Source organism: Rhinichthys klamathensis, unplaced genomic scaffold (assembly GCF_029890125.1).
Source record: "Rhinichthys klamathensis goyatoka isolate OS25496 unplaced genomic scaffold, OSU_Roscu_1.1 h1tg000141l_1, whole genome shotgun sequence".
Taxonomy (NCBI): domain Eukaryota; kingdom Metazoa; phylum Chordata; class Actinopteri; order Cypriniformes; family Leuciscidae; genus Rhinichthys; species Rhinichthys klamathensis.
In genome coordinates this window covers 905,050-977,138 of record NW_026606676.1, presented here as the reverse complement: position 1 = coordinate 977,138, position 72,089 = coordinate 905,050, and the positions used below count along the sequence as shown (strand labels likewise).

The window sequence follows — 72,089 nt, the reverse complement described above, 5'->3', positions numbered from 1 at the left end:
AATCATTTCACACAGCAGACTGCTTTATAAACGAGGATCAGTATAAAGCTGGATTTGCTAAGAAGCTTTGCTAAAAAGGATCGGTACCAGATATTCGTGTTCCTGCTGAACCTCCAGAAGAACGGAAGTGAGTGAAACGTTTTATTAAACTTTATATTAATATATTAATCTTTGCAAATCGCCAGCTGCACGCTTCACAATGAATGCGTCTAAGGTTTACACTCAGGGTACATTACGGCATGTTTTCTATGTATGACGTTCTCAATATAATTCATAATTCCACGTTTATACTGAACAACGCGTTATGGTTATTGTGTTATTGTGTTACAAAGGGTGTACGCACAGAACAGAGAGGCGGGGTGAGCAAAGCTCATTATCATTTAAAGGCATATGCACTGAAACGGCGTGCTGAAAACAGAGCTGTTTTTGACCAGGTAAAATAAGTGTTTTCTTACAATACTAATGAGAATTTTTAATTAAAGTATATTACAAACTTTTAATTTAGACCCTAAAGAATCAGATTAGCTTGTACAAAAATGCCATTATATGACCCCTTTAAAAAATCCATCACACAATACGCCTTTATAATTTGTAAAACAAATTTCTTTAAAATTAAAACACTGAAATTTTTTTATAATAATTGTAACAATATTTTAAAGGGCACCTATTATGCAAAATCCACTTTTTCATGGTGTTTGAGCATAAATGTGTGTTGGCAGTGTGTGAACATAACCACCCTATAATGCTAAAGATCCACCTAGTGCTTATGTCTTAGGCTACGTCCACATTAATCCGGACACATTTGAAAACGGCGTTTTCGTTTAAAAGCGCTCTCCGTCCACACTAGCGCTTTCAGCCGTTTTCCGACGTTTCAGTGTGGATGAGAAACTAAATTCACCTTACTGCGCATGCGTGAAACCTCACAAAAGCTCACCGAGATGATACAGATGGGAAAATAAATAATAAAGTTATCGTGCAATTCTTCTAACAGGATAATTTTATTTAGCAAAATCTCTCCCCATCGCTGATGCGTCCGGGTCGCACTCAGTCTCCAAATGTTTGGTCTGAAACGCGACGGCTCTCCTGTATCGGCGCAGGACAGCAGATGTGAGTACATGTTCTGTCATCTGTGCAGGACTGTGATATGAAGAGTGTGCAAAGTAACATATGTTAGCAACAGTGTGAAAGTGAATAGCACATAACAGGCACAATACCGGTAAACATGAATATCTATTGGTACAACATGGATCACATGACTAAACTTACGTCATCGTTTTCAAATACCTCCGGCTTCACAGTCTACACTACAACGCGAAAACGGCGTTTTCAAATTTTTCCGCTTTGGAGAGTGTATTCCAAAAGCTACGTTTTCATTGACTTAAAACGCCGTCTCAGTGTGGACGGAAGGCCAAACCGGAGAGAAAAATATTAGTGTGGACATGGCCTTAGTGCCCATTAAACCAAAGCAGTCTCATTAGACAGGCCGTTTTGATTCTCTGAGCGGTGTGACATCATCCTGCTCAAGCCCCGCCCACAGCCGATGATTGACAGGCCTGCATTACCATAGTTTCCGCCCTCAGCGAGTTCTACGCGATCCGCCATTTCTCCGCGCTCGAGCAGCTGTAGTGACAACAACGTGTTGGCGGATGTAAGAGTGAACATAAGAGTCTTCTTTCCTCCCATCATCCGAGCCACTGAGGATTCGTTTTATGATTTCCATTACACGAGAGTAGATGTTAAAACTTCATGCTGATTTGTACTCGGCTTTCGCCAAGATAAGCAAAACTTAGACTGGGTTGCTTCACCCATTTACGCTTCTTTCCATATGGTGGTGTGACTCCCCTTCTGTCCGGCGTTAACGGCTGCAGTGTACTTGTCGTGTCAGCACACACGACGGCTGCAACTACAGTGTGTTCTTCCTAGTGGACCAGCATGACAACCGTCTGGATTGAGCCGAGTAGGGGACATCTCTAGGGTCTTCAAGTGGGCACCTTCCGTCCTCAGTGTTTCGTCGACTAGCCCACGACACCTCAAGAGGGCTCGACAGTGACTCTGGCGTCCCAGAGTCACCCCCCTCCGTCCCCCACTCAACTCAGCCCAGCTTACTGACCTCTACATCCCTCCTGCTGCTGAGACCTAACCACAATCTCACAATCTCTCCGCAACCCGACCATACGCGCCAACCCGTTTGACTAAGGCTGTCGAGCCCCACTGGTGCATTAATATGCAGTTTCAGTGGCAACGGTTCCGTATGGCATACCACCTACCGCAAAACACAATATCTGCCCAACCACCCGTCATTCACGCAATATACACAGGAACGTAATGACTGTAAATACTATACAACCTATACACATAAACCATCAGACTCTTCAAGTTTTCAAGAATTCTACGAAACCGTAGCGTGGTGGCCTGTACACAGCCAGCTAGAATCTTTCCGTCTCAACCACAGCCAGTTGCTGCTCCTTTCTGCTGCTTCAGATAAGTTATTTACTGTGCGACGCAACTCTTGGCCACTGAATCCGACGTCTCTGAGGAACCGGGTTGTAGAGTGTGCCACAAAACCTCGACAACCCACTTCCACTGGATAAACCTGGACTCTCCATCCTCGCTGTTCTGCTTCAGTGGCCAGATGAGCATACCGCAGTTTCTTCCTCTCATATGCCTCATCTACCGCATCCTCCCATGGCACTGTTAACTCTATCAGTTGAACATGTGTGCTGATCCAGACCACAAAACAATATCTGGTCGTAGGTTAGTGGTGGCAATCTCAGGTGGAAAAATAAGCCGTTGATCAAGATCAGCCAGCATCTTCCAGTCCCCAGCAGCTTCCAGTTGTCCTGGGCGAGAATTGGTGTTAACACCTTTTCTTGGTGGTTGCTCGCCTGGGCGGAGGAATATTGTCTTCTGCGTGTAATGTTTTGCTAGAACAGGCGGCAACTTATTTGTCATACTACGCTTGCCTTCCAATGCTAAAGCCAAATATCGCAATACTTGGTCATGGCGCCAAGTAAACCGACCTTGGCTAAGAGCCACCTTACACCCTGTCAAAAGGTGCCTGAAGGTAATGCGCCACAAAATATACCTAAACTAACTTATGTCTGCGCAAATCATTTCACTCCAGCCTGCGCTGTGAACGAGGGGCAAAGGGACAGCGCAAAACACAGGCTTTGCTGAAAGTTGTACCTCGAGGATGGATCAGTACCAACTGTCCGCGCTCCAGACTCCAGTCTCCGGAGCGATACTGGTCACGGCAGTAATGAACGGGACAGAGCCCACTTTATTACAGTTCATAGTTGTTTTATGGATATACCATAAATATCCATGAATACATTTTTTACCAGTTTAAGCACCCCCTGAAAAGGCATAAATCTGTATATATTTGTTTACGGTTAGTTGAAACGAGTGTGTTTGTGTAATTCGCTGTGTATGCTGATGATAATGAAAGGAAGAGAGGGTTTATGGATAAGACTTTAATGCGCACTTCTTCTAGTGTTTTATTCAGCTCTTACTGTGATTTTCTGGAGTGAAAACGGACTATGGAGTCTGGGACTTTATGTTGCTTTATGTGAAGGGCTGCCACTTATTTTCGTGTTGTTGTATATGTTTATTTTGCTAAAGTTATGTTGAACAGTTGCCGGTTCCCGTCTCCTCCTTCCCTGAACCGTGGACTTCGTTACAGTGGGAATGTGCGGTGGAGTACAGAAGAACACGCTCGAGGATAATGGTGCTAGAGGAGCTCAACGCTGCCATCCGCCCCACAATGGACCTTCATTACACCAATAAAGCAGTGTTTCCATCCCATGTGTTCAAGAGAACACAATCATCACTTCCTGGGAAACGGGCACAACATATCTGATAAATGGAAGTTGCTGCAATTGTTTTTAGTTTATTTCTCCTCCATCATAAACGAGTGTGTGTCGAGCGTCAGATGAAACTCAGTAAACGCTGTCCTGTTCTCTGGCGTGCGGACGCTGGTGTTTGGGAACACACTCGTGTGTGTGAGACGCTCCTGGAGGGAATTACACCCAATCATTCTGATCACACACTTCCACTCCGGCGTTTCAGAAACACCAAACCAACATGAGAGACGCTGCGACGCCATTGGTCCGCTGGTTATGCCTTCCCAGCGCGCCACATTTCCACAGTTAAACACACGTTGCCGTTGCGCTGTATAAGCTGGCCACATGTGCCGAATTGAATTCAGAGTTGTGTGGCATCAGCAAATCCACCGTTCCCCGCTGTGTGTGTTCTGTGTGTCAGGCTGTTCACGCACACATGATGAGCAACTCCAGAACACCACCTGACCTGCTGAAACTGCTGAGTTTAATAAATGCAACTGCAACACCCATCATGACCCGCGAGATTATGGAGCTCTGGACTGAACACATGTTCCAGAGTCACAGGACGCTTTTGTGGAGGGATTTATTTGGTAAAATGTTTCCATCGTAGTTTATACGGATGTCTTCTTATCGGATAGCTCATTCAAGCCCATTTCTAATCCGTCGAAATCGCGAAACCAATCAGAAGCGTTGGGGCGGGCTTTACACGATGACGACAGCACAGCGACGGTGAAGCAGATTTTGTACATTTACAAAGATGGATGCTGCCGTGGAACTAGGGGTGTGACGGTTATAGTTGAACACCGTCATTAGAACTCTATAACCACCAAAACCATGTTTTTTTCACAAAAATGTAGTATCATAGAGAATGTTTAAATACTAATATCAGCTTACGAGGGAAACGGAGGCGGAGTTAGTGGTGCATCGGAGGCTGAGTGCTGGAGATGATTCGGGAGAGGTCTGTGCCCCTTTACCGATCAGAGCGCGCGCTGACACGGTGTAAAGCCTTGTTTATACTCGACGCGTCTGCACGAGCGCGAAGGCGCCGCATCCGAGGATGAACGACTTCAAGCCGAATCTGCCCGAGCATGTACGTCTCACCGCACCGGCACCCAGTGTGCGTGTGTAAATTGCAAAGTTTTTTTTGTTAAGGTTTTGTTTACTGTGTGTGATTTATTTAATGGAAAGCACATTCACTTCTAGTTGTCTTGCTGTTAATTTTAAATAAACGTAGAGCAAGTAGCTAATCAGTGTCTGCCCGTTTATTCCATAGACAGTAAAAGAAATGGACACAGCGACCCCATAGATTTCAACGGAGAAAGTTGAAGCCCATAAAAGCACTCACTTCCTGATAGCCAAGCGCACCGCGCAGGCTCACACTGAGCTTGATGACGTAGTTGTCACGTGAGCAACCGTTCTGACCTTCTAGTAGCTGTGCCGGAACAAATCTGAATTGAAATCTGAAACAAATCTGTTGTTGAAATATTTTGTCCCGTTGCTTTTATGAACTCTCTATCTATGGGCTTCTCCCTTGACTTTATGCCTCCATGTCCACCCGATTGCCTCATAGACAGTAAACGATTGCCTACGAGCTTCTACTTCTGTCTATACGGTAATTTCTCTACTGTGCGACAGAGCATCCCGTGGTTATGACGCAATCGTTAGCCTATTTTTACAAAAAACGGCTTCTACGGGACCATAACGTAAGATACAAGGTAATGGAGCCTTTTATCCATTGTCCCGTTTCTTAAGAAATAAATAATGGACAAATTGAGTCTTTAAACGCCTCAGATGTAAAGTTATTCGCTGTCAAAGTGACGCCAAAATGAATGGGAGTCAATGGGATGCTAACAGCAGGAGATAACCAGCTACAATGGCGGCTCCCAGAGGAAGCTTCAGTTTCCGGCGGATGGATTACCCCCTTGGTTTATTCAAACTAAGTTGTTATATAACAGACGAACGCCGCTCTGCATACGTCATCTCCTTCATCGCTCTGATTGGGTTTAGGTCTATCCGCGACGTCCGTTGGTGACGCCCCTCTGGAAATGATTTGTCTATGAGGCTTTGCCAGACCATAGTTACAACTGAGAATGATCTGGTTTTAACCAGGCTACTTCAATGGCACATTAATAGGGTAAAATCAAGCTGTACCATGGTATTTTTGCCAACATGCTGTAAAGTTCTGCAGTCTTGGACTTTAATGCGGCAGGTTTTATCAGGTCGTCTGAGCGATCGAGGTCGTGGCAGAACATTAGGGCAAGGAGAAGACAACGTGACAAATGTTTCTACAGCACTTCTGCGCTTGAGGGAGGCTGTTTTACAGATCACTTTTCAGGCCCCCCAGGTGGTCATTGACTTTATGCTCTTTGCAAGACCAATGTGTGTGTGTGAGTGTGTGTGAGAGAGAGAGGAGAGAGAGAGAGAGAGAGAGAGAGAGAGAGAGAGAGAGAGAGAGAGAGAGAGAGAGAGAGAGAGAGAGAGAGAGAGAGAGAGAGAGAGAGAGAGAGAGAGAGAGAGAGAGAGAGAGAGAGAGAGAGAGAGAGAGGATGAGCTCAAGGACAGAGGTTATTAGTGTGAAAGCATGAGAGAAAGCATTCACAATAACTATGATTACATGCACCAATAAAATCGGTTAGTAATCGTCAATCAGACATTCAGACAAAAAAAAAGCTTTTCTGAAAACACCTAAAGGATCTGAATTCAAATTGTAAGCGATTGAAAGAGATGTGTAGACCTGAAGGAATCTGATCAACTGGGAAAATGAAGCATGTAAATGCTTGAATCTGACTTTTTTCTCAGTCGTATTCAAAACAAAAGTACATTGTGCACATGTGCAGCGCTGTGTTTCACATAATACGTTTCACATCTTATATATGTGCGCATGTTTATCTACATCGCATGTCTCATCAGTGGAGATCATGTAATGCACATGTAACGGTTGTGTGAATCAGGCCGAGGCCTGAGGAGTGTGTGAGCGAGTGAGAGTGTAAAATGCTTTGCTTCGGGCTGAAGTCGTGTCACAGAGCTCAGCACATGTGGTTTGACCCATAGATATCCATAATAAGGCTAGATGTCTCGTCCGCGCTGCTGGCCAATGGAGGTCGACGTCCGCACTGGCGGCCATCTTGCCACAGGCAGCTCGCTCACTCGTAACATTGTGTTTTAATGGTGCATGTACTTTTTAAATAACCATAACTTGCTCAATTTTCTACCGATTTTCAAACGGTTTGGTTTGTTATAAACGTCAGAGATGTAGTTATGACACTGCACACTTATGAATAATAAGTGTATCAATAAATAATCATCCAGAATTACAGCCACTTTAATAACGTTTGTAAGAAACCAAACCGTTTGTAAATCCGTCAAGATTTCAACGAGATAAGAGTATTTGTGTTCGTGCTGATCACTCATCTTACATCAGGCACCACAGAGCCCGCCAGAAAGCTTGCCTGTGACAAGATGGCCGCCGGTGATGACGATAGAGACTCCGCCGTATGACATCTAGCCTTTATTATGGATATCTGTGGTTTGATCCGCTTCGGAGAGGGAGTCGGCACAGCCGTCTGGGAGGAAAACACTCACATGGCTTTTTTAGCCATGACATAAAATCTGCCTGTATTAAAACATTTTCCAGTTTAGATTAAGACCAGGAAAAAATATTGTATGTGTAATGAACAGTATTCATTTAAATAAGCTTTATGCAAATCATTCTAATTATTAATTAATGATTTACATTAGTACATTGTTCAATAGAATAACATGTATTTTTTCAACTTCAGTGCTGCTGGTAGGGCTGTGTTGACAGGTTTATTCTCTATCACGTAAAATCATTTTCTCAATGGAGAAAATTAATGTACTCAATTGTTGCTTCATTGCAATTGTGTCTTGTTGAGTTTACCCTTGTGAAAAACAAGTCTGCCTAATTATATTGAATGTTTACACCCTTAAAAGTATGTTTTATTTGTAGATATTATGAATAAATCAAAAAGCCACTTAAAGAAAGGACAATTTAAAGAGTGTTTCTTGACACACACACACACACTAAAAACAGTAGCCTAAATTTGTAATAATGCCAAAATAAAATCATGTTTTAATAATCGTTTGTCATACATTTATTTTGATGTGTTGACTAACATACTAAAGCAAATGTAAAGTACTTGAGTATAATTTAAAAAATATATATATATTAGTGTGTTGTTCAATATTACATTTAAAGTTAATATATTTTAAATTTCAACTTCATCATTGCATATTTGTAATTGCAATATTTCAATACATGACAAACAACAAGTGTATTTTAGTTTACCTTAAATTCTTGCCAGTACAAGGATTATGAAATTACATATAAAGATTAAAGTGGGTCAAAAAATGTTCTCATGTTCAGCTAATAGCATTAATATAAATTTTAACTATAATAGTTCTCATTTCACTGTAAATAACATGCAGTTTAGTGTCTGAAAACATTACAGGTGCATCTAAAAAAAAATGAATATCGTGGAAAAGTAAAACATTTTTTGTAATTTAATTCAAAAAGTAAAACTTTCATATATTTTAGATTCATTAGACATAAAGTAAAATATATCAAGGCTTTTTTAATTTTATTTTGATGATTATGGCTTCCAGCTTATGAAATCCAGTATCTCAAATTATTAGAATATTTCCTAAGATGAATCAAAAAAGGATTTATAATACAAAAAAAAATCAATGTCTGAAAAGTACATGTTCATTTATGCACTCAAAATTTGGTTGAGCACAGATGCTCCTTTATCACCGACAGAGCCGATCCTGGCCTCCTGGGGCCCTAAGCAAAACTCTGTTAAGGGGCCCTCCTACCTGACCCAGGAGCCATGCAAACCATTCACCACTGCCACAGTCACACCTGACACCCCAGTGCTCCCACTACAATCCTCCCTCGTTTAGTTAGTACTAATGAAAATGTAATTCCTGAGATCAGAAATAGACATATTTTATATTAATATCAATAATTAACATTTTAAATAGTACAAATGTAATTATTGATATCAAAAATGCATCCTGTGAATTAATAAAAGCTAAAATGGCTCGCCATTGCATGTCACTGTGTTTTAAATGATAAAAGCAATACTTGATGGTTATTATTTACTGAGGGATGTGCATCCATATTGACCAGTATGTCCAGCCAATCATCATTTTAAATGCAATATAGTCAATGTCAATAGATTGCTTTCCATCTGGCTTTATTTCAGAGCTGTAACTAAACTGACTTGGAGACTAGATAATCATTGTCTTGTTTTAAAAGTATGAGCGCCTAATGAGGAGTGCCATCACGCCCATATTGTACTGGTAACTGGTAACTGGTCCCCATAGATGTTTTACTGGAAAGTGCGCGTTTCATTTCGTGCACGCGCATATGAACTCATGTTGACGCGTGACGCGGTTATCTTTTCCGAGCTGCAGTTTATAAACACCGTTGTCCGTTGCCCTTTGTATTATCAAACGTAATAAATATTTCTATCTCCCTTTTTCTTTTTGTCAGGCACAAAGGCACAGAACACAGCCCTGGTGGCCGGCATTAGCAAGACACAGAAAGACCAAAAGATGCACTGATGCTAGGTTAGACAGACAGAGAGAGAGAGATGCACATCAACTTAACTTTACTGTTCTCTGCTGACATCAAACTTGGAGAGGAGAGAACACGAGTCTGCCTGATCGCTGATCCCGCAATACACTCACATGGTGTTTTTCTCTCAGTCTCTCTTTTCGTGACCAGAAGGATAGTTCCGCTTAATTATCTAATAAGAATTTAATTTAATAAGACTTATGGTCTCCTATACTCACATAATAACCTCTCCCTTCTAAGTATGACCTGAACCATTTTAGGACTGTCCCAGAAAGCCCCACCCAGTTTTCCAGCCTGTCAAGAAGTATGTCGTGATCGACAGTGTCAAATGCAGCACTGAGGTCGAGTAGTACCAGCACTGATAATTTCCCTGTATCAGTATTTAAGCGAATATCGTTTATTATCTTTATGAGTGCTGTCTCTGTGCTGTGATGCGATCGGAAACCAGATTGAAAATTGTCAAAGTATCCATTCAAGATTAAGAATTTGTTCAGCTGATTGAAGACAACTTTTTCAATGATCTTGCCTATGAAAGGAAGATTTGAGATCGGTCTATAGTTGCTTAATATAGTCTTATCCAGATTGCTCTTTTTCAGGAGGGGCTTGACAACTGCAGTTTTCAGGGAGTTTGGAAAACTACCAGAAAGAAGTGAGGCATTTACCACTTCTAGGAGATCTGCTTCTAAACTGTTTAACACACTTTTGAAGAAAGATGTGGGAAGTGTGTCAAGGGCGCAGGTTGATGTTTTAAGGTGCTGTACGGTTTATTCCAAAATTTTGCCTTCAATTTCTTCAAAATCAGACATAGTAACTACATTCTCAGGTTGTGGTCTGATCTGTCTGACCCCAGTGCGGCTCAATGATGTGCTGATCACCTTTCTGATATTATTAATTTTCTCAGAGAAGAACGAAGCAAACTCACTGCACTTGCCGTCTGAGAGCATTTCACTGGGAATCTGGCTTGGGGGGTTTGTCAGTCTCTTTACAGTAGCAAAAAGCGTGTTGTTTAAGTTTCTGTTTATAATATTTGAGAAGAAAGTCTGTCTAGCTTTGCCTAGTTCCATATTAAAAGCATGGATGCTGTCTTTGTAGATGTCATAATGGACTACAAGTTTTGTCTTCCGCCACATGCGCTCTGCTCTTCTGCATTGTCTTTTCATATTTTGCACAGCTGTTGCGTTTCTCCAAGGTGCTTTTTGTCTACCACTATTCTTCCTGACTTTCACAGGAGCAATATCATCAATTACACTTTTAACTTTTGAGTTAAAAGAATCAAGGAGAAAATCAACAGAGTCTGCAGATATGCTTGGTTTTAAAGATATAGCCTTCATAAATAGCACACTAGTGTTCTCATTTAAGCATCTCTTCTTGACAAACACAGATCTACCTTCAATGGCAGGAGAGATCAATATATCAAAGAAAATACAGAAATGATCCGACAGTGCTACATCCTTAATAACAATCGATGAGATGTTTAGACCCTTACTGATAAGTAAATCTAGAGTGTGTCCACGATTGTGTGTGGGTCCATGTACATGCTGAATCAGATCAAAAGTTTTTAAAACAGTTTTGATTTCTTTTGCCATATTGTTTTCTGCATTATCTATGTGAATGTTAAAATCTCCAGTAATAGCAAAACAGTCAAACTCTGAGGAAATTGTTGATAACAGTTCTGTAAAGTCCTCAGCAAAGGCTGGAGAGTATTTCGGAGGCCTGTAAATAATGATAAGTAAAATACGTGGGGCACCTTTTAACACAATACCCAGATATTCAAAAGATGGGTAATTCCCAAATGATATTTGCTTACATTCATAGACATCTTTAAAAAGAGGAGCTAAGCCCCCGCCTCTCTTACCCTCTCTGCAGACACTCATAAAAGTAAAGTTAGGAGGGGATGTTTCATTGAGGACTGTTGCACTGCAGCTGTCATTTAGATAAAGCATTTTCCATCAGGTCAGTTGTTCATAATAAAAAAATCTGTTTGAATGTCCGCTTCGATATCTTGTCCTTTTGACAGTTATGGGATTTTCCCGTGCCTGACACTGACAGATAGTCAAAGCGTTTGTCAGTTGCGTCTTGTTCCCTTGTTCACAACAAGTTTAAGTCCTTTCAATATAAAAGTCTTCTCCACTGACTCTCTTCTAAAGACTTAAAGGCATCCAATGACGAAATAATGTAACTTCTGTTGCTGTTCACGGTCAGGGACTATTTTTTTCCAGCGGAAGGACGGCTTTTAGTGATTTACTTCATGAAAGTTGCTTTGACACATATTTTTTGGCTTTAATATTTGTATTGTGTGGTGACCGTTTTATTAAAGCAATAAGGTACTCGAGGCTAGTGCTGTATGGTGAATAAGTCACGGCTGAAGGGTGTTGTTAGTCACAACACAAAGAGGAGTGCCTGCAACTTATTCATGATACAGCACTAGCCTCGAGTACCTTATTGCTTCCATAAGTGCTCTTTTTAAAGTGTACTTCTTTTTCCGCAATGGTATTTACATATTGCAGAGATGTGGCAGGATATTATGACTAGCACATTTTAGACACAGTGTCTAAAACGCTTCCTCTGACGTGTTTCTAGCAGTCCAGAGCTCCATCAGCGTGAGACTTTCAGCCTTTAGAGACTGTCAGTCAACACTGAAGAGATGAATCCCCCTGCCTGGAGACTCACACAGCAGTCTGATTCTGGTGAGTCTCACTGGGAGACGTCACCTTTTCTCTTATATTTACAACACGGCATTTCTGCACCGCCGCTGCATCTAATGTCATCCTCCTGTGAAGTGTTGTGCTGGTGGCTGAACCGTGATCAGATTTGTGGTGGATGCTTATCACTCACTTTGCAGACATACTGTACGCTGGGTTATCGATACACAGTAATGTAATAATCAGTCGTTTAGTAAACTCTTTCATCCACACTGTCTGCCTGCAGTGATGTGAGGATGTGTGTGCGATGACTGAAGTGGGATAGAGGTGCAAACTCATGAGTCATTCTGTAAGTGGTTTAAGTGTCACCGGCCCACCGGTGGGCCCAAATCCATTACATTTTTAAAATAGTAATATCCTATACTAAACCTAAACTAATCTTGACGAACTATATATCATTTGAAAGCTTACAATCTCTAGTTTCCATATTTGGTGATTGATTTTCAAAATAAATTACAGAGGAGCCGTAATTTATCAATTTGCAACAAGAATATTTTCATACTCTTATGGCGTGTTTAGATCTTTATTTTGAAATAGTGAACATGAAAAATCATGAAAGAAGGGTAGAAACCTAAGTTTGTTTTCATGCCAAGAGTTCAAAAGATAGCATCCATTCAATTATTTTAGAAAAAAAGGTCTGAAACTTTTTTAAATATAAAGAAAAAAATGATAGATTCACCATTTGTGATGTGGCAGCGAGCTATAACGCACATACTTGTTCTTTTTATGCGTTTCTTAGAGGTTGAATTCATATCAAAATCTGCCCAACTTCTCATATTACTTCTGAATAGGATGTCTACTTCATAAATTGTATGAAAATTGTGGACATAATTGTTCAAATCACTCAAAACACATGGAAATGGAGGCGCCCTTAAATGGGCAGTAATGGAGTCTGGTTGTCATCTAGAGAAAAGTTTGGTACTGCGCCCTGTTGTGAACTTATTTCTTCTAGAGTGTTTGAAAACTCAGAAGCGAAGACCAGGACACTCGGTGTATCTTTTAAGCAGGTTTCTTTATTGCTGTTGCATCACTGTAGTATTCTCAAGTCTGCTTCGTTCAAAAATCTTACCCAAGTCTGGCTAAGCCAAAATACCTTGTAGTTAAATATACATTCCAAGGGGGAGGGATTTACATAAAGGTGGAGACAGTCTGAAACAAAGCATGTAAATTAAGTACAGGATTTAACTCTTACTGGAAATTCCCCAGCCCTGATCTCATCAGCATAACAGTGTGATTCGAATGCATAGAAACCAATCTAATTACAATAGAGAGATCAGGACAGACAGGAACAGGCAGGTTTGTGACATAATTATTCAACTTCTACAAAAATCTGCCAAATGTCTTCTTTAAAACGAGACCAATCTTACGTCTATATTCCAAAGCATTCTTGAATTACATCCATTTAAGTTTGAAATGTCCATTTTCATGTATATAAAAAAAAAGGGGGGTGACACTTAACAGGTTAAAACACGCTCGAGTAAAGGTTCTATATAGAACCTTGAAGGGTTCTGTTAGGAGCTTCATTGTTGTGATGTCTGTCTGTGTTCCCCCTGTCTTTGTGCACTTGGTTCAGTCCTGTTCCCTGTTTTCCCGCTCCCCGTTATCTCTATTAGTCTTCCCATGTGTCCCCGATTAACCACGCCCCCTTTTTATCTTGTTTAGCTTGTTTGCCCTTGTATTTAAGCCCTGTGTTTCAGTCCAGTCCTTGTGAGTTCTTGATGTTGTATTGTTGATGCTGGTTGTTCTGAGTCGTGTTCCCTGTCTGAGTCCTTGTCAAGTTTGGAGTTTGTTTAATAAGGTTTGCTGCAAGTGGATCCTGCTTCTTCCTTGTCTCAACCACATTGTGACATTCATACTCTATATAGAACTTTTTTGGGGTTCCCATCATGGGATCATTTGATTTTTAATTAGTATTTTTTTAAATTAGTATTAATTAAATTAAATTATATATTAATTAAAAATAAACTATGAACTAAACTGCTTGGTTTATCATTAGAAAATATTGAAATAACCCATTCAACATGAAAGTATTATGCAATCATTTAAGACATTTCTCCATATATAGAACCTTTTGGCATAATGTCACGTCTGGTCTGTGTTTTGCTTCATTTGGACTTGGAGTTAGTTTTGCACTGTTCTCAGTTCAGTTTAATGTGTTTTCTTGGATCATGCTCATCTATTGCCATGGTTTTTGATTTGCTCTCATGTGTCTCACCTGTGACTTGTTAATTATCTTGTTTACTCCCAGTGTTTCCCTGTGTATTTATAGCCCTCAGTTTCAGTTGCCCTTTGTCCAAAGGGGATAACTATCCAAAAATGACTAGATCCACAACCATATAGATTTTAAATCACAATATAAAGCTTAAAACAAATAAGGGGTTTTCAAATTAAAAATAAATAAATAAGCTCATAACACACTATGGCTATAATTTCAGGGCCTTCTTTAAGGCATATTTGCATTAAAAAAAAACAAGCTCCTGGACCTTGGATGGGCTGAGCCTGTTTCTTCTGTCTTAGATAATTGGCCCACTCTTTCAGATGGCAGAGATGTGGCCACATTCCTTTGATACCGGGCAACAATCCTATGAAGACCTCTTGTCATCAAAATGACTTTGGAGGCAGTCACAAACCTACAAAAAGAAAGGTTTGTCCCATGACACACAGGACATGTTTTAATATAACTCCGATTGTATTCGTCTAAAAGAAGAATGTCATATACACCTAGGATGGCTTCAGAGTAAGTATATCATTGGCTAATTTTCATGTTTGGGTGAACTATCCCTTTAAGAGATACAGGGGCGATTTCCTAGACAGGTTTTAAATTAAACCATGAGTAGGTTTTGCTGAACGGTGGGTCTTGATACCGCCATCTCTGCTTGGTTGGTGTCCATTAGAGCTTTAGTGGTGATATGAGGGTTGTCGCGGAAGATCTTTCTAGCGACTCTATAGGATACCTTTGCACCTCCTGCCACACCCATCCAGGTTTTTGACAGTGTTGAACTTCTTGATGATGTACGGTTGATACATGGACATCCAATTTTTCCAAAAGGGCCTTGCCTCTACTATGGGAATTAACAATACTTGTACGTAGATCATGACAGAGTTATATCTTCTTGGCCATGGTGACAGTGGCTTAATCCGAAATCGCCCCCTATACCCTGAAATAGGGCGTTATTTGAGGGGACAGCCATTTGTAGTGGTGTCCGAAACCATAGTGGAAGTTATTGAGTGAACTTATTTAATCCCACATTGCACTGCAATAACGAGTGTACAGCCGATGTAAGCTCAACGGCTGCCAGAATTCGCTCACTCCTTTTCATTCACTCCTTCAAGTGAACAGTATTAGTTGACTAACTTAGGGAATAGTGAATGAGGGTTTAGGGGGCGATTAAAAATCAGCAAACACTCAATATGGGTTTGGAGCACAAAGGGATAAAAAGGACCCCATGCCCACGGTTAAATATACTGCTCTTTAATGTTGTGGGCCTCTTTTTCTACCAGAGGTCCTGGACATCTTGTTCAGATACATGGCATCATGGAATCAAATAGATGATGGATTATGTATGGAGGAATAAAGGATCTAGAGAGATTCTGTCTGGAGGAATAAAGAATCTGGAGAGATTCTGTGTGGAGGAATGAAGGGATTCTGTATGGAGTAATAAAGGATCTGGAGAGATTCTGTATGGAGGAATGAGGGATCTGGAGAGATTCTGTGTGGAGGAATGAGGGATCTGGAGAGATTATGTGTGGAAGAATGAAGAATCTGTATGGAGTAATAAAGGATCTGGAGAGATTCTCTATGGAGGAATGAGGGATCTGGAGGTATTCTGTGTGGAGGAATGAAGAATCTGTGTTGAGGAATGAAGGATCTGGAGAGATTCTGTGTGGAGGAATGAAGGATCTGGAAAAGTTCTGTGTGGAAGAATGAGGGATCTGGAGAGATTCTGTGTGGAGGAATGAGGGATCTGGAGAGATTATGTGTGGAGGAATGAGGGATCTGGAGAGATTCTGTATGGAGGAATGAGGGATCTGGAGAGATTCTGTGTGGAGGAATGAGGGATCTGGAGAGATTATGTGTGGAAGAATGAAGAATCTGTATGGAGTAATAAAGGATCTGGAGAGATTCTCTATGGAGGAATGAGGGATCTGGAGGTATTCTGTGTGGAGGAATGAAGAATCTGTGTTGAGGAATGAAGGATCTGGAGAGATTCTGTGTGGAGGAATGAAGGATCTGGAAAAGTTCTGTGTGGAAGAATGAGGGATCTGGAGAGATTCTGTGTGGAGGAATGAGGGATCTGGAGAGATTATGTGTGGAAGAATGAGGGATCTGGAGAGATTATGTGTGGAAGAATGAACGACCTGTATGGAGGAATGAAGGATCTGTGTGGAGGAATGAAGGGATTTTGTATGGAGGAATGAAGGATTTGGATGGATTCTGTGTGGAGGAATGAAGGATCTGGAGAGGTTCTGTTTGGAGGAATGAAGGATCTGTATGGAGGAATGAAGGATCTGGAGAGGTTCTGTGTGGAGGAATGAAGGATCTGTGTGGAGGAATGAAGGGATTCTGTATGGAGGAATGAAGGGATTCTGTATGGAGGAATGAAGGGATTCTGTATGGAGGAATGAAGGATTTGGATGGATTCTGTATGGAGGAATGAATGATCTGGAGAGGTTATGTGTGGAGAAATGAAAGGATTCTGTATGGAGTAATGACGGATCTGGAGAGATTCTGTATGGAGGAAGGAAGGATCTGGAGAGATTATGTATGGAGGAATGAAAGGATTCTGTATGGAGTAATGACGGATCTGGAGAGATTCTGTATAGAGGAATAAAGGAATGAAGGATCTGGAGAGATTCTGTATGGAGGAAGGAAGGATCTGGAGAGATTCTGTATGGAGGAATAAAGGAATGAGGGATCTGGAGAGATTCTGTTTGGAGGAATAAAGGAATGAAGGATCTGGAGAGATTCTGTTTGGAGGAATAAAGGAATGAAGAATCTGGAGAGATTCTGTTTGGAGGAATAAAGGAATGAAGGATCTGGAGAGATTCTGTATAGAGGAAGGAAGGATCTGGAGAGATTCTGTATAGAGGAAGGAAGGATCTGGAGAGATTCCTTCCTCCATACAGAATCTGGAGAGATTCTGTATGGAGGAAGGAAGGATCTGGAGAGATTCTGTATGGAGGAATAAAGGAATGAGGGATCTGGAGAGATTCTGTTTGGAGGAATAAAGGAATGAAGGATCTGGAGAGATTCTGTTTGGAGGAATAAAGGAATGAAGAATCTGGAGAGATTCTGTTTGGAGGAATAAAGGAATGAAGGATCTGGAGAGATTCTGTATAGAGGAAGGAAGGATCTGGAGAGATTCTGTATGGAGGAAGGAAGGATCTGGAGAGATTCTGTATGGAGGAATAAAGGAATGAGGGATCTGGAGAGATTCTGTTTGGAGGAATAAAGGAATGAAGGATCTGGAGAGATTCTGTTTGGAGGAATAAAGGAATGAAGAATCTGGAGAGATGCTGTTTGGAGGAATAAAGGAATGAAGGATCTGGAGAGATGATGTATGGAGGAATAAAGGAATGAGGGATCTGGAGAGATTCTATGTGGAGGAATGCAGGATCTTGAGAGATTCTGTATGGAAGAATGAAGGATCTGGAGATATTCTGTGTGGAGGAATGAAGGGATTCTGTATGGAGTAATGAAGGATCTGGAGAGATTCTGTATGGAGGAATGGAGGATCTGGAGAGATTCTGTATGGCGGCATGGAGGATCTGGAGAGATTCTGTATGGAGAAATGGTCTCTGAACTCATCAGGCATTATAGGAGAACACTCAGAGCTGTTATCTTGGCAAAAGGAGGTTGTAAAAAGTGTACCACTAATTGTGGCCAGTGTAAATTAGAGAAAAAAACATTTAATAAAGACTCAAACTCTGGACTACACTGTCCGGGAAACCGCCCCACAGTGTTTAAAATTTGGTTTTAAAGCTGCAGTCCACAGCTTTTTTTGGGTTAAAAATTATCCAAAATACATATTTGAGAAAATACATAACCAGCCAGTGTTCAAAACTATCTGCTTGCCTTAGCTTGATTCAAAGCGTTAAGCTTGTAATAATGTTTTTAATTCCAGTGGTACTGGTGGATTTCTGCGGGAGATTCGAGCATGTCTTTGCGTCATTACGTCACATCTGTACACATAAAGAAGGAGTCTCAGCTAGTAGGCTATATTGCGTGTGAGGATGCTGGAGGTGGAGATTTATAGCCTTTTCTCACAGCACTTGATATAATTAAACTTATCAATTTGATGGCGGATCCAGAAAGGTTCAAACGACAATCACCAGTGACAACAGATTCTGCAAGAATGAAAAGAGACTGGAACCGGACCCATGCGAAAACAAGGATAAATATCGGAGGGACATTAAATGTAGTCACGCAATGCTGACATTGTTAACATTAACAATTTGAGAACAAAGTATAATTTGCACGGTTTTGCGTGATATGATAACTTAAGTTATAAGCGATTGTTAGATTTATCAGTGCGATTTACTGCAATGTCAGAACCAGTACAAAAGTGGATGTTTCTTACTAGTTCAGATGACATTTTCCAGTGAAAATTCTTATGTTGGTCATACTTCCAAAAAGAATAATTTGTGATTCTGAATGCCAGTATCCACACCGGCGCGGTGACTGACAGCCTCACAGTCTCCTCAAACATTGTGTTCATCTGTGCTGTGCCGTGTCGAGGGTGTTGAAGTAGAACTCACGTAAAGTTGATAATTCCGTGAATGACTGCAATTGCAGATTTCGAACAGAGATGGCGACAAAGAGGAAAAACACCGGACTGCAGCTTTAATATCAATGTTAATAGTTCGAAAACATTGAACTACTTACTTTTCTGCACTCACTGTCAGGTGAGTGAACAGAGAACCCAAACGCAAAGGTGAGCTGATATTCTTTAATCTCAGTTCAGGAGAAACAACACAGGTGGCCGCTTGGCAAAACTTGAACAGAAGATAGTCTTTGGTTAATGTAACAAAAGTCTCTCAAATAATGAAACAGAAATTCTTGGCTTCAGCCGAAACAGGAATCCCAGATGATTGGGACAGGCAGGGTCCGTAGAGAGAGTGCAGGAACGCCAAACCGAAGACCACTCACGTTTACCGAGGCTTTGGATAAGCAGAGGCGAAGCACAGTGTCATCTGAATAATTCTGACAGTAGACGAGACGAGACAAGATAGGACAGGACAGAGTACAAAACCGCTGGATCAATGAGCAGGTAGATACACAGCATTTGGCAATAATCTGGCAAAGAACAAAGGAAAAGGAAAGCCTAGACATAGGGAGTAGAATTAGAGAAAGTGGGAAACAGGTGCGGAGAAGAGGAACAGATGGAATAATGAGAAACGGCTGGAGATGAATGAGATGAGTGTGAATGAGTGTGTGTACGAGGATGCAATAACAAATATGACCAGCAGAGGGAGATAGAGTAAAGGAGAAGGATACCAGGATCATGACACTCACTTCCGTGGGTGCCTGGTGATTGTTGTTGTTACACTATGGCATGACCAAATCCTTGTTTAATATTGACCAAACATTTAATTCATGTCCACTTAATCTTTGGCCACTTTTGGCACGATAGACATGCAACAGTCGCTGTAATTTCTTAAAAAAAGAACATGTGCACATCAAAACATGCAAACTCAGAGCGAGGGGTTAAACTTTTATTTTGAAATCGCAATGAGCAACAGCATTTTTAGAAACATATTGATGTATTTTCCTGTGTTGGAGTAGATTTACAAATGAGTTACGTTACAACTCTTATGAAATGGCACACACTACGTTCCCAGATGAACGTTAAGCAACACAAACTCACAGCATTTGAAACCCGAGATGCGCTCCACGCATATAATTGATAACACTGCAACTATAGCCCAATTCGCACGGGACACGTATAACCTGGTGACCTCTTGTCATTTGTAATAATTGCGGAGGTTGTCTGTGATCTTAATCCCGTGCGAATCAGCCATGTCTGTGATTTATAAAGTAAAAATTGACCCCCCGCAAATGACCTTCCAACTTCGCCGAACACCGAGGTCCTGTGATAATATTAGTCCCGTGATAAAATTAGTCCTGTGCGAATCGGCAATTCTGTGATTTGGCGGGGTCATTTTTGTTTCTTGTGCGCTTTTTTATTCATCTTTCGCGAAGAATGGAGGCTGCGTTGGAGTGTTTTGATAGTATTTTGGGTGCTGGGTCATATCGCTATACACCATACAACTATATACTTTGCATAAAGAGAAAGCTGAAAACCATCAGAAGAGCAAAAACAAAAAGAATGATTAGATGGAGATGAATGACATGTATAGTAGCATGTGATTTATGTTATATCATACACTCACCTAAAGAATTATTAGGAACACCTGTTCAATTTCTAATTAATGCAATTATCTAATCAACCAATCACATGGCAGGTGCTTCAATGCATTTAGGGGTGTGGTCCTGGTCAAGACAATCTCCTGAACTCCAAACTGAATGTCAGAATGGGAAAGAAAGGTGATTTAAGCAATTTTGAGCGTGGCATGGTTGTTGGTGCCAGACGGGCCGATCTGAGTATTTCACAGTCTGCTCAGTTACTGGGATTTTCACGCACAACCATTTCTAGGGTTTACAAAGAATGGTGTGAAAAGGGAAAAACATCCAGTATGCGGCAGTCCTGTGGGCGAAAATGCCTTGTTGATGCTAGAGGTCAGAGGAGAATGGGCCGACTGATTCAAGCTGATAGAAGAGCAACTTTGACTGAAATAACCACTCGTTACAACCGAGGTATGCAGCAAAGCATTTGTGAAGCCACAACACGCACAACCTTGAGGTGGATGGGCTACAACAGCAGAAGACCCCACCGGGTACCACTCATCTCCACTACTAACAGGAAAAAGAGGCTACAATTTGCAAGAGCTCACCAAAATTGGACAGTTGAAGACTGGAAAAATGTTGCCTGGTCTGATGAGTCTCGATTTCTGTTGAGACATTCAGATGGTAGAGTCAGAATTTGGCGTAAACAGAATGAGAACATGGATCCATCATGCCTTGTTACCACTGTGCAGGCTGGTGGTGGTGGTGTAATGGTGTGGGGGATGTTTTCTTGGCACACTTTAGGCCCCTTAGTGCCAGTTGGGCATCGTTTAAATGCCACGGCCTACCTGAGCATTGTTTCTGACCATGTCCATCCCTTTATGGCCACCATGTACCCATCCTCTGATGGCTACTTCCAGCAGGATAATGCACCATGTCACTAAGCTCGAATCATTTCAAATTGGTTTCTTGAACATGACAATGAGTTCACTGTACTAAAATGGCCCCCACAGTCACCAGATCTCAACCCAATAGAGCATCTTTGGGATGTGGTGGAACGGGAGCTTCGTGCCCTGGATGTGCATCCCACAAATCTCCATCAACTGCAAGATGCTATCCTATCAATATGGGCCAACATTTCTAAAGAATGCTTTCAGCACCTTGTTGAATCAATGCCACGTAGAATTAAGGCAGTTCTGAAGGCGAAAGGGGGTCAAACACAGTATTAGTATGGTGTTCCTAATAATCCTTTAGGTGAGTGTATAGCTAGACCTATAATAACGACAAGACATTTCCAAGCAATAGCCTATTGACATCATATCCGACGAGAGTATTGCTGCTTTCTTGCATCTTATTGCAAGAGAAATGAAAGCTTTAGCGTAAGTTCTGCCAGGAAGACTCGATCAGTGCGCCACGTATTACCTCACTTCTAACCAATCATGTGCTAACACTCACAGTATAAAAGATTGGTACTTAACATTTGTCTGAGTTCGCAGATACTGATGCTACCAATCTCCTCCATCCTCCCCAACCACCACCAAGATGGTACCTTCCCCTTCATCCTCCCCACCACCACTAGGATGGTCCCTTCCTTTACCTCCAGGGGGGTCGGCTGCGCCCCTGCCTTCGTCTTCAGGCAGGACATGCAGATTCCGCTACCCTCGTATTGCTCGCTAAGGACGGGGCCTACGCCAAAGAACTTTATAAATTTATTCTTGCCGAGCTGTTAATAAATATACGCTTGTTATATCAATTTATCTCCCGAGTCTTTCTGGTAGAAGTGCGTTTCTCAATTGCCAGTGATGTCGTTTTGTTTCTACATGTCCGCGGTCTAATTATGCATACTGCTCGCAACGTCCCTGCACTGCTTAGAGTTTTAACTCTGGGCTTATTATTCAGCTGTGTCATACCCATGGCGCTTAACTACTCGCTACTCCAACTGCGTAGCCTGAAAACTCATCCTCGTCTCGACTACATACAGGCTCGGGATTGCTAGGCGACCGCGCTATGTCCATCGTTCCTGTCGCCACCATTTCTCATCGTGCTCCCTTTCGTCTTCAGCCATTCCTTCCATCTGGTCGAACCGCTCGGATACCCGCTATTCTATGCTGTCGTCGACTCACCGTGGAATAAATCTTACTTCATTAAAAACTGTTTCCTGTGATCTGTCTCTGACTAATCTACATACACGCAATGACTGCACGTTTCATCCTGCAGTTGCGCTGTTTAACTGTCGGTCTCTCACAGATAAGGCTACTGTGCTCTGCGCACTACTAACTGAGAAAAACATCGACTTATTGCTCCTCACTGAAACATGAAAACATGAAACTCCTAATGACTATTTCCACCTAAATCTTCTCACTCCCTCTGGATACAGCTACCTGGCCGAACGTCGTTTGACATCAAGGGGTGGTGATATTGAAGAAATGCCAGCCAGGCTGTCCAGTCCAGTCAAGACTATTGACTTTCATGTGACTCTAACCTTTTAATATCTAGTTCTCAAATTTTCTGGTACAGTACATCTCCAATTCTCTTGATTCTCCTGTATCGTCCACCTAAAGCGATCTCAAATTTCTTCAGTGAACTGTATGAACTGTTAACCCTTTCCTCTGCCTTATCTCATTGTGTTATATTACTTGGTGATTTCAATATACATGTTGATACTGATTGTTCAGAATCGCGTGAATTCTTGTCAGTGTTTGAATGTTTCAATTGTGTACAACATGTCGATTTTGCTAATCACTCAAAATGATGTTTCCGTTCTTGACTCTCAGATTGGACTGTCTGATCACCTCCTCATCGAATTAAACTGTGAAATGTCTTTTCCCCGCCTCAGGGTCAAATCCACTATAACCTACCGTAACCTCAATTCTGTTAATCCATTACTGTTTTCTGAATCTGTACAAACTCATCTCTCTGACATTACTGAACACACAAGCTCCCTCGATATCCTTTCCAAATATAATGCCTGTATTTCCACTGCTCTTGATATACATGCCCCTCTTAAAAGTAGAGCTGTGCCTTCTACACACGTCTCCCTGGTTTACCCCTGCACTTCGCAATCTAAAAACAGCTGGTCGTCGTCTTGAACGCCTATACAGGAAAACTGGTTTGACTGTTCACCTTACTGCTTACAATGACCATATTCAGTTATACAAATCTGCTATAAACACTGCACGCTCTAGTTACTACTCTGCCATTATTAATAATGCATCCTCTTGACCTAAAGCACTGTTTTCTGTAGTCAATAAACTCACCAACCCTCCTGCACCTGTCATGAGTAACTCAGCAGACCTCTGTGAGTCATTCCTGCATTTCTTTTAAAAATAAAATTGATAGCATTTATAATCTCCTCCCATCCATGATCTCTCCTGTTCCCACACACACGACTTCCCCACTGCTTTTACACCTGGTACTCTCACTGATTTTGCCCCCCCAACCCCTGCTTATATCTCTGAGCTAATCAACAAACCTAACGCATCTTCCTGTCATCTTGATCCCGCTCCTACTGCTTTACTTAAAAAATGTGCACCTGTTATTTCACTACTGATTTCACTTCTCATCTCCCAACTACTAAGTACCGGTGCTGTTCCTCTGGAATTAAAAACTGCTGCTGTCACTCCTGTCCTAAAGAAACCCGGCCTCGAACCCTCTGACATGGCCAACTAGAGACCAATCTCTAATCTACCATTTCTTTCAAAACTGCTTGAGAAAGTGGTCGCTGCTCAACTTCAAACTCGTTTGTCATCTAACAACCTCTATGAATGTTTTCAATCTGGTTTTCGCACCCTCCACTGCACTTCTTAGGGTTGTCAATGATAGGGTATGGCCACTGACTCCGGCTCCACCAGTATTCTCATTCTCCTAAACCTTTACACTGCATTCGACACAATATCTCACAGTATTCTCATCTCACGACTCCCTGCTCTTAATATTTCTGGAACTGCCCTATCATGGTTCACCTCCTACCTGTCTGATCGCCAGCATTACATCTCCATCCGCCAGGCTAAGTCCACTACTGCCCCTGTCCCACACGGTGTTCCCCAGGGTTCTGTTCTAGGGCCTCTTCTCTTCATCATCTACATGCTCCCATTAGGTAACATCATCAGTCATTATGGCTTTAAATTCCATTGCTACGCAGATGACACCCAACTATACATCCATTCACAACGCAATGCTCCTTTCCCCACACATTCCATATCAGCCTGTATTGATGATATAAATGCTTGGATGACCAGTAATTTTCTCAAACTCAACACTGATAAAACAGATCTACTTCTTATTGGTTCACCTCAAACTACATCCTGTTTCTGTGTTGACAATGTTACTATTGCTGGAGTTCTGGTTCAACCTTCCACCACTGTCAAAAACCTTTGTATAATCTTTGATTCCTCTTTCCTTCCTTTCACACATCTCCTCGCTCACTAATTCTGCCTTTTTTCACCTTCGTAATATCGCACGCTTACGTCCATTTCTGAATATCAGCGATGCTGGGACCCTAGTTCATGCTTTCATCACTTCACGGCTTGACTACTGCAATTCTCTTTTCTATGGCTTACCCAATTCATCAATAAATAAGATCCAATACATTCAGAACTCTGCCACTAGGGTCCTCACATACACAAAGAAATCTTCTCACATTATTTCGATTTTACGCAGTCTACATTGGCTACCCGTTCGCTTTCGTATTCAATACAAGATACTCCTTATCACATTCAAAGCACTCCATGGTCTTGCCCCCAACTATATTTCTGATCTCATCCACACCTACTCCCCAGTCCGCACACTTAGATCTTCCGATACCGGTCTGTTGATGATCCCACGGCACAAATCATCGTTTGGTGAAAGGGCTTTTTGTACCACTGCCCCAACTCTCTTATTTAACTGAATCACAGCCTTTGAGATTTCACAATAGCACTATGCTATATTATGATTTTAAATGGTTTTAATATATTGCGTAGCCTTAGCAAAATGTGTAATAATGCGGTACACGGATTCTCCGTGGAACACGACGATTCCGGTATTTTGCCGGTTACTCGACACGGGTAAATTGCAATCAAGGATTTTTTTTAATTGCATACTCGACTTTAATCGAGGAATCGTGACATCCCTAATGAGGACTATTTATACAGAGAGACAAGGAACACCTGAGAACAATCAAACAATGAACCAATGTGAACACAGGACACATGACTAGAACAACCAATCAGAGCATGACACATAGACAACAAGCACATGGCAAACAGGAAGCATGACTGTGAGAATTACAAAATAAAGGACATGAAAACATCAACTTGAACCAAAACCCAAAACCAATGTTACATTACGCCACTATGTTGCTCTGACCAATCGTTTTATACAAATATTAGACCAATTTGCAATACCAGCAAAATCACAGCATGTGTTTGTAATATTTGTTTACAGACAAAGACAGAGAAAAGGCAAATTAATTAATATTTTACCTGTATAAGCAAACAGAGTTTTATTTATTTATAAAAAGAAAAGTAAAAAAGCCCCCACACACTACAGATGCACACAAAAAAAAACATTTAAATATAAAGAGAAGCTGACAGGCGCAAGAACAGTACGGAACTTTTTTTTATTTTTCAGAAAATGTTTATTGCACACATCTTATGATCATTTTATGATAATTCCAAAAAATAATACAAAATACAGTGATTGATACTAATGTAATGTAATTTGTTGTAAGATACTGAGCCAGGAAGTGGCGGCTCTGATCGGGGGGTGAGGGGAATAACAGACTGCGTACAGTAGCCTGAAGACCCAGCTAATGAAGCAATTAATCGTTTCTCACAGTTTAGCCTCGGCTGCATTATAGTTTTTCTTATTCTAAATGTGATCAACGTTGATGTGTTGGGGAAATTGGCTATTAAGATGTAACATTTCAATTATATTCTGCTGAAATTAACTAAATGACTTGGAAAAAAAGATTTTACAACACTCCTCAAATATTTATATTTCCTCAAAACACGCAGAAATGCTTTAACAATATAATAATAATTCAATTATAAAGCAACTTTCCTGATGCATAACTTCACATGCAGTTCTCAACTGGTGTTCACATGAACATTTCTGTTTATCATGTGTGAGATTTCACTGCTGAGCTTCAATAATGATTCAGTTTCACAACACTCAGACTGTGAATGACTGTAAATAACATTCACTCTGGGTGTGATGAAGTTGATATGATATCTGTCAGTCAATATTTCGTTTGTTTCCAGGCTGAATGAAGAGAGACTTGAGTTCAGTGTTTAGCTGTAATGAACATGCACTGTACAACTGTTTCTCTCGCAATGAAAGCAAATTTCAATCAAAGAGAGCGTTTAAATGGTAAATAAAACAAGTCATGACAAACTTTCTGTATGAACTTGTACTGTATATTTGAGGGGATTTTAGGTGTTATAGTGCCGGGCTACACTGAAAAAGCTGATGTAGGATTTACTTTAAAACAAAGTTTTCCTCAGAATTGCATGTCAACTTCTGACTGTAAAATTGAAAAGTAAAATATTGCATGAAACATGACATTTTGAAGTAGAAAGACTACACTATTCTGAAACAGTATTTTCAGTTTCCTTTTAAAACCTTCTAAAATAATTTTTGTTTTTAATTACAACTTTAAAAAATCATTATTTACAGTGTGTGTCAGGCATGTCCAGTGACTGCTGGAGGTACTTGTAATACCTTTAATTACTTGTAATTATCTCTTTTAGTACACACTGGGGAAAGACATGTGTAAGAACACAAGCCCAGAAAAAGCTGTGTTTAGGTGGTCCTGAGACTCATTTGCATACATTTAAATTCCATTGGCATGGCTGGCCATTCAGAAGCCTCGGACAGCAAACGGACTGTAATCATCTTATCTAATGGGATTTCAAATTGAGATGTATCCACACTTGAGCGCTCAGTGCGCTTCCTCCGCAGTCTTGTGAAGAGGCAGCTGTGCCGCTATAGACCGCCGCTGTGTGCTGATGGAGGATCTGTCACTCTTATGAGATTAGGAGTCGTGGCAGCTTTGTGCCCGGTCTGCGTCACCTGAGAACATTTCATCGTGAAGAGCCCTTAATGCGTACTACAGATGAAATTATGATTAATCACAGATCAGATGAAAGATGTTCAAGCACTGACACGGGCCACGCAGACTCATTTATATCGGCTGTTCGTGACAGTGCCATTCAATGATCACTGGGCTGCAGATGAAGCTGGTTATTTTGTCATTTACTCATTGTGTGCCACAGGTACAGGAGACATTTTTCATTACAGAAATAGTTCTGTCCTCATTTTGCTGTTAGTTTCTTGGTGGATCCCAAAATTAGGGTTTCTGAAGAACCTAATGGGATATTTGTCAGCCATACATGAATGAAACAGGCTTGTTCTCTTTAAATACAGTTCACTTCGCATTGCATCAGTCTCTGACGTGTATGGGGAAACTGGCAAAAGCACAAAAGAGCAAATTCATTTTCTAAAAGAGCAGCAACGTTTGATGCACAATGTCGCACCACGATTGTAGCTCGACGAGCTCACGGCGTGCATCGCTTGCCTGGGACGCGCCCACACCGTGGCTGCACTCCCTGAGACGAGCTGCTAGCACTGAGAGAGCGAGAACGGCGCTGACAACTGGACAGCTGAGAATGACGCTTCGCCCCTGCGACTAGTATCAGGTGAGACTAATAGAGCTCTTACCATGGTCTGGGTGAATACTGGATTCTGATTGGCTGCAGGGTGTCCATTAAAGAGTGATAGAGGACACCTAGTAAAGGAGTTCTGGTGAAACTGACTGTTTACCGTTCGAGATTAATAAATAAATGTGCTGGCTACATCAGCTGTGAGTAACCATAGCAACAGGCAGTCAAAGTATCCGGTTACAAATTTATTGTATCAAAACAAACATCTAGTTAGCCGTTATACATAGCCTACTAATACAACAATGAGCGACTTCGTTATTTCTTTGAACCTTTTTGGAGAATTTGGCATAAAATACGTTAACTTTCTGGCTCGTAAGTGAGCTAAACTGAAGGGTTCTCCGAGCTGAGCAGACTATAAATATCTCCGGTTGCTAAATAAACCATCAGGCGTAACCAGGGAAACCAAGTTATTGTTTGTAAAAACTTTAGATTTCGATTGTAAAACTAATTGAAATATAAACTAATGTTTTAAAAATGTGTTATTTGGCAAGTGACCATGGTATAAGCGGGTTAATGCCCGACGAGGTGCATTAATGGACTTCGGCGGAGGCAAAAGTCCGCTGCGCGTCAGACGGTTCACGCCTCGCCGTCGTCCATTAATACCTGACAATGGACACCTCGTCGGGCATTAACCCTTACATATTTGACTCTAACAGACCATATTTTCACTGCTGTTTGTTTCAAAACGGCGTGGCTCTGAGTTGCACCCTCCCGCCTGCACCATTGTTGATGGCAGCGATAGCTTTGCAGACCTGTCGCAAACCTGGCCTGTCAAGCTGGATCTGCTCTCTATACGATGGTGGTCCTTCAGGTGTTTCAAGTCCAACTCCAAAGTCCAGCCCAGACCCTGCTGCTTTCAAGGAGCTGCACAGCGCAACCAACCTTGGTCTGTGCGTTACTGAGGGTGCTTTCACACTGGCAGTTTAGTTCGGAACGGGGCACGGTTCGCATGAAAAATCGCTAATGTGAACGCTGTCATGCGGACCCGGGTGCGCACTGGGGAACCGAACCCGAGACTACCTGGAGGAGGTGGTCTGAGTTCGGTTGCTCCCGAACCGTGCCGCGGTTCGCGTGAATGTGAAAGCAATACGGACTCTGGTGCGCACTTGTTCAGGAAGTAAAGTATCCTAAAACACTCTTTATATAAAGTATAATAAAACACATTTAAGGGATGATAGTGTGGAAGATTTACCTTGGATAAACGAGTGAGAGTAAATCTGCAGTGTATTCGCTCATGGCGCGTGAAATCAGGGCAACAAATGTGGAAATCCACTGTCTCCTCAAAAGAGTCCGTTTGCATGCAGCAGAAGGCCACCTTATGTGACACACGCACAGTAAACCTGTATTGTTCACTCAACTGCGCATAAGAGCAGCGAATTAATAAAAAACACAATATATTGACCTGCATTCTGTTTTCTATCATGCGGCGTTCACGTTTGCGATGATGTAAGATGCACGGAAACACACCAGGGTTTGATATAATCAAGTTGAGTGTGAAACCAGACCAACGCAAACGAACCCAGTGTGAAAGCACCCTAAGACAATAGCACAGGCGATCAGCTGTATGATGGCCTGTTTAGTGGTGCTCAAAGTGCCACCTATGGTTAAATTTGGATATCAAGGATGCTGACAAGACAGCGCTCCAACACTCCCCGTCTCTTCCTCAGGCCTATTCAGTTCTGCACAGCTTTGCTGAGCGTTTCATGGTGGCCTGGAAGGCGTTGCAGTTTGGGGTGCACTGTGGGACGGCAGGCCAGCCGTTGGCTCTTGGACAGAGCCAATGTGGAGCTGGCACATCAACTGCCTGGAAATGATGGCAGTGATCCTGTCCTTCAGGGAATTTCAGCAGGAGCTCAGTAGGCACCATGTCCATGGTCCGGTCAGACAACATGACAGTGGTAGCCTATATACATCCCCAGGGCAGTCTCAGGTCCCGTATACTGAACAGACTGGCACGCCACCTCCTCCTGTGGGCAAAGGACAATCTCCACTCAGTACGAGCTGGGTGCTGGGCTCCATGAACATGGGAGCAGATATTCTGTCCCGGAATGGGCCTTTGCCTGGGGGAATGAGGTCACCACCCCCTGACGGTGCGCATGATTTGGAGCATTTTTGGCAAGGTGGAAGTGGATCTCTTTGCGTGGGAAGTGAACACCCACTGCCCGATAAAAGGACACATTGGCCCACAAGTTGGCCCCCACTCAGCCTTAATGCCTTCCCTCCGGTAGCACTGCTCCCTCAGGTCATCAGCTGACTCAGGGAGGACAGATGCTCAGTCTTACTCGTGGCACCACTCTGGCGGAACAAACCGTGGTTCCCGGAAATGGTTCAGCTGCCGTCTGCAGCACCTTGGCCAATCCCTCTGAGGAGGGACCTCCTTTCCCAAGTGAAAGGATCAATCTGGCATCCCCAACCCGAGATGTAGATCAGTGGTTCCCAACCTTTTTTTGTCTTCCCAAGAAAATATTGTAGGCCCCCCCTTCACATTTAATGATATTATCGCTCTTGTAAGCTTGCAGCAAGGATGACAAAATATGTTTTTTTTCAAACAAACGGAATGTTTACTATAACTAGATATGTTTATGCACAAATAATAGCCTATAATATTGAAAATACAAATAACAAAAACATCAGTAGGCCCTTTGTAATTTAAAAACGTAAGCCTAGGAGAAGCCTATAAATTGGCCCTATTTGAAATGCAAAAACAAAAATATTCACACTGGTGTGTAGGTAAAAAAAGAAAGAATATACTATAGGCTATTACTAAATGACTGCTGTCTGGGGCCTCAATACTTGCATGTTATTTGTGAGGCTTTATCAATGTGAGGCTTTATTTTTTACGCTTTTGGCGCTATAGCGAGCGATAATAAACTTGCATTTATTACCAGAATAATGCGTCTTTCGGAAGAACATTGTAGCCGGAACTACTTCTCTCTGTGTACGTCTATGACGAGTCACGCAGGCACTGGGCTACTCCGCAGCGGCAGCGATCCGAACCAGCGTAAAATAGTCCCAATGTAAACACTTATTATAGGTGGACCATAGTGGTTCAGGATAAGACAAAAACACGGATTGGAAAATGAATTCATGATGAACTCGCTCATATACATTTTGTAAATTTTGAACAGAAAAAAGTTAAGGACTTTTATTTAATGCTCATTGCTCAAACGTTTCAAAATATGACGCGACCCCCCATAGAGCTCGCTGAGGCCCCCTTGTGGGCCGCGACCCCCCTGTTGGGAACCGATGATGTAGATCCTCGAGCGTTGGCCTTTCGACGGGAGCCTTTAAGCCAGGGGTCTCAAACTGCCGGCCCGCGGGCCATTTACGGCCCCCCCTCCCCCTTCCTCCGGCCCGCAACTGATGTAGAAAATATAACATAATCCGGCCGCAAAACCATTTTTTATTTATTTATTTTATTTGCTTCATGGCAATTTCAAAAATACCACTTCAAATTAAATTAAAACAAGAACACGATTCTATAAAAAAAAAAAAATAATAATAAAATAATTAACTTGAAAGCGTAAAAAAAAAAAAAAACCCGCGCAAACCCAGCATATTTGAAAAGAGAGCTGATTTTGGTCATAGGAGTTTATTTGTTTGGCTGCTAACGAAAACGAAAATGTCTCATTCCAAACCGAAAAGAAAAGTGGACGATGAACACAGACAGTTTCAGGAAAGATGGACATTGCAGTATTTCTTTGTGGAGTTTAATGGAAATGCTACCTGTCTGATATGTAAAGAAAAGGTCGCAGTCCTAAAGGAGTATAATCTCAAGCGTCATTACTCAACTAAACATGGAGAACAGTATGAGAAGTACCAGGCAGACGAGAGAGAAAAAACAGCCATGAAGTTGAAGAGAGAGCTAACGTCCCAGCAAAGCCTTTTCCACAAAGCCAAAAAGGATGCTGATGCTGCAGTTGAAGCAAGTTATGTGGTGAGTGAGTTGATCGCTAAAGCAGGAAAGCCATTCACTGAAGGGCCGTTTATGAAGGACTGTATGTTAAAAGTCGCTGAAATTCTATGTCCAGAAAAGAAGGGCTTGTTCAACAATCTCTCTCTATCGGCAAACACAGTGGCAGAGCGGATCAGCGAGTTGTCCAGTGACATTTATGATCAGTTGCGCGGCAAAGCTAGAGTTTTCACTGCGTACTCTGTGGCGCTTGACGAAAGCACAGACAAAACAGACATTGCGCAGCTAGCCATTTTCATCAGGGGTATAAATGAACAATTTGAAGTGACGGAGGAGTTATTAAGTTTGTGTCCAATGCACGGCCGTACCACAGCCAACGCTATATTTCAGCAGCTGTGCGACGCGATTGAGCGCGCTGGTTTGCCGTGGAACAGACTGGTAGGCATTACCACTGATGGCGCCCCATCTATGACAGGCAAAAAAAACGGGCTGGTTGCGCTGGTACAAAGAAAGTTAGAAGAGGAAAATGCACATCCAGCAGTTGTTCTGCACTGCATTATACACCAACAGGCTCTGTGCAGCAAATGCTTGAAATATGAGCATGTCATGTCTGTTGTCCTGAAATGTGTCAATTACATCAGGTCGAGAGGTTTACAGCACCGCCAGTTTCAGGCCTTTTTAGCAGAAATTGAGTCAACATATGGCGATGTACTTTACTTTATTGAGGTGCGCTGGCTCAGCAGGGGGAATGTCCTGAAGAGATTTTTTGACTTAAGAGCAGAGGTAAAGAGATTCATGGAAGATGGTAGAATGGATGTTCCTGAATTTGATGATCCTAAATGGGTCATGGACCTTGCATTCTTGGTGGACATAACACAGGAGCTAAATATCCTTAACTTGAAGCTCCAGGGTCCTGGTCAGCTCATCACAGCAGCATATGAAAGTGTGAAAGCTTTCTCCACAAAGCTGCGATTGTGGAAAACTCAGATTTCTGCAAAAAACCTCAGTCATTTCACTACATGCAGATCTCTTGTGGAGCAGGGCACAGGATTCAGTGGTGATGAATATGCTTCTGCTATTGACAACCTACTGGAGGAATTTGATCAGCGTTTTGCTGACTTCAAGTCACACCGTGACACTTTCCAGCTGTTCGCAGATCCCTTCTCAACTGACGTGGAGAGTGTCCCAAGTGTGTTGCAAATGGAGCTTATTGACTTGCAGTGCAACAGTGAGCTAAAAACTAAATTCAGAGAGGCACAAGGAAAAGCAGACAAGACTGGACAGTTTTTGAGAGAGTTACCTCCATGCTACCCAGAGCTGTCCAAAGTGTTCAGTCGGGTAATGTGCCTTTTTGGAAGCACATATCTGTGTGAGAAATTGTTCTCAACTATGAACTTTAATAAATGTAAGTACAGGTCTAGGCTTAGTGACGCCCATCTTGAAGCTGTACTCAGGGTTTCAACTGTGACCTCCATCAGGGCAAACGTGGCTCAGTTGTGTGAGCAGAAGCGCTGCCAGGTGTCTGGCAAGAAATAGAATAGTGATAGTGTGCAAATGTTTTCAGGGATTGTGTTCACTGCAAGCCAAGGTTGTTAGTTCAGTCCAATGTTTTGAAGTTATTTAAGTTAATATAAAGTAAGGGAAAAAGAGTTGCACTAACTGTTAAAATTATATTATATATTGTTAAATATATCTGTTTAATATACTGATGTTTACATTTTTTGTCAAGAATGACACAAATATGTTAGTTACATAATCTGAAATAAACGAGAAAAGTAAATTTCCAGAAAAAGATTGTGCTTGAATGGTAAAATGGCCCTCCTATTAGCTTTCGTTCACAGCAGTGGCCCCCAGCCAATTTGAGTTTGAGACCCCTGCTTTAAGCCTTCCCCGGAGGGTCTTGAACATCTCTGAGGCTAGGGCACCTTCTACCAGGCACCTTTATATGCAGAAGTGAGTTATTTTTTTCTGCTGGTGCGCAGCCTGGCTTACAGACTCCATATCTTTGAGATCGCTTCAATTCTTTCTTTTCTTCAGGAGCTTTTGAACGGCGGACGCACTCTGTCCACGTTCAAAGTATACATGGTGTACCACACCCCCATAGCTGGCCAGTCGATTGGGAAATATGACCTGATGGTCAAATTTCTCAGAGGGGCCAGGAGGTTAGACTCACCTCGTCCAAACACTGTCCCTTCCTGGGACCTGTCCAGTGTCCTGAGGGCACTCATTCGTTTGAGCCGCTCACGACAGCCGACCTTCGGCCTCTCTCTCTAAAGACTGCAATCCTGCTGGCTCTGGCATCGGCCAAGCGAATTGGTGACCTGCAGGTTCCCTCAGTGGACGGTTCCTGCCTCGAGTTTGGCTTAAAGACAGCAAAGTGGTGGCTTTATGACTAAGGTGCTCTCCACTCAAGGCACAGGTTATCTCTCTCTCTGCTCACCCCTCTGCTGAGGGTAAACAGACACCACATCCACTCTGCCCGGTACAGTTACTGCAAGAAATGCTTTTCTTACTCAGTATTTTTGTCTTGTTTCAAGTCCAAATATAAAAAAAAATCTTAAAGGGATAGTTCACCCAAAAATGAAAATTAGCCCATGATTTACTCACCCTGAAGCCATCCTAGGTGTATATCAAGCGTAGCGTCAGTTCTGGCAGGTCACGTTAGTCAAGCTCACATCAGCTGACTCTCAGCTGATCCACGTCTACCTATAGGAACATGACGCCTATCACTGTATTCATATATAAGCTCCTCAGTATTATCAGCAGCTATCGCGTTTCACAGGAGCGAATTACCCTTCTCCGCGGGTATTTGCTCAGGCGGCAGTGGCTCAGTGGTTCATGTAGGTTGTCTGCGAACCGAAAGGTTGAAAGGTTGGTGGTTCAATCCTCGGTCCCACCTGACCAAGTGTCGAGGTGTCCATGAGCAAGACACCTAACCCCAGCTGCTCCCGACGAGCTGGATGGCGCCTTGCATGGCAGACACCGCCGTCGGTGTATGAATGAGTGTGTGAATGTGAGGCAAATGTAAAGCGCTTTGGTGGCCATTGGGTCTGTGAAAGCGCTATATAAATGCAGTCCATTTACCATTTACCATTTCTCCCTCCCCAGCTAGGCCTGAGGAAGAGACGGGGAGTGTTGGAGCGCTGTCTTGTCAGCATCCTTGATATCCCCTTGAATCAGAATGAATTCTCGAAATTATGTTGTACTTTAAAATCTTGAATTGAATGATATCTGCATACATTCATATTGGTTCTGTTCTGTTTACCCTAAGGGGGTTATTATCTCGCTCAGAACGGAACCATACCGCCAATCCAAACTGTATGCTAATTGTCAATCGTATTTGACGATAGTGGTCCTGACAGAAATGACACTCTTCTTTCAGACGAATACAATCTGAGTTATATTATAATTTTATAATCGGAGTTTATAATAGGAGTCAATGGGTATATTTTTTTGGAAGTCCATCAAAGCGCATACATCCGCGATAAAAGTGCTTGAAACGGCTCTGGCGATTAATAAAGACCTTCTGAAACAAAGTGATGCGTTCGTGTAAGAAAAATATCCATATTTAAAACTTGATCGACTAAAATAACTAGCTTCCGGCAGACGGCCTAGTCGACCTGTGAGTTTTTGCTTAAAACAAGCTAATTATCTGCCAATGGGGTAAGAAAAATAAACTTAATTCAAACGGTAATAATTATTATTTTTCTTATTTTTTATTTTGTCAAGTTATCTTAAGTGAAAATGATTACATCTTACAGCTAATTTAGCTTTTGTGTATGGTGAAATTAAGTTTCACCTATATTGACCTATATTAAGTTAGGTCTAGGTTAACCCTAACACTAACGTATCTAAAAAATGTATTAAGTGTGGAATTGTCTTTATAATAAACAATTTTTTACTTTCTATAAATGTTTTTGTCTTTGGGAAAATAAATCTTTTTGATTAATATTAAATCAAAATACAAGGGTTGATCCAAACCATAAGTATAATTTGATAAAAACTCACACCTTCTGTAGCATATTAAAATATTTTTCCTTTTTAAGGTGGTACGAAGAAAAAAAATTCAATGCATAGAGTAAATATTAAGTTGAGTAAATATTTGTTGTTAATAGGTATATTTAAAATGTTTGACATTGGTTCATTAATTTAAATGTTCATGTTACAGTTGTGTTAAGAACATTCTAGTGATGATCTCTGATTTGTTTTAAAGTAGAAATGTTGCCATTTAAAAAAATTAATGAAGTAAAATTGTGGTAAACGTTTTGAATCTTGTCTCAAGAATCAGTGCAGCTTATTTTTGTCATCTTCAAACCGTGACCTCTTCTATTTCGACTACTAAACGGCTCTCCATCTTTCACGTTCTTCAGATTTAATGCTTTAATGACGGACATGTTTGATGCTTTCCCTTGAATCGCGTTGTGATTTCTCACACTGTTAATGCAGTAAAGTGGTCAGTAAAGAAACTTTATGACACTGGGTTTTTCTGAAGGGTTTTTCTAGCTCTCTCAGACCCTTGGGATTCTCATGCTGTATGGGAAGAGAGTCCTTCACATCAATCTGAACACTTTCACATGACACCGGTCCTGAACCGGCCCTCCAAGAGACTAAATCCATCAAGCCGAGTTCCTCGGTGACAGGAGAAGATTTAGTGCTGTGCCATCCGTGAAGATGACCGGGGTTTGCAGAGGAGCTTGGCATTATAAAGTGCTGTGGCCAGCATATCGTCTGCCATGTGTAATCTAATATAGCCATTGCTGAATAATTCATGTGTCTCTGAGCACCTGGCCCTAATTCATGATCTACTGTCCGTGTGCTGATCATACGCAACACTTTGATCAGTGACTAACGTAATCTTCCCTTAAATAGAGCATTGAATAATCACTGTGCCCACAGCAGATGGTGTCAATAGCAGGCTAGTTTAGCGGTGTCTGTGCTGTTACAGGTCTCTGAAGGAAACATGTATCTGTGCTGATGTCCATCATTACAGCTCTGCTGCTGTCTATAATATCACAGAACCGTCACTTGTGAGATCTCCATTACATCCTAGACTGCGACTTGTGAGTTATGATGTGAATATCATACATTACAGACAGGGTTTCAAATTAACTTTCACTCGTCTGCCAATTTGGCTACTAATTCATTGGTTACCAGCCATTCAGAATTTATTCTAACCAAACAACTAGTCAAAACAACCTAAACCAGATTATCAAAATCACTTCTTAAATTTAATTTCAAACTCTAATTACAGAGAAATACCATAATAATTAGCTTTTCAAATGTAAATTAAGCATATAAAGTTTGCCGAAGCCCAACGGCAAAAGTATCGCTTATGAATGTGTCAGAAAAAATTACAGAGAGGAGACTGCCTGAACATTTTAATAATTCATAGTAGCCTACATTTTTTATTCATCAATGCATCAATACATCATCGATCCTTCTTTTTCTAAAATATGTTTTTGCCTAACCCTGATTCACTACGATAAGCCTACTATAAGTGTTTATATTCCAGACCTGACGGGATGGTTTTCACTTGGACATCGCATACATGTGTCACTCGTCACATCCGTAAACAGAGGAAAGTTGCTGCGGCTGCTTTGACTCGAGTCTGGTGTGGGAGTGGCGGAGCTTAGTTGTTGCAATGAGAGAAAAAGATGGACTAAATCTCCAACCTCCGGGGAATCACCCGTTTTAAACAATCTCCGAACAGAGGAGGAAATAGAGCGAGACAGAGCTCGTATTAATAAGACTTTGTGGATGTTACGCTTCTCTATCGTCTGCTGTGTCTATCAGTGGGTAAAGCTACAGTAACGTCTTCAGCTAGTCAGCTTGAGATCCCTTCAATCTTAGCTGGTTATTTCTCTGAAGCCTAGTAGTGAATGTTGGGCTGGAGGATAATCTATCACTTTTATGTAGTTGAGAGAGAGCCATATTTACCCGCACTATAGCACAACAAAAACAATGTTCTTCTGCGAAATGCATGCAGTTTTGCTTTTTAACCACCAGAGCGCCACATAGCGTAACCTTTAATAAAGCGTGTTTTCTGAGTCAGTGTCTGTCGGCTGCAAAGATGAAGTTGACGACGCTGACTCTCATCTCCGCAGAATAGTGGATAAGCCAATAGAGAAATGTTGGACTGTTGAGTTAGGACTTGTTTATGTTTAGTATGCTTGGTGACTTCATTTGGGGTATTTTTATCCTGTCAGGATAGGACAGGACAGGGGTCGGCAAGCACTGTAATGCTGTTTTTTATGTTCTTTCTTTTACTCTGTTGATTCTTTGCTGCTTGCCTCATTTTTCAAAAAAGTTCTTTCACTTTAATTTGTCTTTCCCTGTTTTATTCTTAATTCTTATGGCTGGTGCACTTAAACACTTTATTGGAATGTCCAAGGAATTGGTCATGTAATAAATAGGAAAAAAATATGAACCCATTTAAAAAATAAATAAAAAACCCGACATAGCACTGCTTCAGGAAACTATCTGGCACTGAACATTCGAAGCATAGACTGGGGTCAAGTTTACTTTTCCTCCTACTCAGAATAAAAGAGCTGTTGCCATTCTGATAAATCAACATCTGCCTTTTATTCGGGAACATAAAGAGATCCCAAAGGGAGATTTATTTTGAGGCTCAATTTCCAAACATCATATAACGATTTTCAATGTTTATGCGCTAAAACTATGATTCACCCGATTTTATATCACAGATGATTTTTTTGTTTAATTATCATTGTAAAGGCTTGGGCTTTCTGGCTGGTGACTTTAATTGCATAATGAAAGCTTCTCTAGACAAATCTTCCTCTACAAATGTTTCTCTGTTCGCAGACGATGTTATGCTGTATAACATAATTACATTATGCTTCTTAATTTAGGAAAATCTGTCTCGGTGCCTTTTAATATTTCCTCTTTTCTATCTATACAGTCTCGTCTCCTTTTCAGGTTTCAGAAAGAGGTCTTAAATATTTGGGCATTTTTATCACTCCCAATTTGAATCAAAAAATTAAAACTTGATCTTGAAAAGTGGACCTCTTTGCCAATTTCCCTTCTTGGGAGAGTTAATGTTGTACAATGAAATTTATCCCTCGTTTAGATGATTTGCTTCAGGATCTTCCATGTTATTTAACTAGTGGAATCCCACATATCCCGTTCTATATCTGGAATAATAAGCAACAGAGAGTTGGTCTTTCTAAATGTTGTAAACCAAATATGAGGGGTCTGTCTTTGCCCAATTTCCAGTGTTATTATTGGTCAGCTAAACTCCAAAAGATGACGAACTGGTTCATGGATGTACTTTGTAATCTTGTTACCCCAGAAGACTAATCCCTCGTTTATTAACAATATAGACCAGATGCATTCCCTCATTGATAATGTAATTATGTATAATACACTCCTGGTTTGGAAAAATGTGAACAAATATTTGAATATTCCTCAGGTTATTTCTGTCCGATCTGCCTCGGCTTTGAGTCTGGTGGGTTGGAGCTCTGAGGGCTTTCTGAATCTTTGTAGTGATTTGAACAAATCAGAGATGAGTTTCACATTTTCCCTGTAGATTTTCTCAAATACCTTCAAATTCGGCATTTCTCCGAGTTTTTACGCATTGATCAGGATTGTAAGAAGCCATGAAATCTCTCAAAGGGATTATCTCAGTTTAATGCCCTATTGGTGTATTATGATTCTTCAGGTTATGATTCTTTGGAGCCGTTGTGGGAACGGGATCTGGGAGTATCATTCAGTTCAGTAGACTGGACTAAGATCTCTAATGGCATTTTTCCAAAATGTATTTCAATTTCTCTACATGAACAACATTGCGAATGTTTTCACGGGATTTACTTTACACCCGTTCGCCTCCACAGAACGAACCCTAATTGTTCAAACCATTTTTTCATTTATTTTGGTCCTGTGATCACATTCAGCCGATCTGGAAAGAGGTTCACCCTGCGATCCGGGAGATAATTGGAAAACGTTTTATTTCATCCCCTTCCCTTTATCTGTTGAACCATACTCCTAAAGAGTTTTCTGACCCAGATACCAAGTCTTTATTTACAATCCTTTTATTTCTGGCTAAAAAAGGTATTCTGCTACCTTGAGGATATCTCAGTTCTCAGCCTTCTCTCCTGTGGAGAAACTAACCTCATCTTAATCACAAGCGGGACTATAGAAACCTGTGCGTTCTTCTCTACAGGAACGTGTTTCAAGAGGACTATGGGTTTACATTTATTTTTCTGTAATGTTTCTGAATAATTTATGCAGGAAGATATGTATACTTTTTTATGTGTAATTGTTTTATCTCAGCGCTTTGGGTTTGTTTGTTCGTCTTTGATTGTTATTGTAAAAATCAATTTAAAAAAAATAAACCTGATGAACACAGTTAGGTTAATCAGAGCTAATAAAAATGGCAGTGGTTTTTAAACCCACTAAACTGAACAGAAGGATATCTGACATCAGTCACTTTTACACACTTACTCCATCAAAGTTACACTGTAAAATGTGTTAATCTCAGTTAATTTGGTTTGTATAAATGCATGTATATCGGTTGATTTATCAATATTGAATAATATTTTTGACTGAATACAACCAGTTAATTTTATGCTATTTTTTCAGTGTAGTTTCCTGATGATTCACAGTGTCATAATGACAGACCACTGTCCTTTAAAACATCACTGGTGTGTGTTCAGCTTTCCCAAAACATTTGAGATTTACAAACGGGGTGAGCTTCACAAAACCTGTCAAAAAACCTTGCATATTTCACCCCAAAATGAAAAGAAAGATATGAGAAATTATATTTTTCTTATAGAAAATGATCATCATGATTTGTTGTACTGAATTTGAATTTAAATAAAAGAAAGTGAGCAGTAACATGACATTCAATATATTATAGTAATGCCAATTTAATGAGTAGCCTATGATTAATGTTCTATTTCTATTTTGAGGTGAAATAAACCGGGATATCATCCCTTTACTTCAGTGGCAGTGTGCGTGAAAGAGTGGTGCTCATGAATGTGTAGACATGATAGTGTTTCTGTCTCTGTCTCCACCAAGTGGAGGAATGAAGAAGCTCCAGATCTGGATCTTCTTCATCTTTATCCCAGAGATGTGAATGATCATGATCACGAGGTCACGACCCCAGCGCGTCACTGAGTTTCCCAAGCTCATTCCCACTGTCATCGCTCCACGGTGAAGCCAGACACAAACAACACAGCGGCGCTTGATAGACGAGGCCATGACGGATGAAGACGTTAGAGGCCACGAAAAGGCTAATGCGTCTGACATCTCGATTGGGTCTAGAGATGCTCATGTGTTCATGCTGGATTCTTTTATTTAGTTGGGGGTTTTTTTAAACAAAAAAGTTGATTCAGTCAAGTGGTGTGTTTCAATCAAGTACAAAGTAATACAATATTTTCCCTTTACCTTGATCTTGATCTCAGTCATTATTTCAAAAAAGGTTTATTTTTAAAAAATAAATATCATGATTCAAACATTCCTTAGACATTTTGGCTTCAACCCTCACATCAAAACTGAAAACATACAGTATCACAACTGTATTCAAGTCATTGTCTGTATGAATAGCCTTTTAATATGTTTTGAATAAATGTATTTAAAGATAAGGCACAATATGTATTTTCCGCCGCTAGGGGTCGCTAACCTCTTCAGAACAATAACGAAGGCGTAGGTTGATGACGCAGTGAATCAGCGGAATCATGGCATTTGTCGTCATGGCGATGGATCTAATAATGTTTATGGATGAGTGAAAATGTGTTTATCATGACTGTGGTGTGAAGCAGGGGCGAGTGCTGATGAGAGACAGATCTCAGCGCCACACGCGAGTCCCGCGGATATAAAGCAATGAGGACATTTGATTCTACCGAACTAACGTTACCCGCGAGTGCTGGATTACTCACACAGGTCAGTGTATTCGACGAATGAAGCGTGTGAGGGAACGCAGCGCTGTTTCACTTGCTCTAATAATGTTATTCTATGTGTTAGTTTGTTGGAACATTAGAATAACATACTGATCATATTCTAACATTGAACAGTGATTAGTTTTATGTACATTTGCTCACCTGTCTAAAGCACTGTCGAGTCGAAGTTAGTCGCGGACGCTAGCCCTCGGCTTCTCGAAAACGCCACGCTGATATTGACCCTCGTTTTAGTTCTCCTTTTGTCACAAAGTGTGCTTGCCATGGTCCATAATGTTTGAACGAAACAACAACAGTGTGAGCGCGCCGCTAGCCGTAACGCAGTTGTCCACGTCTGTCGCCATGGTTACTTACAGTGGGAGCGGAAATCAGCGATAACGCAGATATTACGGGCACTATATTTAAAATTATGAATTTCTCTGAATTCTTGGAAACATACGTCATATTATTTGTATTCATTTTTATTTATTTTAGTACATCCAGTTAAACTAAATTAAAAATGAGAAATGTTGCTTTGGCAACTATTTAAAAATAAGAATGAATTTTTTTTTTTTTTTTTTAAGCATTTAAAATGTTTTTTTTTTTTTTTATGGTTTCGTTTTAGTTAACTAACCCCGAAATGTTATACATTACATATCAAACACTTGTCTTTATTTGCTCATCATGTGTGAAGTGCAATAATGAAAGGCTCATTTGAACGCTGAGCCTGTTCTTCCCCAGTGTTCCCTGGGTCGCTCCTGTCTCTCCCTGTTCTCACGAGTCTCGCTCCTGGACGTGTGGACTGATGTGCGCTCGCTCAGGCCTGTGTGTGACGACAGCTTTAGAAAGATCCCAACAACTGCATGTAATGAGTCTGCCTACGCAAACACGGCTCGCACGGAGAGCTGTACGAGCGCTGCTCCCGAAGAGCCTCAGAGCTCATCGTGTTATTGTGAGGCTTCACCCTCTTCTCTGACCTCTAGCACCGGCCCACCTGTCAATCAAACCTGTGAAATCACAGGCTACTGTTGTGTGATTGCTCATTCATGTCCTTATCATTACTGTGATTGCACTGGGACCTGAAGGAGACACGTGTGTGTGTGTGTGTGTGTGTGTGTGTGTGTGTGTGTGTGTGTGTGTGTGTGTGTGTGTGTGTGTGTGTGTGTGTGTGTGTGTGTGTGTGTGTGTGTGAGTGAGTGAACATGGACAGAAATACACAGTCCCGGGGGCGAGGTAGGACTGGGTGAGTTTATTAACACTCTCTTAGTTATTAATTCTTTAATGCTGGTTCTATGAATGCTAGTTAGCGAACTACACGTTATCCCTCATATAATGTGGTGCTGCCCATTAATATACATATGCTCATCATGCTGTAATGTTATTGGCCGACACTGTTATTCGCCATCAGTCGACTTGCTGGACACTGGAATATTTTTTTATTTGTGTGTGTGTGTGTGTGTGATTTAATGATTTAATGAAGAGATTCAGCTACAGGATCAGCTCTTGCTCCGGTGTTGTCAGGGATGGGCAGTGTGCAGTGGCACCAGATCGGGGTGCGAGACCGACTCGGAGAAGGGCGGCTAGGATTGAAGGCTGGGTTTTGGAGGCGGAGCACTGAGGAGAGGGGTGTGATTGTTTGGGTTGATTTAAATGTCCAACAGCGTTTTTGAAAAATAGCTTACCCCACCTTTAAGATCAAATGGTTGATCGGATGGTTAGAGTGGACAGAGAAAGCATCATCGATGTATGAGACACTTGTTAACTCATCATCTGTCTGTGTGTTTGACAGGCCGTGGCTGATCCAGCGCAGGAGTCTTCGGGGCTTTAGTCCTGGAGCGGAGCCAGTGGGTTTCTCCAGCTGACGAATGGAGATGGAGCGACACCTGGGAGAAAGCGGCGGTGCTCTGGCCAACAGCACCAACAGCACGGCCACACCCGGAGCGGCGTTCCCCGCGGAGGCGCTCTCGCAGCGGTTAGCCGTGGTGGCTCTGCTAGCGCTGCTGACGCTGCTGACGGCCCTGGTGAACGGCGCGGTCATCGCCGCCATCTGCACCACCAAGAAGCTCCACCTCCCTGCCAACTACCTGATCTGCTCGCTGGCCGTCACAGACCTGCTGGTGGCCGTGCTGGTGATGCCCGTCAGCATCTTGTACATCACGGTGGAGGTGTGGCTGCTGGGGCCGTTCGTGTGCGAGGCCTGGCTGAGCGTGGACATGACCTGCTGCACCTGCTCCATCCTGCACCTGTGCGTGATCGCGCTGGACCGCTACTGGGCCATCACTAAAGCCATCGAGTACGCCCGCAAGAGGACGGCCCGGCGCGCCGCCGCCATGGTGGCCACCGTCTGGCTGATCTCCGTCTTCATCTCCATCCCGCCGCTGTTCTGGAGGCAGCGCGGCGACGGCTCGCAGCAGTGCATCATCGAGCACGACCACGTGGGCTACACCATCTACTCCACCTTCGGCGCTTTCTACATCCCCATGACTCTGATCCTCATCCTGTACTCGCGCATCTACAGCGCCGCTAAGACGCTGTACCAGAAGCGCGGCTCCTCGCGGCACCTGAGCAGCCGCAGCACCGACAGCCAGAACTCGGTGAACCACTGCCGGGTCACGCACGCCTTCTGCGTCTCGGACGTGTCCAGCTCCGACCCCGCCGCGGAGAACACCGTCCGCGCGCCGTCCTTCGACATGGAGGCGCCGGAGCTGGACGAGAGGAACCAGATCTGCACGTCCCGGGAGAGGAAGGCGGCGCGGATCCTGGGCCTGATCCTGGGAGCCTTCATCCTGTGCTGGCTGCCGTTCTTCCTGAAGGAGCTGCTGGTGGGGCTGATGCTGCTGAAGCCCTCGCCGCAGCTGTCCGACGCCCTCACCTGGCTGGGCTACGTCAACTCCCTCATCAACCCGCTGCTCTACACCAGCTTCAACGAGGACTTCAAGCAGGCCTTCAAGAGGCTGATCCGGCGCAAGGAGCACACATAAACAGCGGCCCACCTGCGACCGGAGCGCTCCAGCAGGAGTCGGGAGAGCACACGTGATGCTGTGTCCTTGGGAAGAGCGGATTACAGTTTTTTAATAAAATCCAATGAAAAACCACTGTCTGCTTTTCTAGCACATCATCGTTTCATTCCTGAGCAACGGCGTGAAAGGCACAGGGGTATTTCCCCTAACGTACTTCCTTCTGAAACTGGAGTTTGGACAGGACACATCCAAAGGGCTCGCTCTGTGTTTCTGTATGTAACTAACGGGTCATTATTTCATCCTCATTCTTGGCTGAAGCATTTGATTGGTCAAATCTGTGTTGTGCTGAACATGACGAGTCATCAACATTATAATCAGTTTTCCAGGAGGAGAAAGACAAATAAAAATACTTGTAATACTAGGTCACTGTTAACCAAACTTTTTTTTAAGTTGATGAACTTTAAGTTTAATATTTGGATTGCATGCAGAGTTGTGTATCAAATCTAGCCCAAATATCAAGTCTCAACAAGTGCCACTCCCGTACCTGAAACACATATATTACAGCCACAGGGATGTGCTATACACACTTTAAACTTGAAAATCACTATATAGTAGTAAACATAAAATATAATTTATGCAATACTTCAAACCTTTAACTCGCAGGAAAACAATCAGCCCCAATACCTATTGTCTGCGAGTGCAAATCTCAACATTCAACTACAGATTTGTATTTTACAGGTTTTCACATTGGAGCTGTGAGTGTGTTTTAGCGTACAAGTACGAATATTTATTGTACAAGTTCTCAAATTCACATCTACGTGCTCTCGAGTTTTGCTACTCTTTTACCTTCATACACAAACCTCAAACACTACAACATTATTGCACTCGAAATCATGCATCTCGAAACGCATTGCCTCAAACACACTCCGGCGGCTCGAGTCATGTCTTCACTCCGCAGCGCTCTCATGGGGGCGGGGCTCAGTTCCCATCATGCACCGCGGCTGGAATGGATAATAATTATTGATTTTATTGTTTATGAACTTGTGTTATTGCAATGGTGGATCTGCTGAGGCAAAGGCACATGCTGTTTCTTTGATGTGCATCAAGAGATGTATTTGGGAAATGTGTCTCCATCATAGTTTATGCGCATGTCGTCTTATTGAAACTATCCAACTCAATTTAGTGCATACATTTTTATGCATTTTTTTTTATTTAGTTATTTATTTTATTTATTTATTTAGAAGCCATATTCCAAAATTTGTATAAAAATAGGTGGGTGGAGTCATTAGCAGCGTTTCCATTACAGATTTCCATCAATATTTTCTAAACTGCGAATTGTCAGCGTTTACATTAACCGAAGAAATGCGACTAAAGTGTCATTTTTCCTCTCGTGATAATCATTCCACAAATCCTGCCACCGGATGTCGGTAGGTTTATATCACAGCCGCCGCACTGACTGGCCATTATTGTCAATGGAAGGAGACGTAGGTGTGTATCCAAGCTCTTATTCTCGTGAGCGGCTCATATGAGGAGTTTCTCCCTCAGTTCTGCTTCAAGATCCTGATTGTGGCGTTTCTTTGAGGTTTAGAATCCAGTATTACCGTAATTCTTTTGTCTTTTATGAGTTTATTAAAGAACTCTGTCTGTCCAAACGTCCCGCGTCATCTTTAAATAATGACCGACTGTTACGCCACGTGACCTGTAAATGCAACAAAAAACTGTTTCAATTGCAGTTTTGCGAAATATTCCTTTTTCGAATTGCCTGAAAAACCACTTCATCAAAGAGTAAAAACTTTTTTGCAAAATACGGGAGTTTTTGAGAAATTGACGTGTTCAATCCACTTCAGTGATGTATGCTAAGCTATGTTAAAAGTGGAACCGCCAGAACCGGAGATCGGCTGAATGGATTCAAAAATGGTAAAACTAAACAGTTTAACTCTGGGGGAGTTGTAAAATGAGCCTATTTCCAAAAAAAGTGGAGTATCCCTTTAAGTCCTATACTTGAGTGTGTTGATAACGAGCTGTCTCCCAGAAGGCCTGCTTCCCTTGACCAGATATGAGGAGCGGGCTCTTCTAATGCCCTTACTGAACATCCCTGGGATCAGGTGATCATCGTCACACACAGAGAAACTTAAGTTTGTGGAAATTTAAAAAGAGACACGTTCATTAAACCCAAAAGCAATAGAAATATCCAAATGCTCATCAAGATGAATTGATTTCAACTGCATTTGTATAGTGTACAGTAGGGTTTACAGTACGGAGAGCAGGAGGTACTCCCACAGACACACACTGCGGTCTCCCATCCCATCATGCATTCTGTTCGGCAACTCAATCGCGCCGAAATCGCGAGATGACGAGGAAAACATTCCACTGTAAATTAAATTAATTAGAAACATATGATTTGGTACTAAAAACATAAAGTCTTGCACATTTTATTGGTGCAAAGATGAGCATGGTGTGTGTATGCCTATTCTGTACAACACTTGCAACTGTTTTAATCACTTACGCCTGCCTGAACACTTGGGCCGAATAGAGGAAACATGTGAAGTAAAAAACATGTGTGTGTGTGTGTCGCCCTCGTGAGGGCCGGTACAGACTAGAGCTGAGCTAAAGCCGGGATATTTATAACATCTACACTGCCGGGCAAAAGTTTGGAATATTTAAGGGTTTTTTATGTTTTTGCTCACCAAGGTTGCATTTATTTGATCATATTATTTGAAATATTATTACAATTTACAATAACAGTTTTCTATTGTATTATATGTTTTAAGTGTTTCTTATCATCAATGTTGAAAACAGTTTTTTTGTGGAATATATTTTTCAGGATTCTTTGATGAATATGAAGTTCAAAAGCACAGCATTTATTCGAAATATAATCTTTTAACAATATACATTTCTTTACATGTCAATTTTGATCAATGTAATGCATTAAAACTGAGGCGACCTGCAGAGTTTGCCGAACAGCACTTTGAGTCTTCTGGGTAAAATATTAATAAAGGTCTATCTATTCAGATAATATTCCATACATTATCAGAGCTTGGTAGACAGATAATTATTATATTTTTTAGACATTATTAGACAGATCATTAATTAATATTATACAATAAATGATGTTATTTAGATTGGTATTAAGATTGAACCTTTAGCAGCACAACTGTTTTCAACACTGATAATAATCATAACTGTTTCTCGAGCATCAGATCCTCATATTAGAGTGATTTCTGAAGGATCATGTGACACTGAAGACTGGAGTAATGATGCTGAAAATTCAGCTTTGATCACAGGAATAAATTACACTTTATTCACATAAAACAGCTGATTTACACTGGAATAATATTTCACTGTTTTTACTGTATTTCTGATGAAATAAATGCAGTGTTGGTGAGCAGAAGAGACTCTTTCAGAAACATTAAAGCATCGAACTATAGACGTGTATCTAACACACAGACAACGCTTCTTTAAAGATCTCTATTTACTGCATATCTAAACACTTTAGCTGAAATATCAAGTATTAATGCATTATTTAGTCATTGCAATACAGCCCAGGTATATTGCAAATCTAAGTGATCAATCTGACTATGCAGAATATGTCCATGATATGTGTCCTAATAAATAAAACTACGATAGAAATCACATTCGTTTTCTTCTACGGTAAGTGGACATAGAGGTGAATCTGACATCATTTCTCTACTCATGTTCATTTCTCATAATACTGATCATTTATGCAGAAATATTCTTTATTCAGAAATATGCAGGTGTTTTTTATTTCTCTTAAATAAAACATGTTGTGGATACTGTGTTCATTGATAATCCTGCAGGGTAACACACAGGCCCGTGGTGACATCATCTCTGACAGGAAGCCGCATCATGTGTCATGCACACACACATCAGAAGGAGATGCTCATGTGTTTATGAATGTTGGGCTTCGTGGTTTGAGTCAAATGCTTCATCTTATCAAAATGCCATAATCGGACGATACTAATAAAGATACTGAAGTGTTTTCTGTGATGAATGAGTGATAAATGCATCAAAGGTCAAATGATAAATGGAAAAAAGAGACACTTTTACCAGTCATGAAGGTGTTACTCCTTATGATAAACTGCTTTCTTCCTACACATAATGATCTTATTCATGTGTGTCAACAACAACACACACCCACGCACACTCTTAATGACATGCTTTAAGAGATTTATGAAAACTTGTTTGAGACAGTAAGCAGATTTTAATCGCAGTGTGAGTTTCAGATCAGAGTCTCGGTTTAGATTAGATCAGTTTGACTGTGAGTTTCTCATCTGTCAGAGTTTCTCCAGTTTCTCACTGTCTTGTGATGCTGTGGAAAACAGTTTATCTGGAGAGAAGAGCCACAGATTAAGGGTTACCGTGGTGTGTGTGTGTGTGTGTGTGTGTGTGTGTGTGTGTGTGTGTGTGTGTGTGTGTGTGTGTGTGTGTGTGTGTGTGTGTGTGTGTGTGTGTGTGTGTGTGTGTGTGTGTGTGTGTGTGTCTGATGAGAGCTGTGAACATTTATGAACAAAACGCTGCATCAAAGAGAATTGCTTATTATTGTGTGGCATACTGAACCCCTTTCATAAACAGGACCTTTGAAACCACATATTATGGAGGGAAAATTTGTAAATAAAAAAAGAATTTAAAAGACTTTTGAAAAAAATCTAGAACGAATTTGAATGTTTTTCAGGTCTTTTCTCCAGGCTAGTGGTTACACCAATTTCCTCACATTTTTCATATAGCCTATAATTATTTCCTAGCATTAACATATTTTCAAATAAAACATGACGAGCTATAGTGTGATATTCTACATACTTCAGCTGGATCATGATAATATTTATTGGAATCGATCGATGATTCCTGAAATGTGTCTACTTTTGTATTATTACCCATTTTAACAAACGTAAGACACAAAATAAACAGACAAACTTTCAGACAATAAAGAAGTCATAGTTCAATAGGTAACAAGAAAAATATTATAATGAAGCCTGATTTATCTATTGAACATTATTTGCCAAGAAAGAAAAGAAAAAAAGAAAAATTGGAGACACAAAAAAAGAAAAGCATGATATGAAAGAATAATAAACATGGTACAAATTCTAGACGTTTTTATAGCTTTCTTTGTGAAACTGTGAAATGTGTCTGTACTTTAACTCGTAAGAAAAATGTTTGCCCCGAGCGAGCGCAGGGTCACGTGACTCGGCCAGTACGTCAGCACGCACAGTGATTTGGCGTCACGTGACGCGCTGTGCGTACGCGGCGGAATTGGAAGTGAAGATGGCGGACGAGGAGGCCGAGCAGGACCGCGGTGAGCGGAGCTACGCTTCCACCGCTCTGAACGCGCTCGCAACGCGCCTGGAGGACGCCGCAGCGGCCCTGAGGAGCAGCCAGGAGTCTCCGGCCGAGCGCGCGTCGCAGTACTGCTACGAGTTCTGTCAGGTGAGCGCGCATTCACATCCACATCCAGCTCACTCATAAACACTGGTCCCGCGGAGGACAAGTGCTGCTTCAGTGTGTGTTCGTCGAGCTCACACACTGCTCTGCTGGCCTAACGCGTTTACAGAGGGGCGCGTTGTTATTCCGCGTCGTTGTTGTGTTTGAATCAGTGAGTGTGTGAATCGGACGCAGGACTGTAAACAAGCACGCCGCGCGCGCGCGCACAACTGCAGCACCTCCACCACCACCATCATCATCATCATCATCAATAACAGCATTATAACCCATCATACACTGCACATCACTCGCATAATCCTACACTAGTCCTGCACAACCTCATATGTGACACCCAGGACATCATCGTTATGATCTATTGCTAACCTCAGTGTCTCAATGCTAATCACTGCACTGCTAATCAGCAGACCCTCAGTAACGTTACACTAACAGCGATTCATCATCAGGATCGGTCATCATGTGCAGTGTTGGCAGATCACAACATCAACATCGTAATCTCTCTGCACATCACTATAATAATCTGCCAATCTATAATTATATGCGGTGAGTGGCAGATTGTGTTGCAGGAACATCACAATGTGAGCAACATAATCGATTAATTACTAGATCATCATCATAACGTATGAAAAGACACTCAGTTTGCCTGTAGATCTGTTGTTCCTAACCCAGTCTCCATCCATTGGTGGAGGAGGAGATTCCTCCCTTCTGTGTGAAGCGCTTTGATTGGCTATATGAATGTAATGAATTATTATTATAAGTCTGAGTTATACTCCGTAATGTAGCTCATGTTCTCCTAACTCGGGGAAGTGTGTATTGCAGTCAGTGGCCCGGCCCGACCCGTCAGCACCAGTGTGTGGATCAGTTCAGCTGGAGCACTGCTGCGTTACACACGAGCTCGGCGTGCGCTGTATGGTCAGCCGGACTGTGATTGCCTTCACTGTTCAGTACTCACTCCACTAACTCAAGCTGCATTTATGCATATTTCACTTGTGATCGCAGTGAAATGGGACTGTATGATGTCCTTTGAGTCATCATCCCCCGACGATGACCTCTGACCTTTAGAGCCTGGTAATGCTCTCGATGAGACGCACGAGTGTGTGTGTGTGTGTAGTGTTGAAGTGTAGCAGCAGGGGTTTAGTGCACAGTGTTAGTTGTGAATAGAGTTATTGCTTATAGTGAAATATAAACATGGCTGATGCTTTTCTTAAGAGGCCCAGTGTGTTCCTCAGTCCCACACACACTTAAAGATGTCTAATGTAAGAAACAACAGCCTGATAAAACATCTCTTTTTATCTTCATATCCAATTGGAATTTTTTTTTGTGTGTGTAAATATTGGTAAAAAAATGTTTTCTCTATCACTGCTTCGGCTCTATCTTTGATGACCGTTCTGAGTGATTAGGATTTTTTAAATTTTCATTTTACAATAAGAGGAGCTTTGAGTGAACGCCGCTGGGTTACTGTGGTGAATATGGGTTGACTGGTTAACCCAGTGGTTGGGTTGTGGCGAGAGATGATCCCGACTCAGCGAGGTGTTCCTGAGAGCTCAGGCCTTCGGTGATTTCCAGACGAGATTTGGCTCGTTCCTATGAATGTGTTCAGTATTTTATTTTTATTATTAAGTAAATTATTCTTAATGTGATTATTAATAAACTAATTGAGTTAATTTGCCCAGTTGTAGCCTAATTAGACGTCAGCACTCATGTGAGGGTGTTCACTCTTCTGGAGGATAGTGCCATCAGGGTCAGACGTTTCTCTTTTCTTCTCACTTTCCTTTATCACATTATTCCAGACCTCCCTGTGTGTCGAAGCCGTGAGGAGAAGCGCTTTGGGTTTGGGAACTACTGAATGCTTCATGTGTGAGACTGTCAGATATACAGCACACAATACTGTCACACAGCCGGGCAGAAGCGTGGCATCGGCAGGATCTTCAGGGTTTTTAAGAGAGGTCTCTTCTGAAATATTATTACAATTTGTGAATGTATAGTAAAGTGTAATTTATTCCTGTGATGATCAAAGCATCATTACTCCATGATCCTTCAGAAATCACTCTTATATGATGATTTGATGCTCGAGAAACTTTAATTTTTTATTATCAGTGTTGAAAACAGTTGTGGATTTTTTTTTTTTCAGGATTCTTTGATGAATAGAAAGTTCAAAAGAACAGCATTTATCTGAAATGGAAAGCGTTTGTAACATTACACACTACTGTGCAAAAGTTTTGGGGTCAGAAATAATTGTTTTGTTTTTTGGTGGGGTTGGAGAAATAAAAGAAATCAATAATTTTATTCAGCAAGTATGCATTAAATTGATCGAAAGTTACAGTAAAGACATTTATAATGTCACAAAACATATTTCAAATGAATGAAATAGAAATTTCTATTCATCAAAGTAAATTATCTGGCTTTTTTCAACACTGATAATAATCATAAATGTTTCTTGATCATCAGATCCTCATATTAGAGTGATTTCTGAAGGATCATGTGACACTGAAGACTGGAGTAATGATGCTGAAAACTCAGCTTTAAATTACACTTTACTATATATTCACATAGAAAAGTTATATTATGACAATTAAAACAAATAATAATCAAATAAATGCAGCCTTGGTGAGCATTTCTTTTAAAAACATAAAAAAATCTTCCCATCCCAAAGTTTTGACCGGTAGTGTATATCTGCAGAAAATGACATTTCTTTAAAGTCACAGCGATCGAGGACTCGGGCACATCCCTAATGTTGAGTTCTGTGCACTCTTACAAACGAGCAAACCTGTCTAATCATCTGTTGTAATGCCGGATGTGTCTGTGCCACTGCGGCCTGATGGGAAACGGCTCATTAAGCCCTTATAATGGTGGACGAGGACTAGGGGTGGGCATTTTTACAATATGACCAATATTTTACTTCACCATAACAATATATCATGATATAGTTATTTTAATTTTGTATTAAAAATCATAACAAAGCAGCAAATTTCAAACGCTAGGATTAATACAATAGAACAAGGATACAAATTAAATAAATTGTTCAGGTACAGTAGTTTTATTTAACATGTAGTGAGAAATAATACAGAAATTTTATTAATGTTTTTGAAAAATAAATGTATAAATGAATATGATTGTTTAAAATAACGTGTCAGCTGAAGTGTGTGTCTCAACATTAGTGTGACATTACAGCTGGCATCGGCCCAGACTGAAGTGTCCCTGCCGGTGGGCTTGAGTAAGTGTGTGTGTGTGTGTGCAGGCGCTGGCGGAGTACGCCGGGCTGTGGCGGGTGGAGGAGGAGCCGCTGCCCGTGCTGGAGGTCTACATCCGGGCTCTGCTGAGCTTCGCACAGGTGTGCCCGCTGCTCTCGGCCCACTGCGAGAAGGTGCCCGTCGTCCTGGAGAGGCTGGCGCTGTAAGTGTGCGCGGCTCGCTGTGCTAATGCTCGTGTGTTGCTGGAGTTCATTCTGTCGCCTCTCTTCTGCAGGAGTTGTGCTGAGTTGCTGATTTCCATGCCCAGGAATATCCCAGATGCACTGTGGGACAGGTTCAGGTCTTCTGTCCAGGTATATTCGCCAGGCTGACGTGCTACGTTCAGACTGTCAGTCCGAAGCTGATTTTTGTGCATATCCGATTGAAATCTGATCAGAATTAGCTAATGTGAACAAGAATTTTTACAAAGCCGTTTCAAGCTACATGCATATGTGGTTTGAAATCCTATTCACAGTGGTTTATGTGACTTTCTCGCGCCACGTTAAATGTAAACGTCAGACGCTATTGGAAACGTGTTGAAAGTTGCAAGTGCCGAGCAGAAAATGGCAGTATAGCGGAGACATGTTAACAACAGCAGGAATAAAGCTCCACATCACAGTCTCCGCTGCCTTAGCAGTCCAGCGCACCGCTACACATGTCCATGTTGTAAAGTTTAAATAAGACAACATCTGTATTGCAAACCCCTCCATGTTGCGGTTGTTGTATTTGGGGTATTCCTACCAACGCAACGTCATGGCCACTGCAGATATCCCAGAAACTGAAGGCATGGACACACTTCGGATCTGAACAGTTGCGATACACAGTGGTGACATCAAAAATTCGGATACACAAATAATCGGATTTAGACTGGCAGTGTGAACGTAGCCTTAGTTACCAGTATCCGCATTGGTCAGCTTTGTTTTGTAGAGTACACAACTTGATAGACAACAACAAATAAGTTTACTAATGTTTATTTTGTGTGCTGTGTAGATCGCCCATCCTCTTGTGCAGGAGAAGGGCATCGGTCACCTCGTCATCCTCTCCACCATCGCTCGAGAGCACGGGGTCTGGGCCAATCCCACGCTGCTCGCCATCCTCGCCAGTGACACGCCCCCGCAGGAGACCGGTGAGGGCCCGCACACTCGTGCCGCTCGCATCCGCAAATAAGACCCGACTACAGTCAACCTGCCCGTTACACAAGCATTGAACGTTTTTATTTTCTGTCCAGTGCAAGAGTTCCTGGCCCTGGAGGGACCAACACTCCTGAGGATGCGAGTGAAGCACCTGATCAAGGAGAGCTGTGTAGATCAGGCGGCGGCGCTGGCCAAGGCCTGTGCCGAGCTCTCGCAGTTCGAGGACAAGGGGCACTTTAAGCAGATGTACCTGGTGTGTCTGTGCACTGTTGCCCCGCAGGAACTCATCATGGAAGAGGTAAGATGGTGGACTGTGTACTGAGAACATGCTTCTGTTTCTGCATCTCACCACTCCTCTTCAGATTTAACAGTTATGAAAGTATTCAAGTATCAAGCCAGTGCAGTTTAACTGCATTAAAGTGTGAATCAGGGCTGTCAAATAAAATCTTGAAAATTCGTCTAATTAAAAAAAAAAAAACTGCACGTTCGCACAAAAACCATGCATTCGAATTTTTGGCGTGTGAAGAGGCGCGCGAGACATGATGACGTAACTGATGCGGTGTGTTTTGGTTAGCTTATCCAGTATACAGCGCGGTGCGGCTGCGTTGTTAATAGGGCTGTTTTCGACTAAGGATTTTCATAGTCGAATCTGATTCGTTAGATTTTGCCGTAGTCGACTGATAGTCGAACCTTTTTTTTTTTTTTTTTTTTTTTTTTTTTTTTGATAGCAGCTAGACGTTCGGTTGAATAACTGTTCGTCTGTTATAGGACATCTCGCTCTACGTTTATTTAAAATGAACAGCAAGACAACTAGAAGTGAATGTGCTTTCCATTAAATGAATCCTTAACAAAAAAAAAAAACGTTGCAATGAACGTGCTTTGTTTTAGATAAATCACACACAGTAAACAAAACCTTAACAAAAAAACTTTGCAATGAACTTTGCAATTTAGACGCGCAAACTGCGAGCCGGTGCGGTGAGACGTAGCCTACATGCTGATTCGGCTTGAAGTCGTTCATCCTCGGATGCGGCGTCGCGCGCGCTGTTACAAAAAAAGCTGTGCACACAGCTAAGCGAAATGGGGTCTTGCCGGTCTTGCGCACCCAACGCGTCATTTTTTGCCGTGCGCACCTTCGCGCTCGTGCGGACGCGTCGAGTATAAACCATAGGTATAAACAAGGCTTTAGCCTACTCCGTGTCAGCGCGCGCTCTGATCGGTAAAGGGGCACAGACCTCTCCCGAATCATCTCCAGCACTCAGCCTCTGAAGCACCACTAACTCCGCCTCCGTTTCCCTCGTAAGATGATATTAGTATTTAAACATTCTCTATGATAAAAAATGTTTGTAAAAAATATTTGAATAGCACGGTTTTGCCGGTTATAGAGTTCTAATGACGGTGTTCAACTATAACCGTCGGTCTCACAGTTATATAATAACCGTCACACCCCTAATTGGTTACGTAACATAACACTTCCCTACTATTCGACTATGAGGTTCACAGTCGAATCAGACCTCTCCGAATCGAATCGTCGAATCCTCGACTATTAGAAGTCAGCCCTAGTTGTTAATCTGAAAAAGGCTTCCTCCCGATGAAAACCCTCTCATAGGGCCCTATAAAATCCGTTTTATTTTTTCCCAAATTCCGTTTTATTTATTTTTTGTAAAAAGAGTGTGCCTTTTAATGTTAATAATTAAAATGTACACAAATAAAACAGGAATGACTTTAAATTTATTGAGGTAACAGACATTTACTCTGACTTTTCAGCACAAATACAGCATGATGCAACATAACACTGCACTCTGAGTACTTCAAGTAACAAAAAAATATGGTTATGAGCTTTAAACTGTCCAGTAAAATAAATTATATTAGTTTACATAAGTTTAAATAAGTCACACTCTGTCGAGCTCACTCTCGGACACACTCGGTCTCTTTCGCGCAGTGTCACTTCGCTTTTGTCCAGTCCGGCACCTCATAGACAGACGTGCACGGGGGTGTGTGTGTGTGTGAGAGAGAGAGAGACGTGTGAGTGACAGAGAGACGGAGGGAAAGGAAATGCAACTGATGCGCTGCGTGTTTTAAATAGCATTAAACAAAATGAACGAAATGCAATATGTGGCGGCCGGTGTTGATTCTGTGGCGCACCTCCACGAATTAGTCTATGTGTGGGAAACACTTTATAAAAGTCACGTGCGAACTGCTCGGCTCGGTACTGAGGGCTTAGCGTCGAGTTTCTTAACTTTTTCGTCAACGAAAGCAGAGCCGTGGAGAACCGCTTCGCCATGCTTTCAATGTTTTGATGCCGTCATTGGAGCTGAAATGACGGGAGGGGTTGTGTCGCCCAGATTTGCTTCCCCCGGTCTGCATTTTCCCCAGACATACGTTCTTCTCCCACACAAAAACAGAATTTCATTCCAAATATGTAAAATTCCGCGTTAATTGGCCAATTCCGCGATTCCGTGATCGTGTAAATTATAGGGCCCTACTCTCAGTTGGTGGCAAAAATCGTGCAATGACATACTTGACCAAACCTGCACATCGTTTAGAGCTGAGCGTGTGTTTTCATTAGCTGGAAACAAAAAGCGCTCAGCACTCGCTGCAGATCAAGTTGACTATTGACAATTTGGCGTTTTTGACGAACAATATGTAGATGTGTAGTGAGTAGAAGTGGAGTGTTTCTGAATGGCAGTTTTCTCTATTTTGTGTTCATGTAGTTCATTACGCTGTGTGTTGAAGTGTGTTTTCTCAGGTCACTGATGCACTCACAGTTTCATGCACTGTTGCAACCTAATTTTCCTTGCATGCACATTAAGGAAATTATTAGGTTTTATTTCAGAACAATTGTTTGAAAAGTTAATGCACTTTAAAAAGTGAATGTGATTTTATTTTTTTAAAAAGATGCTTGATTTGGTTTAAATGTGCTTATTGCGCTCACTTGCGCCCTCTTGTGGGCATAGGAAACTACAGTACTTTTTTCCTCTAACATTAAAGGGATACTTCACCTCTGGAAAGATGAATGTGTATTTAAAATAGGTCATTTATGTAGAAGAAATGTGAAATTATTTTTGAATTTGGAGCTTTCTAGACTGAGAAAAGCCAGAAAATGTATTTTTGGCTTATGTGGATGAAAGACAACTCCCAGAATGCACTTGCTCCGCTGCCCTAGGAGGCCAGGCCTACTGGTAACAGAGCGCAGTAGTTAAACAACAAGTCTAGGCTACTAGTGAGTCTCCGTGATGAGTCTGCCCGAAAATGTGTTTCGAGATCGCCCAAAATGTCCAGGATTCGGCTTTTGCGTTCTACAGCCGCCATTCATTGTTTACTGTGGCGAGCAGGACGAGTGAGGGCCGCGGGAGAACGACACGAGTCATGTTTACTGTGGCGAGCAGGACGAGTGAGGGCCGCGGGAGAACGGCGCGAGGCATGTTTACTGTGGCGAGCAGGACGAGTGAGGGCCGCGAGAGAACGACACGAGTCATGTTTACTGTGGCGAGCAGGACGAGTGAGGGCCGCGGGAGAACGGCGCGAGGCATGTTTACTGTGGCGAGCAGGACGAGTGAGGGCCGCGAGAGAACGACACGAGTCATGTTTACTGTGGCGAGCAGGACGAGTGAGGGCCGCGGGAGAACGACACGAGTCATGTTTACTGTGGCGAGCAGGACGAGTGAGGGCCGCGAGAGAACGACACGAGTCATGTTTACTGTGGCGAGCAGGACGAGTGAGGGCCGCGGGAGAACGGCACGAGTCATGTTTACTGTGGCGAGCAGGACGAGTGAGGGCCGCGGGAGAACGACACGAGTCATGTTTACTGTGGCGAGCAGGACGAGTGAGGGCCGCGGGAGAACGACACGAGTCATGTTTACTGTGGCGAGCAGGACGAGTGAGGGCCGCGGGAGAACGACACGAGTCATGTTTACTGTGGCGAGCAGGACGAGTGAGGGCCGCGGGAGAACGACACGAGTCATGTTTACTGTGGCGAGCAGGACGAGTGAGGGCCGCGAGAGAACGACACGAGTCATGTTTACTGTGGCGAGCAGGACGAGTGAGGGCCGCGGGAGAACGACACGAGTCATGTTTACTGTGGCGAGCAGGACGAGTGAGGGCCACGGGAGAACGACACGAGTCATGTTTACTGTGTTGAGCAGGACGAGTGAGGGCCGCGGGAGAACGACACGAGTCATGTTTACTGTGGCGAGCAGGACGAGTGAGGGCCGTGGGAGAACGACACGAGTCATGTTTACTGTGGCGAGCAGGACGAGTGAGGGCCGCGGGAGAACGACACGAGTCATGTTTACTGTGGCGAGCAGGACGAGTGAGGGCCGCGGGAGAACGACACGAGTCATGTTTACTGTGGCGAGCAGGACGAGTGAGGGCCGCGGGAGAACGACACGAGTCATGTTTACTGTGGCGAGCAGGACGAGTGAGGGCCGCGAGAGAACGACACGAGTCATGTTTACTGTGGCGAGCAGGACGAGTGAGGGCCGCGGGAGAACGGCACGAGTCATGTTTACTGTGGCGAGCAGGACGAGTGAGGGCCGCGGGAGAACGACACGAGTCATGTTTACTGTGGCGAGCAGGACGAGTGAGGGCCGCGGGAGAACGGCACGAGTCATGTTTACTGTGGCGAGCAGGACGAGTGAGGGCCGCGGGAGAACGACACGAGTCATGTTTACTGTGGCGAGCAGGACGAGTGAGGGCCGCGGGAGAACGACACGAGTCATGTTTACTGTGGCGAGCAGGACGAGTGAGGGCCGCGGGAGAACGACACGAGTCATGTTTACTGTGGCGAGCAGGACGAGTGAGGGCCGCGAGAGAACGACACGAGTCATGTTTACTGTGGCGAGCAGGACGAGTGAGGGCCGCGGGAGAACGACACGAGTCATGTTTACTGTGGCGAGCAGGACGAGTGAGGGCCACGGGAGAACGACACGAGTCATGTTTACTGTGTTGAGCAGGACGAGTGAGGGCCGCGGGAGAACGACACGAGTCATGTTTACTGTGGCGAGCAGGACGAGTGAGGGCCGTGGGAGAACGACACGAGTCATGTTTACTGTGGCGAGCAGGACGAGTGAGGGCCGCGGGAGAACGACACGAGTCATGTTTACTGTGTTGAGCAGGACGAGTGAGGGCCGCGGGAGAACGACACGAGTCATGTTTACTGTGGCGAGCAGGACGAGTGAGGGCCGCGGGAGAACGACACGAGTCATGTTTACTGTGGCGAGCAGGACGAGTGAGGGCCGTGGGAGAACGACACGAGTCATGTTTACTGTGGTGAGCAGGACGAGTGAGGGCCGCGGGAGAACGACACGAGTCATGTGTACTGTGGCGAGCAGGACGAGTGAGGGCCGCGGGAGAACGGCGCGAGGCATGTTTACTGTGGCGAGCAGGACGAGTGAGGGCCGCGGGAGAACGACACGAGTCATGTTTACTGTGGCGAGCAGGACGAGTGAGGGCCGCGGGAGAACGACACGAGTCATGTTTACTGTGGAGAGCAGGACGAGTGAGGGCCGCTGGAGAACGGCGTGAGTCATGTTTACTGTGGCGAGCAGGACGAGTGAGGGCCGCTGGAGAACGGCGTGAGTCATGTTTACTGTGGCGAGCAGGACGAGTGAGGGCCGCGGGAGAACGGCGCGAGGCATGTTTACTGTGGCGAGCAGGACGAGTGAGGGCCGCGGGAGAACGACACGAGTCATGTTTACTGTGGCGAGCAGGACGAGTGAGGGCCGCAGGAGAACGGCGCGAGGCATGTTTACTGTGTTGAGCAGGACGAGTGAGGGCCGCGGGAGAACGACACGAGTCATGTTTACTGTGGCGAGCAGGACGAGTGAGGGCCGCAGGAGAACGGCGCGAGGCATGTTTACTGTGGCGAGCAGGACGAGTGAGGGCCGCGGGAGAACGACACGAGTCATGTTTACTGTGGCGAGCAGGACGAGTGAGGGCCGCGGGAGAACGACACGAGTCATGTTTACTGTGGCGAGCAGGACGAGTGAGGGCCGCGGGAGAACGACACGAGTCATGTTTACTGTGTTGAGCAGGACGAGTGAGGGCCGCGGGAGAACGACACGAGTCATGTTTACTGTGGCGAGCAGGACGAGTGAGGGCCGCGGGAGAACGACACGAGTCATGTTTACTGTGTTGAGCAGGACGAGTGAGGGCCGCTGGAGAACGACACGAGTCATGTTTACTGTGGCGAGCAGGACGAGTGAGGGCCGCGGGAGAACGGCGCGAGGCATGTTTACTGTGGCGAGCAGGACGAGTGAGGGCCGCGGGAGAACGACACGAGTCATGTTTACTGTGGCGAGCAGGACGAGTGAGGGCCGCTGGAGAACGGCGTGAGTCATGTTTACTGTGGCGAGCAGGACGAGTGAGGGCCGCGGGAGAACGGCGCGAGGCATGTTTACTGTGGCGAGCAGGACGAGTGAGGGCCGCGGGAGAACGACACGAGTCATGTTTACTGTGGCGAGCAGGACGAGTGAGGGCCGCTGGAGAACGGCGTGAGTCATGTTTACTGTGGCGAGCAGGACGAGTGAGGGCCGCGGGAGAACGACACGAGTCATGTTTACTGTGGCGAGCAGGACGAGTGAGGGCCGCGGGAGAACGACACGAGTCATGTTTACTGTGGCGAGCAGGACGAGTGAGGGCCGCGGGAGAACGACACGAGTCATGTTTACTGTGGAGAGCAGGACGAGTGAGGGCAGCGGGAGAACGACACGAGTCATGTTTACTGTGGCGAGCAGGACGAGTGAGGGCCGCTGGAGAACGACACGAGTCATGTTTACTGTGGCGAGCAGGACGAGTGAGGGCCGTGGGAGAACGACACGAGTCATGTTTACTGTGGCGAGCAGGACGAGTGAGGGCCGCGGGAGAACGACACGAGTCATGTTTACTGTGGCGAGCAGGACGAGTGAGGGCCGCGGGAGAACGACACGAGTCATGTTTACTGTGGCGAGCAGGACGAGTGAGGGCCGCGGGAGAACGACACGAGTCATGTTTACTGTGGCGAGCAGGACGAGTGAGGGCCGCGGGAGAACGACACGAGTCATGTTTACTGTGGCGAGCAGGACGAGTGAGGGCCGCGGGAGAACGACACGAGTCATGTTTACTGTGGCGAGCAGGACGAGTGAGGGCCGAGGGAGAACTGCGCGAGTCATGTTTACTGTGGCGAGCAGGACGAGTGAGGGCCGCGGGAGAACGACACGAGTCATGTTTACTGTGGCGAGCAGGACGAGTGAGGGCCGCTGGAGAACGACACGAGTCATGTTTACTGTGGCGAGCAGGACGAGTGAGGGCCGCTGGAGAACGACACGAGTCATGTTTACTGTGGCGAGCAGGACGAGTGAGGGCCGCGGGAGAACGACACTAGTCATGTTTACTGTGGCGAGCAGGACGAGTGAGGGCCGCGGGAGAACGACACGAGTCATGTTTACTGTGGCGAGCAGGACGAGTGAGGGCCGCGGGAGAACGACACGAGTCATGTTTACTGTGGCGAGCAGGACGAGTGAGGGCCGTGGGAGAACGACACGAGTCATGTTTACTGTGGCGAGCAGGACGAGTGAGGGCCGCGGGAGAACGGCGCGAGGCCGATGGCGTGATTACTGATGAGCGACACCTGTGAGACGCACCGGTCTCGTATCTCTCACGGAGGAGCGGGAATTTTCTTAGCAATGTTAAAACGCACATCAACCGATCACTTGTTTAGCGTTCATGTAAACACTACATTCAGATTCACCAATCGGATTGAATTCAGTTAGATTGAAACAAAAGGTGCGCATGTAAACAATGAATGGCGACTGCAGAAAGCAAAAGCTGAATCCCGGACATGTCCGGGAAAAAGAGGATGGTAACCCCTACTACTCAGCTTTCTCCACAGAACAAGAGCCTGCTAGCTTAGCTTCCAAAAAAAGATGACTGATGCTATGTGTACATTCTGTGAGTGAGATCCCACCCTCTATGGGCGGGTTGAGAACATGCGGGACAGCTCCTACTACTGGCTGTAGTCTTTAGCCTCTGGCCAAAAAATCCTCCAATGACGCAAAATGACGATGTTTGCGTCATCGGAGGATTTTTTCCAGACAAATTATACACAAATCTCTCGTCTCAGGGGGATATGAGGGTGGAAAGCATGGTAATTCTAAAATACTACAGGTTTTCTACTAACACAAAGCTTAATGCTAAATCCTGAAGTATCCCTTTAAGTATTGCCTTTAGAATTCGAATATAATTCGAGTTTTGCTAATATTTAGGAGAAATTCAAATTTAGCTGTTCAGCCATTTTGACAGCCCTAGTGTGAATTCAAATTTGAACTTGATTGTTGTCATAAGGCCTTTGGAAGTCGATTTTCATAATTCAGAGGACAAATTATAGAGTTTACATCTGCGATTTCTTTCCCTTCCTCTTCAGCTCTCAAAAGTGGACTGTCGTGATGCTCTAGAGATGATTTGTAACCTTGAGGCAGATGGTGACGAGAAAGCTGCATTTACATTGTGTTCTGGGTTTTTGACCCGTCAGATTCTACAGGAGGATACCTACTGTGCTTGGCAAGTCACATGTTTCCAATCCTTGTAAAATCAGTGTAGAATTGGGAAATGACAAATATGAATTTGCTGCAACTATAATAAATCTCTTTTAAAAAGGCCTTTTAATTTAAAGTGTGCTATTTCTAAATAATTTGAGGGATGTTGTTTGTAATCTTTGGCAGGGAGTTGACTCTGTTCTGGGGAAAACTGCTCAAGCGGTTAGAGCCTTCAGATCAAGGCTTTTTGGACAGATGCCGTCAGATGTCATTTCTGTCTAAAACTGTGTTCCACCTACTCTTCTTCATCAAAGTCATCCAGTCAGAGGTGAGCCTGTTCTTTTTCTTGCCTACTTGCTGTTAATTTTATATGTGATCATATATCTTGAAAACTAAATACTCCTTTTTCAAATCAATAGATGGACAAAGTTGGACTTTCGACTTGTGTTGAGATCTGCATACGAGCTCTACGATTGGAATCGTGCGAAGGGAACACCAAGGCCACTGTCTGCAAAACCATATCCTGCCTCTTACCCTCTGACCTGGAGGTCAAAAGAGCCTGCCAACTGACAGAGTTTCTCCTGGAGCCAACCGTGGACTCTTACTATGCAGTGGAAACTCTTTACAATGAGCCAGACCAGAAGCTAGATGAGGAAGACCTGCCGGTATCAAACTCGCTGCGCTGTGAGCTCCTTTTAGTCCTCAAAACCCTGTGGCCTTTTGATCCCGAGTACTGGAACTGGAAGGCATTAAAACGCCACTGTTTGGGTCTAATGGGGGAGGAGGCCTCAATTGTGTCCTCCATTGATGAACTGAACGACGGTGACCCTGAGGACTTAGGGGAAGAGACCGGCATCTTTAGTGAGGACTTCAAGGATCTCTCACAGCACTTTCTGGATACAACTAATGAACTAAATGAAATGGAAGATCAAAAGCAGAAGAACAGAGAGTTGAAAAAGTTGAGAGGAAAAGGGTTTGTCTCAGCAAGGTTTAGAAACTGGCAGGCTTACATGCAGTACTGTGTTTTATGCGATAAGGAGTTTCTGGGTCACCGAATAGTGCGTCATGCGCAGACTCACTTCAAAGATGGATCCTACAGCTGCCCAATATGTTTAGAGACCTTTGAAACAAAAGAGACTCTTGAACCACATGTTGCATCGCATGTTAAACTTTCTTGCAAAGAGCGCCTCGCTGCAATGAAGACTAGCAAGCAATTATCTAACCCCAAAACGGCTGCTCCTGTCATAGCTGCCCTGAAAGCTAAAAGCAGTGAAAATCAGGTGCGCAAAAACAAGACAAAAAACAACAGTGGTGGGCAATCCAACAAACTTAGTAATGGAGCTGCCAATGACTCTGATTACTTAGACTTCAAAAACAGTTGTGATGGGAATATTTGTCCAGTCCAAAGCTGCAGGAGGGGATTTAAATATTTCCGAAATCTTGTTGCCCATGTGAAAGATCATGGCGACAATGAGGAAGCGAAGTGCTTCCTTGAAATGCAGAACACAAAAGTGGTGTGCCAGTATTGCCGTCGTCAGTTTGTCAGTGTTGATCACTTAAATGATCACCTACAGGTGCACTGTGGCACCAAACCATACATTTGCATACAGCTTAATTGCAAAGCCAGCTTTGACTCCAATGCCGAACTTATCGTACATAAGAAAGACCACCCAGTCTTCAAGGCTAGGTGTATGTTTCCGGGTTGCGGCAAGATTTTCCATGAACCCTACAAACTGTATGACCATGAGTCACAGCATTACAGAACATTTACCTGCAAAGTACCAGACTGTGGTAAAGTGTTTCATTCACAGACCGAATTAGACCTCCATGCTGAGAGCCATGTCGTAAAAGTGGAAGCCCAAGGCACTGACAGTCTAAGTATTCAACGAGAGGAACCTAATCCAGACCACTCCAATCAAATAGATCAGGACTCTGCTCTGCCTGGCTCTCTCTCAGTCTCCCATTTCAATGAAAACAGCACAGGGTCTCAAGAGGATCGTCCATCTGACATGGGGATAAAGCATTCTGTTGAAAATATGCTAAGTAGCAATTTTACAGTTTCCGCTCAAGAGTGTGTCCATTCTGGGACAAGTAAACCTGAACAACATCCCATCCAACAGCAAATCCCTCAGATCAATGACCTCTTGGGCCAGTCAGCTGTGGGCACTCAAGCGCCTCACTTAATTCAGCATAGACCGGAGGAATCTCTTTTGGAGGCCTTGATGAGTGATTCAGATCCCATGCCGTCTACATCTTCATACCAGAGTGTATTAGAGGACTTTCTGCCTGTCCCACCAACTGATGGTCAGCTGCAGACAGCTGATTCTGGTACTACTCCATTATACAACAATACCAATGGAGTATTTCGGCAGTTCAGTCCTAATCCTTTAGCTCCGGTTCAAACATCATATCAGAACCTGTGTAGTAGCAAAATGGCCTCTCCAACACAGACATGCCACAATACAGCTCCACTTGTTTCTTTGGGTCAGATGCTTCCTCCTGTTTCTCAGACCCTTCCTCTACAAATGGCTTCCATGCCAAATAATGGACAAGTATTGGAGAACAAATCGGTGAAACCAGTAGATATGAATGTTGTCCAAGTGGTGAAAAACAAAGAGAGACACAAATGTCCCTATGAAACATGTACTCGAGACTATAGCTCTTACAGAAGTGTTACTAAGCACATGAGGGCTGTTCATTCTGAATTTTACACACAGTGGAAACTAGCAAAGAAGAACAATGTTGCAGTCCCATCCACGCTCAGATCTGTTCCTGTAAATGGAAGCCTCAATTCAGTTGTGAATCCACAAGACCAGCTGGGCCAAAGAGTTGCCTGCCTTGGTGTTCAGACACAGAATCCCCTGAGCCAGCATCCTCCCTACCCAACCAACTGCACAGTTGCCCCACAGAACCCCAACTACCCTTCTGTCTCCTCTCAAGTCACTGCTTCCCCAGGGCATATCCGTACCAATGAAATGGACAATATATTAGATCCCATTGTTCTCTCTCAGCTTGGAAATAGTACAAATCAGTCTCAAATGGCAGCAGACCACTTGTGGGATCCCAGGAACAATTCAATACTCCAACAGCAGATATGTAATTCTCAATCAATGACCCAAAACATGAACACACATTCTAGCAGTCAATTTACTCGCATGAATGCAGCTTCTAGTGAGGACGCACAGAAGAGAAGTATGAGCTATACTACTCTTCAACCGCAGAGTAATACTAATGTTTACCCAGCACCAGCTCAAGCAGACAGCGTTCAAAAACTCAATGGCACCTCAGATGAAAGTATACATTCAGTCGGCAATCTCAGTCCACCGCAGCAAATTATGGGCCCTAATGCAGTGGTAGCCCTTAATTCTGTAGTAGAGACAAATCTGGGATCTGCTCAAATGTCTGTCTTGCCCTCTTTCAATGACCGTTTGAACAATTCAGTTTCTAAAGATTCTTCGGCAGATTACACACGGCAAACAAATGATAATTTCACTTCAGTAACTAACAGTCAGTGTGTGGTGAAGTTGGAGAGAGATACAGCTTTAGCTTTACCACTTCAGATCAATGAAACTCCCCCATCAAATAGCAGTTCTCCAAGTTGTCAGAATAACACTGGAAATGTGTCCAGTGATAAAGGCAGCAAAAAAGTTAAACGAAGCAAAAGAACAAAATGGCCTGCAATTATTAAAGATGGCAAGTTCATTTGCTGCAGGTGTTATAGAGAATTCCCGAGTCCTAAATCTCTGGGAGGACATTTGTCAAAACGGGCTCATTGCAAACCATTTGATGAAGCTGATTTGACAGCGGACCTCCCCAGTTCATTTCTTGATCTTCTTAACTCGCCACATCCAGCACCATCTTCATATGTGAACCTGCCATTGAGTAAGGGCCCTCTTGATCCAAAACTATACCCAAATGTCACTTTTCCCCAAGCCAATGGCACCTATAACAGCAATGGCAAACAGATGGGGGGAGTGTTTAAGCAGAGCCCGTCAAATATTTGTGTGAGTTCTGGGCAACAGCAGACGGTTCCTAACCCCTGTGGTCCATATGCTCAGAGCAGCCGTATGTCTGAAACTAGTGTCATACAGCATACTGGTAGTGTCAAACATCAGCTTCAAGCGAGTTATTCTGAGATGTCTAACCCACTGTTTAGTGACGATGTCAGTGATCCTCTTCTTTCTCAATTGTTGGCTGATGACCAGTCTACATCCAGCCTGAATAGCGGTTCATCAGATCATGTCGGTCAAATTCTACAAGCTGAAACATTAAACAAAATGAAAGACATCAAGGAAAGAACAACCGACAGTGCAAGTGACTTGTCAAATGATGGACTTCTGGCAGCCATGGCAAGTCTTGCTCAAAACCTGGTGTCTGAAAAGAGTGTCAAAGAAAAACTACGTGAACAGATATTGGCTGGAGACCTTTACAAAAAAAGCAGCTTGCCTCGTGGATCAAGTGTTGACAGTTCCTACTCACAAATGTCTGTAGCAAGTCCTGACATTGGGGATCCACAACATACCTCAAACTTGATTGAGAATGCACCTCAAAGTGAGCTGCAAGCTGTGGAAAACACAGCCAAAGTCCCTGTCGAGGCAGTTTCACAATTGGGTGACATGAGTCCAAATGATGGCTTCATTCACCCTGTTTCGTCTGTACCTTCGGGAAGTGGGGTCAATGATCAGTCCAACAATATGCCCATAACCGAAGTGGATGAAGTGTTGGAACTCCAAAAAGCTCTCGAGAATCTTGACCTAGACAGAGAAATCAGTGAGGTTACCAAAACTGTGGCTGTTCCTGCAGTGAGTGAAGCACAGCCTAATAAGCCACAACCAGAGCCTAAGGATTTACCCAAGGAGATACCAATTTATGTGAAACCATTTGTATGTGACACAAATGGTTGTAATTACAGTTGCATGACGAAAGATGCTCTTTTTAAACACCTTGTCAAGATCCACAATTACACTGATAAAATGTTAACTCAAATGAAAGACCAGTTTAATGTTTCCCCTTTCGGGTGTCAAAAATGTTCTAAGGCCTTCACACGCAACTCCAATCTCAAAGCCCATTATATGTCAGTTCATAACTATTCACAGGAAGAAATAAAGAGGATGAAAATTAGGCCTAAGCCCAATCACAGACTCCTGGATAGTGATGCAGGGAGCCCTTGTCCAGTGCCAGAAACCCCCAAACCAGTTAAAAAAACTCAACGTGTGGATGCACGCAAACAGCAGAAAGATGCTAAATGTTCTTCAGGCTTCAAGAGAGAAGATAATGTCAAAAAATCACGTTGCATTATTCCATTGCTAGTCCAGAAATCTTCTTTTGCGCCTCAAATCAAAAGTCCTGCATTGGGAACACATACAGTTACTCCGCAAACTCAGATGGCTGTTCAGTCTTCGGTGATTGTGTCTGGCTGTTCTTCGGTGACTCCAAGAATGGATCCGAACGCAAATGGATGGTTTCCCACAAAGTCTTCTGTTTTTGGTCAAACCCATGTGTCACCACTAAAAGAGATACTGCCCATAGCTCCTTTTACCCAGAATCCTTGTGCACCAGTACAGACATTAAATCAGTCATTGGACAAAAGGCCCAAACCTAGCAAGCCTCGAGTTGCAAAGCCAAAAGAATCTCCCAAAAAAACAAAAGAGAAAAAAGCAGAGATCGATGACGTATTTAGTCCTTATAGACCTTATCGTTGTGTTCACCAGGGCTGTGTGGCAGCTTTTACAATCCAACAGAATTTGATCCTGCATTATAAAGCTGTGCATCAGTCGTCTTTGCCTAAATTTGAGGTCAACAGCCAAGATGAACAGAACGAAGAGGAGGTCGAGGACAAGGATGGAAATGAGGAGAGTGAAGACAAGTTGGACGCGGACATAAAGGAAGTGGATGAGCTCAGGTGTCAAGTCAAAGACTGTTCTCGCATTTTTCTGTCAGTTACAGACTTGCTCCAGCACTACCTTCAGCTCCACAAATTAACCCTCGAGAAAGCAGGTGCCAGGATGTGCAGTATCAACCTGGGCAGGTTTCAATGTGATCAGCCAAACTGCTCAGAGACATTCACTGCTTTCTGGAAATATATCGGCCATGTCGACAAAGAGCATAAAGAAACCAATCCCTCAAAAGTCGAGCCCATAGAAGGGATGTTCAGATGTCAGGTGGAAGGATGTGAATGCGCTTACAGCACACGGTCAAATCTACTACGGCACACCATGAAGAAACACCAAGACGTGTACAAACGGCTGCTCATGAACCCACGAGAAGGCGGGAGAGGGGTTAAACTGGGTCGTCCCAGGAAGTATGAAAAGATTGAAGTTGTCGAGAAGGAAAACCGAGAGACTAATAAGAAACCTATTAAGAAGGTAGCTATTAAGAAGGTAGCTCTTAAAAAGGTAGTTCTTAAAAAGTTAGCTCTTAAAAAGGTAGCTCTTAAAAAGAGAAAAGCAAATAAAAGTAATTGGACTAAGTATGGGAAACCTATTTTGAAAACACAGGAAGAAGCGGCTGCCATGTGCACCAAGCGCTTACAACTCCAGTACGCTTGTATGATAAAGGGTTGCGAAACGGTGACCAGTTCTGAGCGAAATATAATGAAACATTATCTTCAGCATGGGCTCCCAAAACAGTACCTGGAAGAGCAGAGGAGCAACTTTATCTACTGTAAAAAGATACCCCGGTCCAAGTACAAGCGCATCGCTTCCCGGAGCGACGACACGGATAAGTCTGAGGAGAGCTCCATTGAGACGACTGAGAATGATGAAGTCGCTGAGCCGGGCCAGAGTGAGTCCGAGTTCTCGAAGCCCACGTCTGAGAAGGAGAGCACAGAGGACGTCGATCTGTCAGACAGCAAGCCTTCGACTGACACCTGCTCGGAGATATCGGTGGTGGTCAAGCGGCGGAGGGGGCGTCCGCGCAAGATCGACAGTGTAAAGAAGTCCTTAGGCCCTAAAAGGGTGACGAGACTCAGGACTGCAAGGAGTTGTGCAGTCAACTATGTGGACTTGAACACCGATTCCATGTCCTCCAGCGCTACCATGACACAGGAAGACGTGTCTGGTCAAAACACACTGCTGAGTTCATTCAAGCCCATTGGATTTGAGGTGTCCTTTCTTCAGTTTCTCCAGGAAACCAAGACATCCCATAAGAGAAAGGCAACGGTACCGCTGAACGGAAGTGCGCACAAAAGACTGCAGACTGCTTTCCACCTAAAGACTGCGACAGTCGTGTGCAAAAGATCTGACGCACAATTGCACTCGAGAGATGTCCTCAAGCTTGTTGAATTTAAAAATCCCCAAAAGTTGACCTCACTCAGCAATGTCACATTTGAGGTGCAAAAAGTTTTTTCTGATGTCCTTGAAATTCTTCTAAAGCAGCTTCATGAAATGCGACCCACAGTGATCCTTGAAAAAGACAACTAGTGTACAGACCCTCATGTCATGTTGTCTGAACTCAGGACGAAAGTGGGGGTGAACTTGCTGCAAACCAGTGCCCAATCATTAGTTTTAACTGGAAGTTTATCTCTATCCAGACGTGACTGCTGAAAGGTGGTTGCTTGTCAAGGAGCTGTGGGGACGTTCTATGATCTGACAAACACTACACCCACTATCTTAAAGGCCCCTAGTGCGATGTTTATTACTTAACAGAACTGTGTAAGTTTAAGCTCACTTTATAGTTGCAGTAGATGATGAAATACCTCTAAAGCATGTTTGTCCTTATGAAGCTGTTCAGCACATTTCTGTTGCCTTTGGAGTTTTTTTAATTTTCTTTTTGAGTATTGTATAGACTCGTACTTTTTAATATTCCATTGGACTCTTTTCTATCCAGCTGAAAGTGAATTATTATCAATTCTGATGTTATGTAGTGCTGTGTATAATTCGTAACTGTTTTGGTCCTTGTAAATCGGAAATTTGTCAATAATGTTGTGTGTGGCGCTTTGATCAACTACTGCCACCAGCAGTCTGTATGTTAATCAATAGCAACCAATTTAATACAGCTTGCATTTTGTTACTCAGTGTTGGTCTCATCCTTAAAGGCACAGTCATATGATTTTGAACGGTGATATGCTTATGAGAGATTAGTTGGCTGATGTCCAATATAATGCTGTGTTTTCTTGAATACATGGTTATGCATAGTTACAGGCACTTTATGATGTAAACATGGTTTTTAGAGGTTATGTCCTGTCACCGTCCCACAGGTGGGACGTTTGCCATTATATTTTTAAAACGATAATATCTTCGTAAAAACCTTAAAGGGATACTCCACCCAAAAATGAAAATTCTGTCATCATTTACTCACCCTCAAGTTGTTGCAAACCTGTATGAGTTTCTTTCTTCTGCTGAACACAAAGGAAGATATTTTGAAGAACGATTGGAACTTTGGCACCATTGACTTCCATAGTATTTTTTTTTTTCCTACTATGGAAGTCAATGGTGCCAAACAACTGTTTGGTTCCAATCGTTCTTCAAAATATCTTCCTTTGTGTTCAGCATAAGAAAGAAACTCATACAGGTTTGCAACAACTTGAGGGTGAGTAAATGATGACAGAATTTTCATTTTTGGGTGGAGTATCCCTTTAAGTAATATTGACAAACTATATATCATTTGAAATCTTATCTTACAATCTCTAGTGTCCATATTTTCGACCGATTTTCGAAATAAATTAGAGGAGCCGTAATTTATCAATTTGCAACGAATATTTTCATACTACTAAGGCGTGTTCAGACCTTTATTTTGAAATGGTGATGAATCATGAAAAAATGGTAAAAACCTCAGTTTGTTTTCATGCCAAGAGTTCAAAAGA

At 43.0% G+C, this 72,089-nt stretch overlaps 2 protein-coding genes across 2 annotated transcripts; both read left to right on the top strand.

Annotated features, from left to right (window-relative positions):
• Positions 1-43,839: 43,839 nt before the first annotated feature.
• LOC130090006 (5-hydroxytryptamine receptor 1E) lies at positions 43,840-44,980 on the top strand. Its single transcript, XM_056257669.1, has one exon. It carries the CDS (start codon positions 43,865-43,867, stop codon positions 44,978-44,980), a length of 1,116 nt encoding a protein of 371 aa, XP_056113644.1. The 5' UTR covers positions 43,840-43,864.
• A 5,225-nt stretch (positions 44,981-50,205) lies between these two features.
• On the top strand, positions 50,206-70,798 carry znf292b (zinc finger protein 292b). The gene is made up of 9 exons (XM_056257683.1): positions 50,206-50,401; positions 53,652-53,806; positions 53,879-53,957; positions 54,634-54,769; positions 54,872-55,074; positions 63,175-63,315; positions 63,477-63,614; positions 63,706-69,681; positions 69,712-70,798. Exons 1-9 carry the CDS (start codon positions 50,240-50,242, stop codon positions 70,705-70,707), a joined length of 7,986 nt encoding a protein of 2,661 aa, XP_056113658.1. The 5' UTR covers positions 50,206-50,239; the 3' UTR covers positions 70,708-70,798.
• Positions 70,799-72,089: the final 1,291 nt, after the last annotated feature.

Bases quoted from the DNA above. Each gene is read 5' to 3' on its own strand.
- znf292b (XM_056257683.1), top strand. From the start codon at position 50,240: ATGGCGGACGAGGAGGCCGAGCAGGACCGCGGTGAGCGGAGCTACGCT. The intron at 54,770-54,871 runs GTGAGGGCCCGC...TTTTCTGTCCAG, and splicing joins CACGCCCCCGCAGGAGACCG to TGCAAGAGTTCCTGGCCCTG. The intron at 55,075-63,174 runs GTAAGATGGTGG...CTTCCTCTTCAG, and splicing joins AGGAACTCATCATGGAAGAG to CTCTCAAAAGTGGACTGTCG.
- LOC130090006 (XM_056257669.1), top strand. From the start codon at position 43,865: ATGGAGATGGAGCGACACCTGGGAGAAAGCGGCGGTGCTCTGGCCAAC.